This window comes from Ranitomeya variabilis, chromosome 5, assembly GCF_051348905.1.
Source record: "Ranitomeya variabilis isolate aRanVar5 chromosome 5, aRanVar5.hap1, whole genome shotgun sequence".
Lineage (NCBI taxonomy): Eukaryota > Metazoa > Chordata > Amphibia > Anura > Dendrobatidae > Ranitomeya > Ranitomeya variabilis.
In genome coordinates this window covers 346,518,118-346,581,828 of record NC_135236.1, presented here as the reverse complement: position 1 = coordinate 346,581,828, position 63,711 = coordinate 346,518,118, and the positions used below count along the sequence as shown (strand labels likewise).

Sequence of the window (63,711 nt, the reverse complement as noted above, 5' to 3'; positions counted from 1 at the left end):
CTCCAAACAATGTGCGGCCCGCGGAGTTGTCTGGGAAACACCGTTACTACTTCCCATATTCAAATGTATTTGCATCTGAAAGACACAAATACATTTTGTCAAAGATAACAGCCGGGGGGTCACACAGATGCCACCGCTGTTACCCGTTTGTCAGGGATGACATTGGGAATATCATACAGATCCCACCGCTGCAAGCAGTTTGTCAGGGCAATCAAGCAATTGACTAACGAGAGATGGCCGCCACTGTGTCCACTACTAGGCTAGTTATTGGGGAAATAACAGTGAGCGTATGGTATATATACAAATACTAAACTTGTTGTCATGGAAATGGCTCATAGCTTAGTGGAGGGAGGTTCTCCTTCGGAAAACAGACAGAGCTACAGCAAGCTGTAGCTACCAAAACTGAAAAATGACCAAACCCAATTTCTGCTTGTTATTAGATCAAAGTTACGCCCACATACCTCCCCTTGGGGAGCTCATGTGGGGTTTGGTTGTGAGATGTGCTGGGTCTTTCAGAATATTATGAGATCCCCAAATTACACAATATTTTTTGCCCATTGAGGGCTCAGGCAGTAGATATTGTTTTCATGTTCATTATCGTGATTTTGCCTTTATAGAGATGAAACATTTCCTGGATAGCATCATCCATTGATCCGATACGTTAGAGAGGTTCTGCCAGCCTTATGTTAATGAAAAACTAAAAAGGTTGCACCATGATTTACCATGAATGATTACTATAGAACATTGAAAATGCATTACTGCCATAGAAAATAGGAAAAAAACACTATTTAATGTACACATGAAATATTTACAGTACAGACCAAAAGTTTGGACACACCTCATTTAAAGATTTTTCTGTATTTTCATGACTATGAAAATTGTAAATTCACACTGACGGCATCAAAACTATGAATTAACACATGTGGAATTATATACTTAAAAAAGTGTGAAGCAACTGAAAATATGTCTTATATTCTAGGTTCTTCAAATGTAGCCACCTTTTGCTTTGATGACTGCTTTGCACACTCTTGGCATTCTCTTGATGAGCTTCAAGAGGTAGTAACCGGAAATGGTCTTCCAACAATCTTGAAGGAGTTCCCAGAGATGCTTAGCACTTGTGGGCCCTTTTGCCTTCACTCTGCGGTCCAGCTCACCCCAAACCATCTCGATTGGGTTCAGGTCTGGTGACTGTGGCGGCCAGGTCATCTGGTGTAGCACCCCATCACTCTCCTTCTTGATCAAATAGCCCTTACACAGCCTGGAGGTGTGTTTGGGGTCATTGTCCTGTTGAAAAATAAATGATGGTCCAACTAAACGCAAACCGGATGGAATAGCATGCCGCTGTAAGATGCTGTGGTAGCCATGCTGGTTCAGAATGCCTTCAATTTTTAATAAATCCCTAATAGTGTCACCAGCAAAGCACCCGCACACCATCACACCTCCTCCTCCATGCTTCACGGTGGGAACCAGGCATGTAGAGTCCATCCGTTCACTTTTTCTGCGTCGCACAAAGATCTCAAATTTGGACTCATCAGACCAAAGCACAGATTTCCACTGGTCTAATGTCCATTCCTTGTGTTCTTTAGCCCAGACAAGTCTCTTCTGCTTGTTGCCTGTCCTTAGCAGTGGTTTCCTAGCAGCTATTTTACCATGAAGGCCTGCTGCACAAAGTCTCCTCTTAACAGTTGTTGTAGAGATGTGTCTGCTGCTAGAACCCTGTGTGACATTGACCTGGTCTCTAATCTGAGCTGCTGTTATCCTGCGATTTCTGAGGCTGGTGACTCAGATAAACTTATCGTCAGACGCAGAGGTGACTCTTGGTCTTCCTTTCCTGGGGCGGTCCTCATGTGAGCCAGTTTCTTTGTAGCACTTGATGGTTTTTGCCACTGCACTTGGGGACACTTTCAAAGTTTTGCCAATTTTTTGGACTGACCGACCTTCATTTCTTAAAGTAATGATGGCCACTCGTTTTTCTTTACTTAGAATTTGTATTCTGGCAAGAAAAAAGTAGCTAACAGTGTATTCAGTAGGACTACCAGCTGTGTATCCACCAGACATCTGCACAACACAACTGATGGTCCCAACCCCATTTATAAGGCAAGAAATCCCACTTATTAAACCTGACAGGGCACACCTGTGAAGTGAAAACCATTCACGGTGACTACCTCTTGAAGCTCATCAAGAGAATGCCAAGAGTGTGCAAAGCAGTCACCAAAGCAAAAGGTGGCTACTTTGAAGAACCTAGAATATAAGACATAACAGTATATAATTCCACATGTGTTAATTCATAGTTTTGATGCCTTCAGTGTGAATGTACAATTTTCAGTCATGAAAATACAGAAAAATCTTTAAATGAGAAGGTGAGTCCAAACTTTTGGTCTGTACTGTATACAGTGGGGCAAAAAAGTATTTAGTCAGTCAGCAATAGTGCAAGTTCCACCACTTAAAAAGACGAGAGGCGTCTGTAATTTACATCATAGGTAGACCTCAACTATGGGAGACAAACTGAGAAAAAAAAATCCAGAAAATCACATTGTCTGTTTTTTTATCATTTTATTTGCATATTATGGTGGAAAATAAGTATTTGGTCAGAAACAAACAATCAAGATTTCTGGCTCTCACAGACCTGTAACTTCTTCTTTAAGAGTCTCCTCTTTCCTCCACTCATTACCTGTAGTAATGGCACCTGTTTAAACTTGTTATCAGTATAAAAAGACACCTGTGCACACCCTCAAACAGTCTGACTCCAAACTCCACTATGGTGAAGACCAAAGAGCTGTCAAAGGACACCAGAAACAAAATTGTAGCCCTGCACCAGGCTGGGAAGACTGAATCTGCAATAGCCAACCAGCTTGGAGTGAAGAAATCAACAGTGGGAGCAATAATTAGAAAATGGAAGACATTCAAGACCACTGATAATCTCCCTCGATCTGGGGCTCCACGCAAAATCCCACCCCGTGGGGTCAGAATGATCACAAGAACGGTGAGCAAAAATCCCAGAACCACGCGGGGGGACCTAGTGAATGAACTGCAGAGAGCTGGGACCAATGTAACAAGGCCTACCATAAGTAACACACTACGCCACCATGGACTCAGATCCTGCAGTGCCAGACGTGTCCCACTGCTTAAGCCAGTACATGTCCGGGCCCGTCTGAAGTTTGCTAGAGAGCATTTGGATGATCCAGAGGAGTTTTGGGAGAATGTCCTATGGTCTGATGAAACCAAACTGGAACGGTTTGGTAGAAACACAACTTGTCGTGTTTGGAGGAAAAATAATACTGAGTTGCATCCATCAAACACCATACCTACTGTAAAGCATGGTGGTGGAAACATCATGCTTTGGGGCTGTTTCTCTGCAAAGGGGCCAGGACGACTGATCCGGGTACATGAAAGAATGAATGGGGCCATGTATCGTGAGATTTTGAGTGCAAACCTCCTTCCATCAGCAAGGGCATTGAAGATGAAACGTGGCTGGGTCTTTCAACAGGACAATGATCCAAAGCACACCGCCAGGGCAACGAAGGAGTGGCTTCGTAAGAAGCATTTCAAGGTTCTGGAGTGGCCTAGCCAGTCTCCAGATCTCAACCCTATAGAAAACCTTTGGAGGGAGTTGAAAGTCCGTGTTGCCAAGCGAAAAGCCAAAAACATCACTGCTCTAGAGGAGATCTGCATGGAGGAATGGGCCAACATACCAACAACAGTGTGTGGCAACCTTGTGAAGACTTACAGAAAACGTTTGACCTCTGTCATTGCCAACAAAGGATATATTACAAAGTATTGAGATGAAATTTTGTTTCTGACCAAATACTTATTTTCCACCATAATATGCAAATAAAATGATAAAAAAAACAGACAATGTGATTTTCTGGATTTTTTTTTCTCAGTTTGTCTCCCTTAGTTGAGGTCTACCTATGATGTAAATTACAGACGCTTCTCCTCTTTTTAAGTGGTGGAACTTGCACTATTGCTGACTGACTAAATACTTTTTTGCCCCACTGTATATACATATACACATTATATATATATATATATATATATACATACATATATATATATATATATACACATATATATATACATATATATATACATATATACACACATATACACACAGCACTCCAAAATATTCAGGTGAAAAAAGGTGAAGTTTAATCGACCCACATCGCTGCGCGACGTTTCGGCTCCATGAGCCTGTTTCAAGCCAAGGCTTGAAAAAGGCTCATGGAGCCGAAACGTCGCGCAGTGATGTGGGTCGATTAAACTTCACCTTTTTTCACCTGAATATTTTGGAGTGCTGCCTTCATTTTTATTATTTGGTATACATGGTGGATAAATGTTTGGACCATTTTATCCAGGAGGCCAGGCACCCGGCTTTGGTGAGCAGTGTGCTGTTCCTTTTTCCCTTAAAAAAAAAAAAAAAAAATCGCACAGAAATCGCATTACACTCGCATGACACTCGTCCGTCTTTTCAGTCTGGAAATCGGACCGTTTTTTTTCTCGCAAGTGGGTATGAGTACTTATGGTGATGTTCGTCCCATCGCTACGACTCTGAAAATGTAAATAAATATCAGATCAATGCAGACCCCAATATTCATTACTGAACACTGGCTCCAAAAGATCTCAGAAAGAATATTTCATCAGGGGAAGCTCTTTGCTTTGGAATCACACTTCTCCCACCTCTGCGTACAGAATCTCAGACTTAGTGTATTTTTCTCAGCAAATAATCTTGCTGTAATTACCTGGTCACTGCAGGAGGCCCCTACTTCAATGACGTTGGAAGGATCAGCTCTCACTTCCCATTTTAATTAGTTTCTCTCTTCCCCAGTTATAATTAGTTCCATTGGTTCAGTGTGAGGGTGGTATATCCCCTCTCTGGAAATGTTTTATGGATTTTTAATTTTTCTTTATGACACATTTGAACACTGTGGCGCTGGGAGTGGGGCAGAGAAAGCGCTCGTCATCCCCCGCCCTGACGTGCAGCAGTATGATGAGGTCATCACACTGCTGCCATCAGCAGGGCTGCACAGGCAGAGAAGACGTCGGGCGCTCCATGGAGGAGCCGAAAATTAAATGTAATCTTAATTTAGATGAGGAGAAAGGGGAAGAAATGTTAATGTTACTACGAGAGCACATAATGTGGCAATATGGGGGATTGTGAAAGATGACATAGTATAGTGAGGGGCAGTGGGGTGGGGGGACTTGGAATGGAGCAGTCTGGGGGAGATATTAGTAGCAGGAAGAATAAACTGTATGAAGGGCAAAATGTGGCAATACTGAGTTTGTTCCATAGATGAAAGAACCCCAGTAGGGTTAGAATGACAGCTTTATCTTTCAGAGACTGGTTGTACAACGTCCATTTAGCTCCATAAATCCCTACATGAGAGACGAATGTGTCAATAGATGTGGTGCACCATAGAAGGCTCCCGCCAAGGTCGGAACCGCTATGTGCACAAACAACTAATCCCCTAAAGAATCCATAAAGTATTGTCTGGTAAGGGCGATTTGGCAAGAACAGTGCAGAAAAGCCCATAGCGTATAAGTGCGGAACATCCTCCAATAATATGATCATGGTCGTATCACCAATATCAATTATATATAAGTAATATAAATGAAAACAAAAATTTTGCTTAGCAAGACAGTCACAAAAACAGTCACAAAAACAGTCAACCTAAGATGAATGATCAAAACTGTTTAAGACAGTAATCAAGTCCTGGAATGACTTTTTTTAAGAACATTTGTGGGGTCCACACTCTGGAGTATACAGAGGTGGGCATGTGGATGAGAATTTGTCGGAATAGTAGTTTGGTATGTGATTGATCAAGTCCTGGAATTAATTGCGAAATGGGGTAAAGTGTGACTTACTGATGAAAATATTCTCTTCATTACTTGTTCCATAAAAATTACTCTACTGTGGCCCACTAAGCAGAAAATATAAATTAAAAAACAAAACAATAATTGTAAGATTTGTGGTAAGTCTCAAAACAGGGGGAGATACAAAGGCCTGGTTGGGATGGGCACATGGGGCCATAGTACCAGGAATCACTCTTTCTACCGTGCTTCCTACAAACCCAGCATTTGAGAGGGAAGGGGCAGACTATGTTTTAATAGCGTTAGTCAGTTAATGGTGGATATTCAAATATTCAATGATAGGACAGTAAAGGTTGCGGCCGCACCAAGAGTATCCTCAAACCACTAAAATAGGAGTGCTTCTAGTGACACGGAATTGAGTGTGTCCGAGAACATATACTGACTCAGAGCAGTGAATATTCACTTCTCTTTAGCAGCAGGCACAGAAGTTACCCACATCAGTTGGCTCCCGCCTCTTGTGACCTGCTACTCCGCCACTTCCCCATCCACAGCCAGAGCAGGTACATCCGGACTATAAGACGCAGACCCCATTTTCCTCCACATTTTTGGGAGGGAAAAAAGTGCGTCTTACAGTCCGAAAAATACAGTATTTTATGGTCTTTGGTTAGGGATTAGGCAATTTGTTAATACCTGTCTCCAATGGTCACAGTGGTGTCCGCATGCAGTGTTGGTCAGCATGTACACATCCTTCCATTTCACTGCAAGAAGTTGGTCACTTGCAAGCGAGAATGCCGCCCCCTTCTCCAAACGTCTGGACACCAACTGGGATTGGTCTAGGGGGATACTGGTAAAATAATTGTCCATGTACACGTGGTACCCTTGAGGCAGAAAGGGCACCATTAGCCCCAGACAATTTTACCTGGGATGCAAATTGTCTGGGGGCAGTTTTTCGGGCTAAATTGGGGGTCACTACCTTTATATATTAGGAAAGTGGATGTGTTCTTGCACATATTTTTTTACAGTTTGATGCCATGAATGAATTGGCGGAATGACAGACGGCCCTTGTAACTCATTAAGGACTCATCGACTGCCACATTTTGCTCTGGGATATGGGGATTAAGAAATGAATGTTGTAGGAGGGAAATTAGGGGTTTCAATTTGTTTACGCGATCGTAGTTGGGGGTCAGTTTTTGAGGGGGCCTTAGAAATCTCTAAAATGGAGGAATCTTATTAGGGCTTCATAACAGGCTCGGGACATGACAGCTGCTAATAGACGGGTACTGTGGACAGATTTTGTTGCCCAGTAGGAGCGGAGTGTGTGTGTTTTTTCTTTTAAATGTCAGGGACATTTGTGGGGATTCAAGAACTGTAAAGCAAGGCAGTGGGTTTTTGGGAAATGTATTGTTGGGATATAAATTGGTTTGGTGGACAACCAATTGTATGACTTCTGGGATAACGAAAATTTTGCAGTACTTGGTCCTACCTCTGAAGCCTCACCAGTGACAACCGACTGTTACCATCGGGGTGTGGGATCCCGGTTTAGGAAGAGTTGTCACTCACTGAAAACTGCTGTTTCAGAGGCAGATTCAGTTTCGCTGCCAGTGCAAAGCAGGCTGTACGCTTGCTCTGGGATGAATGTTCTGAGGGCCATTGCTTTTTTTTTTTTTTATACACCTTCCTAACTAAAAACAAACTAATCTAACACTACTAGCCCTAAACCTAAGGCTGGGATCACACATACGCGAGATACGGCCGAATCTCGCAGGTGAAAACCCAGCTCTGACGCCGGCACTCCGGAGCGGAGCGTGCAGCTCCATGTGTTGCTGTGCGGCTGCACGCTCCGCTCTGGAGTGCCGGCGCCAGAGCTGGGTTTTCACCTGCGAGACTCGGCCGTATCTCGTGTATGTGTGATCCCGGCCTAATTTAACGGAGGCACCGGAGATATTCCGATGCTGGGGGGTGCTATACCCTTATTTCTCAGCGCCATTAAAAAGCGGCGCAGAGGAATTAGTATCCTTAACTGCCACCTGTCATGGTTCCCGGGGAGGATACCTTTATCATCCCCACCACTCACACCAATTCGTCATGAACCGGGGTTGTTTGGTTGACTCTGGTTATTTCTGAAGGAGATTTATCTATATCCCACTTCCCAGTTCCTGTTTGGAACCTGCAGCTCTCTGGCACCCCCCTTACTCTCAGGTCAGACCGGGTACTGCACCTAGGATAATTAGTCCCCAGAAAGGCTGCCTGACTTTGTACTGGCTAATGGGCACACTGCAGCGAGGGCGATATAACTACTCCCACTCAGGTGGGAACAATAATTATCAATGCCACCGTTGCTACAAAGCCTCCCAAACGCACGGGACAAATCCGCTGCCACCAGCTACAATTTCTTAATTATTAACGGGTCGGGAGCCCACCCAAATTATGTACAGTACAATTACAAATAAAAGGGGATTAAAGTTGAAGAGAACACTCACATTGCGTTCAGATCATTTCATCTCATGACTGACCCTGTGCTGTGGGGGATGGGCGACACATCTAGATGCATCACACCTGTCTTGCAGCTAGACCCCGGACAAAAGACACACAACTCAGCAGGGTTAAGATATGCCCTCTCGTTGTGACATCATCGAGTGGGCTGAGTTATGAAATGCACTCTTTTCTCAGAGTTATGACAAACCATTTTTTTTACATAGCTCGCTGTATGAACCTCGTATTCGGACGACACCATGATCAGGAGATGCACCACGTCGGGGGGGATTCTTTTAAGTGTAAACACGGCGTAGTTACACGACACGCTTACAGAGAAACCCGCTCCTTGTAATTGTTGGGTTTAGCTCCTAGCTATTTCAGGGAGTGATAGATCTCTCGATGGACATCAGAATATATAATCCTTATATCTAGCCCTGATCGGTGCCAATATATATATATAACTTTAAAAGAACAATAGAATCCCATGCTTTCTGTACCAGTTTTAGCCAGTATCAGGTGGGAGGGGGGAATGAGGAGTGTAGGGACACCTGCTTTCGCAGCTCAAAGCCATAAAAATTATTGAGGGAGGGGGGAAATGAATGGTTTAGGATTCTAGCCTTCTGCTGGCAGCCAAAGGAAACTGTAGCTGAGAGCCCTGTATGTGTAATTGCAGTAATCAGAACTTCTTCCTATTTCCTGACACCACCGTTAAAAGGTGTATCAAAAGTCAACACAGAGGCGTATCGGTGGTTGTTAAGAGGTTAAAAAAAACCACAAACTTGAAAAGACTTTTATTTGTTCCCTATAGGACTTATCAGTCAAGTTTGATTGCAGGTTCAACGCTCAAGTAGAATGTTAAATTAACACATTTCTATGTAGCACAGCCACATAAAGCACTGGAATACAAACCTCAGACAAGGGAGGCCTTCAGTACGCCACTGGAAGCCATGACAGCATTATCAGCTGGAGTGGCTGGAGGGTCAAAACGGTTGCTGATAGTGACTCACCGTCTGAATCAAACTGTTTAAATGCAGTTGTCACAAATAATAATCAGCATCTTATGTGTTAAACTGCTGAGCCAGCAGTTGTCTGTGTTCACAATCAGCTTTATTTTTTGGTGTGAATTATATGTGTTGTGTCCACAGTACATGTTTAATAAAGTTACCGTATGTACTCGAGTATAAGCCGAGAATTTCAGCCCATTTTTTTAGGCTGAAATTGCCCCTCTCGGCTTACACTCGAGTCATACCAAGGGGTCGGCAGGGGAGGTGGAGCAGCAGCTGTCTAAGCATACTCACCTGCTCCTGGCGCAGTCCCTGGTTCCCCAGCAGCTTCTTCCTGTAGTGAGCGGTCACATGGTACCGCTCATTACAGTAATGAATATGGAACCCACTCCACTCCCATAGGGGTGGAGCCGCATATTCATTACTGTAATGAGCAGCACCATGTGACCGCTCACTACAGGAAGAAGCTGCCGGCGCCGGGGAAGCAGTGCGCGATATTCACCTGCTCCCCGTTCCACTGTCGCCGGCCGCCGCTGCGTCTTCTGCACTGACGCTCAGGTCAGAGGGCGCGGTGATGCTATTAGTGTGCGCGCCGCCCTCTGCCTGAGCAGTCAGTGAAGTGGACGGGGAACGTAGCGGCAGTGGAACGGGGAGCAGGTAAGTATAGCAAGTGCCGGGGGCCTGAGCGATGAGAGGTGAGTATGTGATTTTTTTTTTTTTTGCAGCAACAGCATATGGGGTAAATGACTGTATGGAGCATCTTATGGGGCTATAATCAGCATTTGTGCAGCATTATATGCGGCAAATGTCTGTATGGAGCATCTTATGGGGTCATAATCCGCATTTGTGGAGCATTATATGGGGGCAAATGTCTCTGGAGCATCTTATGGGGCCATAATCAGCATTTGTGCAGCATTATATGGGGTGTATTTTGTATGGAGCATCTTATGGGGCCCATCATGAACTCTATGGAGCATTATATGGGGTGTATTTTGTATGGAGCATTATATCGGGGCTCCTGATTCAATATGGATATTCAAAAACACTTAACCTACTGATGTCTCAGTTAATTTTACTTTTATTGGTATCTATTTTTATTTTTGATATTTACCGGTAGCTGCTGCATTTTCCACCCTAGGCTTATACTCGAGTCATTAAGTATTCCCAGTTTTTTGTGGCAAAATTAGGGGTCTCGGCTTATACTCGGATCGGCTTATTCTCGAGTATACACGGTAGTTCTAATTTCACCAAAAAAGTAGCAAAACCTGTTTGATGTGTTTTTGGCCTCATTGCTTTCTATGGGTGAAAAAAAAACACTGAAAGAATTGAAATGCTGTAGATTAAAAACAAACAAACAGGAAAAAAACAACAAATATGCATGTGTAGGAGATTTCTGAAGTCTCATTGCTTTCCCTGGTATTGTAAAATGCAGCTTTTTATCTGCTTAAAAAAACATTGCATGTGAATATTCCCTTATACTTAAGTGCTTGCTGTATAACACAGCCGACAGCTGCAGTGTATGGCGTGCACTCAGCTCCTGAGTATTCCCTTACAGTTGGGTGCTGGCTGTGTAACACAGCCGACAGCTGCAGTGTATGGCGTGCACTCAGCTCCTGATTATTCCCTTACAGTTGGGTGCTGGCTGTGTAACACAGCCGACAGCTGCAGTGTATGGCGTGCACTCAGCTCCTGATTATTCCCTTACAGTTGGGTGCTGGCTGTGTAACACAGCCGACAGCTGCAGTGTATGGCGTGCACTCAGCTCCTGAGTATTCCCTTACAGTTGGGTGCTGGCTGTATAACACAGCCGACAGCTGCAGTGTATGGCGTGCACTCAGCTCCTGAGTATTCCCTTACAGTTGGGTGCTGGCTGTGTAACACAGCCGACAGCTGCAGTATATGGCGTGCACTCAGCTCCTGAGTATTCCCTTACAGTTGGGTGCTGGCTATGTAACACAGCCGACAGCTGCAGTGTATGGCGTGCACTCAGCTCCTGAGTATTCCCTTACAGTTGGGTGCTGGCTGTGTAACACAGCAGACAGCTGCAGTATATGGCGTGCACTCAGCTCCTGAGTATTCCCTTACAGTTGGGTGCTGGCTGTGTAACACAGCCGACAGCTGCAGTGTATGGCGTGCACTCCGCTCCTGAGAATGCTCCATATATCTTGCATGCACATCAAGGACTTAGGTTTCCTTTGTTTCATCATGAGGACATGAACTAATGTTAAAAGAAATAAATAAGTGAAAATAGGAAATTATGCAAAAAATGTATTTATATTGCACTACAATTGGCCAGTCTAACAGTATTTAATTAAAAAAATAAAATAGTAATGTAGTCATCTATACAAGTTCTTCTCTCAGAGATGTACAGGTCCATAGACTGTAGAGAACAATCCATTATTGTGTATGGAAGACCTCAGAGGTAGGATGCCAGTCAAAGTCTGCCAGAACTTGCCCCTTAATTACCACAGAGACAGAGTGTGCTTTCGTTCCTCCATAATTTGCTGGCTCGGGTTTCACTAAATTCTTCCAATTAGCCAGTCAGATTGCAGCGGTCAGGTTAATGGATCCATATCTTTAGCAGTCTCTGTCGTCACATTTGCTGCTGACTTCATTCTATCTTGGCCCATTTGTAATGTGTACAGTGAAGGTCCCAGCCTCACAATTTTACCACTTCCAAGGCATTCCTCTCCTTTGTAGAAAACCGCAAACTGGCAAAAAAGCAAAACAAACAGAAGTTATAGCACTGAAAGCGTGTAACAAACAAGGACTCCAGGAGAATCCCTAATAGGTCCCTGTGCAGACAGAAGGGCTCCTCATTTTATTTTGATGTGTAGTACCTTGACATAAGTTGATGAAGCAGACAGCGGACTCCGATGTGGACCTCATGCCAAAACTAGCTCAGAGTGTCCATGCGTGTCATTTCATCAGCTCCATAAAAGGGTTTTCACCTAGCGCTCCAAGTCTTAATTTCTGTATCCCTGCACGCATCTGTCAAAGTGTCCTGTATAACATGATGGCTTTGCCATTCAGGAGCTCAGGAAAGCTGGTGGGCATACCGCATGTGGTCATCCAACTTTCCAGGAGCAGGTATAACTAAAGCACCTCGATAGAACAACGCGACAGATGGGGACATCTCCTGGATTAGAGTTACTTGTGCTTTCTTAAGAGGAAATGCATTTTCTCATATGGTGCTTAAGTGCGTGGGAATATGCCAAGAAAGGAACATAGAAGACGCGGATCCATGACGGCAGCATCAAAACTGTGTTCTTTAGCCTGACTTATTTTGGGCAATTAAGGGTTCTCTCATTACAAGAATATAACGTGTTTGTTAGGAGATTAGTAAGTGGACATGTAATCATCCACAATTCATCACACACAGGCGGCCAATTTCTCACATTACCCTGAATAGTTACCTAAGGTCCCCAGTTACACATTGTAGTATAGACCCGTCTCCACTGGGCAGTGTACTCACTGCTGTGCGGCCTCGGCCTGCACGAGCAATACATGTGCGATGAATCATTACACCAGAAACGCTGGTCTGAGATTTACAGCGAATATCAAAGGGACATGTGCCAGCACCAGCTTGTTTTGTGTCCTACAAGTTGTATTTATGAACATTTAACTCACCATTATAATAATATATATCTACATAGATAGATATATTGCAAATATATTACATACAGTTGTGGCCAAAAGTATTGACACCCCTGCAATTCTGTCAGATAATACTCAGTTTCTTCCTGAAAATGATTGCAATCACAAATTCTTTGGTATTATTATCTTCATTTAATTTGTCTTAAATGAAAAAACACAAAAGAGAATGAAGCAAGAAGCAAAACATTGATCATTTCACACAAAACTCCAAAAAATGGGCCAGAAAAAAATATATGGCACCCTCAGCCTAATACTTGGTTGCACAACCTTTAGCCAAAATAACTGAGACCAACCGCTTCTGGTAACCATCAATGAGTTTCTTACAATGCTCTGTTGGAATTTTAGAGCATTCTTCTTTGGCAAACTGCTCCAGATCCCTGATATTTGAAGGGTGCCTTCTCCAAACTGCCATTTTTAGATCTCTCCACAGGTGTTCTATGGGATTCGGGTCTGGACTCATTGCTGGCCACCTTAGAAGTCTCCAGTGCTTTCTCTCAAACCATTTTCTAGTGCTTTTTGAAGTGTGTTTTGGGTCATTGTCCTGCTGGAAGACCCATGACCTCTGAGGGAGACCCAGCTTTCTCACACTGGGCCCTACATTATGCTGCAAAATTTGTTGGTAGTCTTCAGACTTCATAATGCCATGCACACGGTCAAGCAGTCCAGTGCCAGAGGCAGCAAAGCAATCCCAAAACATCAGCGAACCTCCGCCATGTTTGACTGTAGGGACCATGTTCTTTTCTTTGAATGCCTCTTTTTTTTCTCCTGTAAACTCTATGTTGATGCCTTTGCCCAAAAAGCTCTACTTTTGTCTCATCTGACCAGAGAACATTCTTCCAAAATGTTTTAGGCTTTTTCAGGTAAGTTTTGGCAAACTCCAGCCTGGCTTTTTTATGTCTCGGGGTAAGAAGTGGGGTCTTCCTGGGTCTCCTACCATACAGTCCCTTTTCATTCAGACGCCGACGGATAGTACGGGTTGACACCGTTACCCTCAGACTGCAGGGCAGCTTGAACTTGTTTGGATGTTAGTCGAGGTTCTTTATCCAACATCCGCACAATCTTGCGTTGAAATTTTTCTTTTCCGTCCACATCTAGGGAGGTTAGCCACAGTGCCATGGGCTTTAAACTTCTTGATGACACAGCGCACGGTAGACACAGGAACATTCAGGTCTTTGGAGATGGACTTGTAGCCTTGAGATTGCTCATGCTTCCTCACAATTTGGTTTCTCAAGTCCTCAGACAGTTCTTTGGTCTTCTTTCTTTTCTCCATGCTCAATGTGGTACACACAAGGACACAGGACAGAGGTTGAGTCCACTTTAATCCATGTTAACTGGCTGCAAGTGTGATTTAGTTATTGCCAACACCTGTTAGGTGCCACAGGTAAGTTACAGGTGCTGTTAATTACACAAATTAGAGAAGCATCACATGATTTTTCGAACAGTGCCAATACTTTTGTCCACCCCCTTTTTTATGTTTGGTGTGGAATTATATCCAATTTGGCTTTAGGACAATTCTTTTTGTGTTTTTTCATTTAAGGCAAATTAAATGAAGATAATAATAACAAAGAATTTGTGTTTGCAATCATTTTCAGGAAGAAACTGAGTATTATCTGACAAAATTGCAGGGGTGTCAATACTTTTGGCCACAACTATGTTAAGAGTAGACAATTTTTCTTTTATTGTGCCAATTTTGGTAAATAAAGCTTTGACCCTTTCTTGTGTGGGAGATTTAAGACATTTTTACAGAATTTTTTTTATTAACATTTTAGCATGTTGGGAACTGGATCCTGCAGTCACCTAAATTGCTGGTACAATACCTGTATAACGCAGTGCATTATAGAAGTGACTGATCTCTCACAGGCAAGACTTAATAGGAGCCAACAAACATGGAGCCCTTCTTCTGCTTGCCATGACAACTCATCAGCCCCCCACACTTACAAGGCCACTCCGTGGACCCCACTTTCATTTCTCTGCAAATGGAACTGACAAGGCAAACTGCATACATTTCTCTTTAAAAGGCAAAATCCTTCAGATTGAGGACCGAGTGAAATACATTTTCTCCTGGCACCGGATATTGCTGGAAGACTCCGTTGCCAACATTTGGTAGACATATTGTCAGTAAGTGACATTTCTTGAGATGATCCATAACCATGGTTACATTAGTCAGTAATGAGCATCAGATATGCACAGCCTGTCGGCCATATGGCTACGTTCTCTCTTTATGGGCAGAAGAACTACTCAAAGTGTCATTCCATTATGTAGATATCCAACACATTTAGCTCATTTGGCCAAAAAGAAAGCCTCACAGTTGTCTATGGAATTTGTGGTTGTGAAAGTTTGGGCACCCTTGGTCAAGATTACGGAAAAAAACAAACAAAAAAACCCAACAACATTATATAGATTTATTTTTTTGCCTAAAATACAAAGGAAATGCGTCATCTTTTCACTATAGCCCCTTTACAGATCATTTAATCTTCAACTTGCTTCAAAGTTCACAGTAACACTAATTTTGAACAGGGGTGCACAAATTTTTCCATGCCACCAACCCAAAACCCAATATATGTATTTTTATATATTTTGCTAGAATGGGATCCGAACTTGACTGACAAGCTTCACCTGCAGACAGTAACTTTCCACCCCTATTAGTGTACCGTGCCCAGAGGTTGAGCTGCAGATAGCGGTGAATACAATGATGGAGGAGGGAGCAGTCAGCAGCCTCTTCTACCACTGATCCGATGCATCTAAGAGTGCAGCAGGCCCAATGTAGCCCCTATATCGTGCCTCAGTACACTGCACGGACCGGAGTAGTGGGGAATGGGGCTAGGAGAGTGGTTTTAGTTTTTTTTATTTGTCAGTACTTGTCGTGGGCATCATAGTGAGGCAACATCATACTGTGTTAGGAGCAGCTGATCAAGGAGCAAAGGCTGAACAACAAAAGTTGAAGGACACTGCTGCAAGAGGATAGTATACAGGTTTTTTTAGGGTCCTTAATTGATTAAGCTGGGGTTGTCCATAATCTCCAGTACAGATTATCCTAGGGGTCCATAACAAACTTGTACAATTATATATTTTTTACCAGTGCTGTATGACAGTGGAGAACCTCATATCCACCTAGTAACTGCCAATGAAAATGTAGCATATAATATTTTTTTTAGAAGAGAATGGAGTTAAAAAAAAATACAATAAAAAAGCTGTGCAACAGTATCACCATTATAGCCTTCAGACAATACTTCGCCCTTTCAGGAATGTTCCTCTAGATATTTTGTCACATTAAGTTTGCCAATGGAGAACAAAGGCTCTTTTACGTGGGCAGATGATCTGTTCATAAAGAGCACCATCCAGAGAAATGGTAAGTGCTAGTTATGATTGCGGTGTGGTGCTATAGACTGCACAAATGATCATTCCCCCCATAACATTGTATTACGGCGGGCAGCAGATCTCTTGTTCATATGAAGGGATCTGCTGCCAACAGCAGGCCACACAGCGAAAACCATTAATGGCAAAGTGTTGTACATGTGACGGCCGATCACGGGGCAGGTTCACACAGGACAATGGTCAGAATGAACACGTTTCTGTACAGCCAATCATCAGGACATAACTAGAGCTGTCCCCTGTATGGTTTGCTGCTCCTTTTTATTAGAAAAGTAGCAGACTATGCCTCAAAGACTGAAACGAAGGACCAATTATCTCTGAAACTGCGACCAAGTTTGTTTTAACATTGCTAAATACAATTTCTACAGTGAGACCACTTTTTATACGTCCATAACCTGCATCAGTATTTGCAAGAAAAAACAGGCCTGGAACCTACAGAGAAATACTATAATGAACAGATTTGTATGTGTGTTTCAGACCATTCCTAGCTTTGATTTCCATATATCGACACAAAATACTGACCAATATAGAATCCATCTTTTCACCTACCTGTCCAGGTGTAAGGGCTCGTATTGGCTTCACTAATGTTGCCCAAACTGTGCCATCCTGGTTCAGCGTTAGCACACATGGCACTAGAAATGGGAATACAAGTGTGTTAGGACAACGCTGGAAAGTGATGGGACCTTCTTAAAACAGTGCTGCATCTCTATCCCTTTGCAAGTATTGCATGGGTGCACAATACATAGGATATACAAGTGGTTCAGCACACAAGGTAATCACTGACAGCTCTGAAGCTTGGCAGCTCCTAGCCCTGTGCATAGCCAGAATTATGGTTTACATCGCATATCATGCCCATGGCAATTAGAAGTTTGCTTCACCCTGTGAACAATGTAACTATTGAAATGTAAAAGTCTCAGACATAATTTCTAAGCTAGGCAACAAGACGTGACAGGCAGCGCATTTCTCGGGGATTACAGAACACTGTGGGTGCATTACATCAAGAAACAAGTCCAACAGCATAATGCTCCCATAATCACAGACATGGCAGCCAGAGATACCCACCAACGCTACAGATGGAATTACTGAGGGCAGTGGGGACCTGTAGCCTGTCCCTCAGAGTCGGTATAGCCAGGCAGAAAGCTGCGGCTGAATACAGACACACACATGGGTGACCCAGTAATCAGATGCATGATGCTGGGGGAATGCAGATCTTCAGCAGTCTGAAGGGGACAATATTAAAGAGGTTTGCTGATGGGCAGCAGGAAGGATGCAGAGAATTTAAAGGAGATTTTTCCTTTTTGTGGAGATTCTGTCACCTGTTCCCTAGCAACGCAGTGTAAACGGCATATTGTTAGGGACACGTCATGATGAGACACTTGGCCGGGATCCATCACTAAGGAACATCCGACAGAATGTTAAATGTCAGGCAGCAAATTATAACTCAAGCAAATGTTTCCTGTCGATTTTCTGAGCAGCCATGCAAATTATTAGGGCATTCTCACATCCAGATTCAGCGGTTCTGGCTATTATCTAATATAGTCGGAGGTATAGCCGCACCTACAGAACCAGGGCTGACTCATGCGGCTTAGCCAAGGCTGCAGTAAATACCAACAGGCTCCCCCCGACCAAGAGCTACAGATACTGTCCAAATATTTCTGGACCCAACACAAGTTGTCATTTTAGCAATTTAAGAAACCCAAACATTCATGATACAGTTATATAATCAATATGGGCTTAAAGTGCAGCCTCTCAGCTTTAATTAGAGGGTATTTACATTCTAGTTGGAGTACGGGCTTAGCAATTACATTTCTTGAATATGTAGCTGCCCAATCTTAAAAGGGACCAAAAGTAATTGGACAATTATCTCAAAAGCTTTTTAATGGGCTGCATGGCTTATTCTCACAATCCACCCTCAATTAAGCAGGTAAAAGGTCTGGAGCTGATTCTGTGTGTGGCATTTGCATATGAAATCTGTTGCTGTGAACCTACAACATGCGGTCAAATGAGCCCTCACTGGAACATAAGACAGACCATTAGGCTGAAAAAAAGAAGAAATCCATCAGCAAGATGGCAGAAATGTTAGAAGGGGCCAAATCAACAGTTTAGCTTCAGCAAGCCCTAGGATGCAATGACAACCTATCAATTCTCAGTGATCACGTAGTGGGGAGCTGGTGTGTCATTTAGTGGATATTGATAGCGATGGACAGTGGCATTTAAATGGTTTAACAGTGATTAACAAGCTCCATCTGTTGTTTTTTCAGGCAGATGCTGGCTATGCAACATAGCTATATGATGTAAATTTACATTAATCATTTCAAAAGGGTTAAAGAGCAAATACCGTACTTTCCAAAATGTCAAACATGCAAGATGAAAAATGCTTACAAAGTTTGGTTACTTCACTACGGTGTTGTGGCACTTACTAATATGTAAGCATTACAGGTGCACCTCCTAGAATGTTTAGTGTAACTTTGCTTACAGACCATGGATCCTGGGGATGGCGGGTCCTAAGGCCTTTGTGCAGATGGAGCAGTGCTGCGCACATGCTCAACCACTTTTCCATTTAATTTGATGGTACTGACAGACATGGCTGTTCCCTCAGTCTCATTAGACCATAATTGAAGTGCAAACTCTCTTCAGCATCAACTACAGGCTTTCGGCTTGAAAACCTACGCTGGAAGCGAATATTAAAGTTCACCTATAGAAAGTACTGTAGACTATGTTGAATTGACTGTCGACTTTTTAGATTTACAGATCAATGCGTCGGTTAATGGCAATATATCCACTGAAGTGTTTAGAAAGGCGTCTGCGACAAACACCCTGTTGCATGCCACATCTTCCCATCCGTCGTCAGTAATTAGAGGGATACCAATGGGACAATTCCTGAGGGTTAAACGCATATGCTCGGATGAGCATTCTTTTGAGAGACAAGCAAGAGAATTAAATATGCGATTTAAAAAGATATGTTGGTCCATAGCCATTACGAACCTACGAAAAGAGAAACTTGGTTGGACACCATAGGTTTTTACCCATGCGGGCACTGTAAAGCGTGTGATAACATGGTCAAAAGTAAAACCTTTTCGAATGCTAGAGGCGACAGGACATATACAATTAGGCATCTTATTTCCTGTGCTACAAAAGGCGTGGTTTATTGCGCCCAGTGCCCTTGTGGCAAAATCTATATTGGATTGACCACCCGAGAACTGCGCATTCGTACTAGGGAACATGTCAGGGACATTGAGAAGAGCAAAAATGTGGAGGATCCGTCCCTATTAAAAACCATACCCAGACATTTTCACACATATCACCAGAGTGACTCCAGTTTATTGAAAGTTAAAGGCATTGACGTAGTTAAAATGGGGTCTAGAGGGGGCAATTTGGCCAAAAGTTTAGCAAAGCTTGAAAGCAAGTGGATCTACAGACTTGGGAGTACAGCTCCCATAGGGCTTAATGAGAATTTCGGTTTTTCAGCATTCTTAGAATAGTCCTAGATAGGGGCGTCGTAGAGTGTCTTTTTAGGGGTTTTGGGATGTTTTCTTTTGATTTTAATTGATTTTAACCATTGTTATTTTCATATTATAGATTTCCACTGTTATTATATACTTGTGGACTGTGCATGACTATCCTTTTCCATCTGGGATTCACACAGGAAAAATATGGCATCGTTATGAGAAGAATAATTGAAGATACAAAAATAATAAATATTGCACATTTTATGGCACATTTATGTAGTATATGGTAGATTATGCATAATTTATGTTTATTATTGATCACCTTGAGTTTCATGTCTTAACTGTAGGTTGGGAACCACAATTTAACAAAAGACAAAAAACATTTTATTTATTTGTCACTTTAAAAATGCATTGCACTATTTGATTGGTAATATTTATTGTAGTGTTCATTAGAATTGTTGATATATAAAGGATTAATATTTTAATAATATGACATATATAGATTGTGTGTATTTTTTGTCAGTTTAATATCAGATTGTAATCTGGAATTGTACTTTTCATCACATTGGCACTTTATTATTTTTTATTTATTTATTGTATTGTAAACTATTGTGTTTTTAATGGGTTTTTTTATTGGGTAGTGATGAGTTTATATAGATTATATCAGAGATGTCGTATTATAATGTGTTTATTTATATTAATATTAAAATTACTAAGTGTTATAGGGTAATATATGCGATTTATTAATATTTGCCACCTGTCTTGTATTGCCGTAGTCATGTCTTCCTGATCCCGGAATGCGCGCTGCTGCGTCTGTTTTGCCTCGCACGGGCTCCGCTGATTCCGGCATACAGGACTCGGCTGACACGCATAGCGCTCATCATTGAGCGCTTGCCTGTTTGCGGTCCACGGTCCGGAACCAGTGAAGTCATTTCCGGTGCGCGGTGAACGGCATCAGCGCCATTGTGATTCCAGAACCACGCAGCTGATCGGCTCGTTTATTGTAGATATTTCTGATTGGTGGGGGTATCATTTAAATGTCCGGCGTCCCTCTACCCCGACACGCCCCCTGAGGAAGTGTTACGAAACGCGCGTCGGGGTTTAGGAACGGTGACACGGACATCATACCTTTATGTGAGTAATATACCTTTTTTGGCCCGATTACTTTATTCACAGTGTGCATTGGTATTATACTAATGAGGTAGCGAGCATTTTTGATACACATGCTGGATGGCAGTAAAATAAGTTGAAGCTCCGGTTCATGGTTTCAGATGCACCTTGTATTTAAACATATATAAGTACCTATGGGCGTATTAGTGATAGGCTGCCATCTATTATGAGACTGCTGTTTCTCTCTTAGAGGCAGTGGTGGTTTATAATTGTATATATCAAAAAATTTTGCTCACATATAGGTGTATAAATTGATGTTATGTGTATGTATCCGCTCCATTTGACATTGGAGGTCATTACTGTTAATTTATGATCTAATACATGTTATAATTATTAATAAACATCACAGTATTTAAATTATTGGAACTTGTGTTTTGAGTCTTGTTGCATTGTAGTTATGGCAATTTCAGACTTATTTTGGATTTAAGTGTAGTTTAAACACATTAAAACAACAGGGCCTTTTTTTGGGTGATTTAATTACGCAGTACTTTAGAACAAAGGTGGGTCCTGCAACGCTGGGGCAGATGTTGAGTATCTGCTCAATTTTTCATTTCCAGAAAAAAACTTATTTGAGGAAAACCAAATAAATAAGAAAAAAAAAAAAGAATTGCTGCCCACCACTGGACAACCCACTTTCAAATACCCCCAGACTGCTGCATGCATCTTTTCCAGTTATAGGAATAATGATGATGATCCTGTGGCACAACGTCACTTGACAGCTGCAGCAATTACAGGACATTTTTGGTTATATCACAGCACTGGCGTGGGACCCTGGGCTTAGAATGGGCAAACTGTGCCAGTCCAGGGGGAAAGGAAGTTTATTTTATTCAATGCAGCAATCTGGGGGTATTTACAAGGGGTTTTCCCTTTAAAGGGTAAGTTTAAACAGCTCATAATGGATGTGCATTTTTTGACTTCTAATTGGAGAAATCCGGAATGTTTCACATGTGGAATGGATAGGGCTTCTATTCATTACACATGCATGTATCTTTTTACCCCTGTATAAAGTGTGATTCTGAAACCGAATGAGCACACTTTGGACTGGAGAGATATTTGGGCATGTTGAGGGAGGAATCAGCAGGTTTACTTGGTTGCTTATCATGGACTGGACTAATTGCAGGGACTAGTCAGGTGACACTGCAGGGAGCCGCTAGCGAGAGCACACACTGAGCGCTGCCATAGAGGTGCCCACGTTTGGGTGCTTCAATGGCTGTAACATTGCTGCAGTATTCGATTTCCATCCATTTTGTTGTTCCTGTCCGTAGGATGGACAGAGCCCAGGTCTGCATGCGGAGTTTGCAGGACCGATACACGAGCTTTTACAAGTGCATCTATTTCAAGTTACCATACTACTTTGGTAGGTCCTTCAATGGGAATAGTTCATTAATGCAATATCATAAAAAATGACAGTTTCTCTCAAAAATGATTTCTACTAGAGATGAGTGATTTGCGCTGCCCTGATCTGGTGTCCCGTTCTCCCCGGCAGCCGGCCTTCACCTCGTACACAGCATTCTGGGAGCCTCTAGCCACTTACTTGGGCACACCGCATCATGTTAGGCTTAATTACATAACATGGGAATCGTAAATGGCCACAACTGCCCAGGATGCCGTGGTGTGCCATAGAGGAGAGGACACAACCAAGGCAGTGCCAATTATCTTAGGGGTTTTTTTTGTAAATTTATTTACACAAACAGACCTAGCTATGTTTCTAAATAATGAGCTAATACCACAATGCCAATTTGTTACGTGGCTACCTCCTAAACATTACCCAGATAACCTGTGCCCTGCCCCCTCTTCTTAATTAGCATATTGTGATAAATGTCTACACAGATGTACAGCAGGTTTTCCCAGGTTCCATGTTAAAAGTCTATTTATATTGTATGATGCTACTGCAAGTAAACAGATCGCAAACATCTTAGAACATACAGCATAGATCGAATTAGATGGAAGGAAATCATTTCTGCGTTCTATGACAAATGTACCTAGTGCCATCTGGTGTTGAAATCTAAAATGACACTCCATCATTTTATTCTTCACCAGCTCTGCAGGAGGCTCCTCTGAAATCCAATGCACTCTGTCAGTCCGCAGCAAGTCCCTGAATAAGGCAGGGTGATCTGTGCATGGGGCCTTTAACATACAGAATAGAACAGTCATTAGTTGTGAATGCGCTTGGTCAATGAATACATAGCATCTAATATGTTGATATGTTGAAATACAATTCATAACTTTAGGTGACAACCAGAACATCCTGTAACACATCAACTTACTCCCAAACTACCAAGATCCTGCAGTTCCATAGACGCGTGGTCCTTCACATTGGAGGCTCATTCAACATGGCTGCTCAATCAACATTTACAGGCACTAAATACCTGCACATTCACAGACTAAAGGGAATCTGTCAGCAGGTGTTTACTATCCCATCTGAGAGCAGCATGATGTAGGAGCAGAGACCTCGATTCCAGCAATGTATTACCTACTTTACTGGGTGCTGCTGTTTTAATTAAAGGACTGATTTATCTTCTAGAGATCTAGCAGTTCTCTGAATGCTGAGCTCAGTAAAATCCCACCCATACCACTGAAGAGAAGCTTTCTGCCTATGCAGAGTGCCCACTGAAATCTCAAAATCTGTGTTAGTGGCATGGTGTGTCTGCATGGCAGCATGTTTGCTATTCCTCAAGTAATAAAAACCTGTTTTATCAGCACATTATCAAAGCCACCGCAAGCAGCTCAGTAAGTGACACATTGCTGCAATCAGGGTCTATGTCTTTACATTATGATATTCTCAGATTAGGAGGTAAAAAACTGGTGACAGATTCTCTTTAACGCTTCCCATGTGAAGACTCCAATAGATCTATAGGCACTCTGCCCCTCTTCCCCCCCAGTGCAACTCTTCTGCATGTTTTCCCCTTCTTACCTGCTCTCTCAGACACCATCACTCCGCTATCATCTACATGCAGACTACTTAACCTATTAATAGCCGGATAATTTCCACACTGTAGCGATCACTTTCCGTCACCTCCTTACTAAAGGCAGGATTACAAGGAAAGGTAACCTTTCTATGAAGTCGGTGGATGGCAGCACCCGCTGTACAGTGAAGGCAGCTCGCCTGCCCAGACTACCTGCAAAGGCCTCGGCACAAGTCACAAAACGCTCCCATACAAGTCACTGTTCTACGTCCATGTGCTCGTCTATAACAGGCAGGACAGCTACACTCCATGATTACATCCAGGAAATACAAGAAACAGACAAGCACCAAAAAACCAAGCAGAGAACAATCTACATCTTTACCAGGTGTAAAATGACTAAATAACAGCCACACAGGGTAGTAAGAGACTAATTTATCTTAAAACTCACCACGAAAATTTCACTTGTTGCAACATCTTTATCCACCACAAACCATGCGTCTCGTTGGCCGCCTATTCTTGCTCTCTGGCCCAAAGTGAAAAGAAACCAACCTGGGAAAAAGAATAAATGTGGATTTGATTAGCTGCCGCACAAATACGGAAATTATATATATATATTCTATACACATACTACCACTGTCTTTTGTCCTTCAGATCATAAACTTGTTACAATGAACAAAAAAAAATAAAAAATCTAAAGTTCATGGATACAATTAACAGCTGAAAGGTAAAATTATAACAAGAAGTTTAGAAAGAAATCATTTTATAGAAATAGATTGGATTATTTTTTTCGGAATCCCTTTCAGTAGAGAAATGCACACTGACCGCGGACCATGCAGCAGGGTGTTCTACTACAGACCACAGCACATAAGTGGTTTCACAGCACTACGGAGATTTTTTTCCTCCACAAAAATCCTACAAAAAAAAAAAAAATCCTACAAAAGGCAAAATGTTTCACACTGCAACACTTTGTTAAAATTAGTTGAAGGGCATCTGTCAGCAGGACTTCATACCCCAAACTGTACACACTAACACATTGGGCAATTCCTCCTGCTTGAGAGACAGCCTCTATGCTGTGCAACTTCAGGCCATGGAGCCGTCAGGCAGCAGCGCTGGCCAGGGAATGGAGCTGGAGTGACACAGGCGACTAACGGACTGGCCATGTAAAGGTATTGATGGACTCTGAAAGAGCTACATGCACATAGAAAGTGTGTAAAGTGTGTGTTGGGAAGCCTGCAGACAAATGGGAGAGAAAAAAAAAACACGCACAACTTACACACTTTACTGCTAGTATTGCTGCAACCATTACAATCATTAAAGTAAGCCAGACCTGACATACAGAAGGGGCCCACATGTGAAATAGTTGAGGGGCTTATTAACCTCTTCACCCCTGAGCCAGTTTGCACCTTCCTGACCAGGTTACATTTTACAATTCTGACCACTGTCACTTTATGTACTTACTAGCTGTTTCCAGCCAGCTAACGCTCGGCACGCTCATTGCTAACTAATTAACGCTGCTGGTGAATAAACTAAATGCGGCCTTTGAGATGGACCTGGCGACACTTCTTGGCTCATTTTTGTTTGGGAGAATGCGGATGCAATTAAATGTACGGTTACCTTGGCTGAAGTGGTTGAATTACATAGAAAGGAAGTGCTGCGTGTGGTAATGTGGGGGGGGGGGGGGGGGCGGAAGCCTCGTGTGGTAATGTGTGGGGACGGAGCCTCGTGTAGTAATGTGTGGGGACGGAGCCTCGTGTGGTAATGTGGGGGGACGGAGCCTCGTGTGGTAATGTGGGGGGACGGAGCCTCGTGTGGTAATGTGGGGGGACGGAGCCTCGTGTGGTAATGTGGGGGGACGGAGCCTCGTGTGGTAATGTGGGGGGATGCCTCATGTGGTAATGTGTGAGGACGGAGCCTAGTATGGTAATGTGTGGGGACGCAGCCTTGTGTGGTAATGTGTGGGGACGGAGCTTCGTGTGGTAATGTGTGGAGACGGAGCCTCGTGTGGTAATGTGGAGGGATGGAGCCTCGTATGGTAATGTGTGGGGACGGAGCCTTGTGTGGTAATGTGTGGGGACGGAGCTTCGTGTGGTAATGTGTGGAGACGGAGCCTCGTGTGGTAATGTGAGGACGCAGCCTCGTGTGGTAATGTGTGAGGACGGAGCCTCGTGTGGTAATGTGTGGGGACGGAGCCTCGTGTGGTAATGTGTGGGGACGGAGCCTCGTGTGGTAAAGTGGGGGAGCAGGATTATGTGTGGTAATGTGGTGGGGGGCGGGATTATCAGTGGTAATGTGGTGGGGGGCGGGATTATGTGTGGTGATGTGGTGAGGGGGCGGTATTATGTGTGGTAATATGGTGGGGGCGGTATGTGTGGTAATGTGGTGGGGGCGGGATGTGTGGTAATGTGGTGGGGGGGCGGGATTGTGTGTGGTGATGTGGTGGGGGGCAGGATGGTGTGTGGTGATGTGGTGGGCGGGCGGGATTATGTGTGGTGATGTGGTGGGGGGGGGGCAGGATTGTGTGTGTGTGTGGTAATTATTGTGTGTGGTAATGTGGAACTCTGGAACGCTTCACCGGATCCTGGAGATTCTGAGAATATTTTTTCATGACATATTGTACTTTATGATAGTAGTAAAATTCATTCGACAGGACTTTTGTTTATTTGTGAAAATATTGGAAATTTGGCAAAAATTTAGCAATTTTCAAACTTTACATTTTTTATTGCTCTTAAAATCAGTCATGTCACACAACACAGTTAATAAAGAACATTTCCCAACGTCTAAAATACATCAGCACAATTTTTGAAACATAAAAAATTGCAAGTTACAAGGGTTAAAAGTTGACAAGTGATTTCTCATTTTCACAACTACCGTAAATTTACAAAAGCATTTTTTTTTTTTTAAAGAGACCAAATCACATGTGAAGTGACTTTGAGGGTCCCTGATGTGCCTAAACAGTGGAAACCCCACACAATTGACCCCTTAAGGCATTTATCTAGACATGTGGTGAGCACGTTGAACCCACAGGTTTTTCACAGAGTTTTACAATGTTGATCTTTGAAAATAGAATAGAGATTAAAAAAAATAAAATCACATTTTTCCCACAAAAATGATGCTTTAGCCCAAAATCTTTTTTCACTCTCATGAGGATAACAGGAGAAAATGGACCTCAAAATTTGTTGTGCAATTTCTACTGAGCACACAGACACCCCAAATGTGGTCGGAACTACTTTTGAAGGACTATGCAAAGCTCAGAAGGGGAGAAGCGCCATATTGGAGATCAGATTTTGCTTGACTGGTTTTAGAGTGCCAGTCTAAAAATCACGGATGGGATACACCCCCGAGTGCTGCAGGAATTAAGTACAGTCATTGATAGACCATTATTTTTAATCTTTAAAGACTCCATAATAACAGGGTCTGTACCACAGGACTGGCGTATAGCAAATGTGGTGCCAATATTCAAAAAGGGGACAAAAACTGAACTCGGAAATTATAGGCCAGTAAGCTTAACCTCTACTGTGGGTAAAATCCTGGAGGGCATTCTAAGGGATGCTATACTGGAGTATCTGAAGAGGAATAACCTCATGACCCAGTATCAGCAAGGGTTTACTAGGGACCGTTCCTGTCAGACTAATCTGATCAGCTTCTATGAAGAGGTAAGTTCCGGACTAGACCAAGGGAACGCAGTGGACTTAGTGTATATGGACTTTTCAAAAGCTTTTGATACGGTGCCACACAAAAGGTTGATACATAAAATGAGAATATTGGGGATGGGGGAAATATGTGTAAGTGGGTTAAGAGCTGGCTCAGTGATAGGAAACAAAGGGTGGTTATTAATGGAGCACACTCGGACTCGGTTAGCAGTGGGGTACCACAGGGGTCAGTATTGGGCCCTCTTCTTTTTAACATATTTATTAATGTAGGGGGCATGCAGAGTGGAATTTCAATATTTTCAGATGACACTAAACTCTGCAGGGTAATCAATACAGAGGAGGACAATTTTATATTACAGGATGATTTATGTAAACTAGAAGCTTGGCCTGATAAATGGCAAATGAGCTTTAATGGGGATAAATGTAAGGTCATGCACTTGGGTAGAAGTAATAAGATGTATAACTATGAGCTTAATTCTAAAACTCTGGGAAAAACTGTCAATGAAAAAGACCTGGGAGTATGGGTGGATGACAAACTCACATTTAGTGGCCAGTGTCAGCCAGCAGCTACAAAGGCAAATAAAATAATGGGATGCATTAAAAGAGGCATAGATGCTCATGAGGAGAACATACCGTATTTTTCCGACCATAAGACGCACTTTTTTTCCTCCAAATTTGGGAGAAAAGTGTGGGTGCGTCTTATGGTACGGATGTAGCATGTGGGGAGGGGGGCAGCAGTGAGTGGGATTGCACTGTTATCCCACTTCAGGATGTCCCCGCTGCCCGGAATCAGAGCTGGGGAAGCCATGTGGTCCCGATGATTAAGTGCAGTGAATATTCATTAGCGGCTCCCCGCCCACCGATCAGCTGAGCGGTGAGCCCGGAGCAGCAAATGAATGCTGCACTTAAGCAGGGACACACATGGCTTCCCCAGCTGATCCCTGCAACTGCTGGGGAGATGTGTGTCTGGGGGAGGAGGAGGCAGCAGCAGCAGGGGCCAGGAGATCGCTGCATACCTGCCTGGGCTGGACGAGTGCTGTGCAGGAGGACCTGTGTGATGTCATTAGTGGGCGGGCTGGAGCATCACATGGCAGCTCAGAGCCCTCCCTCTTCTTGACATCATCACAGGTCCTTCAGGCTCTCCACTAGAATCTGCTGGCTTCCATTACCTGTGCTGTGGAGAGGCAACAAGAGGGAGGGCTCTGTGTGTGCAGTCATGGGATGCTTTTACCTCACCCCAGTGTGGCTGGCTGCCACAATTAAGAGGTTAGTCTTTACAAAACACAATAAAGCACTCTGCCACTCCTTTGGTGAACTAGAACTCCCAGCATGTCATAGGATCTGCAGGACATGCTGGGAGTTATAGTTCTCCCATGGGATTTTAAAGCAGCACTCCAGTGTTATTTTGCAGTGCTGGAGTGGTGCTTTCAATATAAGCCCTCTGCCCCCATTCTTATACTCACCCTCCAGCATCTTCATATAGTACTTCACAGACACCACACTGGTCCCGCAGCTTCCAACATAATAACATACTATTATATATAATAACACCACATATAATAGTATGTTATTTATGTTATTAAATATATTACCACATTTTTTTGCTTCAAATATTTTTTTCCCCCTATTTTCCACCTCTAAAACCTGGGTGCGCCTTATAGTCCGGTGCGTCCTATAGTCCGAAAAATACGGTAATTTTACCTCTATACAAGTCACTAGTTTGACCACACTTAGAATACTGTGCACAGTTCTGGTCTCCGGTGTATAAGAAAGACATAGCTGAACTGGAGCGGGTGCAGAGACGAGTGACCAAGGTTATTAGAGGACTGGGGGGTCTGCAATACCAAGATAGGTTATTACACTCGGGGCTATTTAGTTTGGAAAAACGAAGACTAAGGGGTGATCTTATTTTAAAGTATAAATATATGAGGGGACAGTACAAAGACCTTTCTGATGATCTTTTTAATCATAGACCTGAGACAGGGACAAGGGGGCATCCTCTACGTCTGGAGGAAAGAAGGTTTAAGCATAATAACAGACGCGGGTTCTTTACTGTAAGAGCAGTGAGACTATGGAACTCTCTGCCGTATGATGTTGTAATGAGTGATTCATTACTTAAATTTAAGAGGGGACTGGATGCCTTTCTTGAGAAGTATAATGTTACAGGGTATATACACTAGATTCCTTGATAGTGTGTTGATCCAGGGAACTAATCTGATTGCTGTATGTGGAGTCGGGAAGGAATTCTTTTCCCCAATGTGGAGCTTACTCTTTGCCACATGGGTTTTTTTTTGCCTTCCTCTGGATCAACATGTTAGGGCATGTTAGGTTAGGCTATGGGTTGAACTAGATGGACTTAAAGTCTTCCTTCAACCTTAATAACTATGTGACATTGGCAAACCCCTTCAGGGACCGCAACAGCAGAACCCCCCTCCCCCCAACATAAGTGATCCCATTTTACAAACTACACCTCTTGTTGAACTCCTCTAGGGGGCAGTGATCATATTGACATCACAGGTGTGTCACAGAATTTTACACCATTGGGCAGTGAAGAAAAAATAATTACATTTTTACCACCAAAATTTTGCTTTAGCCCCAGATTTTATATTTTCACATTGGCAAATGGATAAAAATGACACCAAAATTTGTCCCACAATTTCTGCTGAATGTAGAAACACCCCATATGAGGCTGTACAGTACTGCTTAGCAATACGGATAATTTGCCTCCTGGAGCGGAGTTGTTCCTAGAACAGTTTGCGGACAGAGCCCACCCCAAGTACTAGAAGAGCAGAATACCCGTTAAGTGACCCCATTTTGGAAATTGTACCCCTTTATTCTTCAGCTCAGTGCGATTACAGCGATACTACATTTCTTTTAATGTTTTGGAGCTTTTACACAAAAAAACTTTTATAGAAAAATCGTTTTTGCATCTCTTTATTCTGAGAGCTATACCTTTTATTTTTCCGCTGATGGAGCTGTATGGCGGCTTGTTTTCTGCGGACCACGAGGACATTTTCAGTGAAGACTTTTTTTTACATTCATCTTCTTTTTTTTTTTTTTTAATTAGTTTATTAATTTCCAGAATAAATCATACAATACACACATTTGCATTTGCGTCCATCATTATCAGTTATAACATGAAGTACAGATAATTGCAGTGTATCACGTCTAAAATATTGCAAGAATAACAAATGGTGCATGTCAATCACTAGTGCCTTATAAAACTCCTATAATATAACATTAACTACATTAACTGCCAATAATAGAAGTAGTACGCCGCCAAAAAGAAAATTCCACATAAATTCCACCTTTTAAGCAATGTCCCCGGAACCGCAAACCCAACTTCTTGCATAAACATTAAATTATTATAGACTATAGAGTATGATAAGAGGAGTTCCATCTGCCCCATATTTTCTCAAACTTGCCTGGACATCCTCTATTCTGGTACAGTGTTCGTTCATATGGGATTATCGCGTTCACTAATTCAACCCAAGCTCTAAGAGATGGGCAAGAACCACCCATCCACCGTAACGCCAACACCTTTCGTGCCATAAAGAGTGTCTCTCGTAGAAAAATCTCAGTATAGTGGTCCCATGTTTCCGTGTCCCATACCCCAAATAAGCAGGTCAATGGTTCAAGTGGGACAGGAATCAATAATAAAGATGTTAATAGTGTCGTTACCTCTTTCCAATAATGAAGAATAACAGGACACCTCCAAATCATATGAATGAAATCGGCATCACTTGAGTGACACCGCAAACAATCCGATGAGTTGAGGCGGCCCATTTTAAAAAGACGAATCGGAGTCAGATAGGATTGATATATGATATACAACTGGGTCATCCTATTATTAATTGATGGGGAGACTTTAGTCGGAGATTCCAGAATATCTTCCCACTCTTCTCCCAGTACATCAGGAAGTAGTCCCTCCCACTTTCCTTTAATAGAGTTTATAATAGATCCTCCTCCTGTGGACAGCAGATAGGTTTATAAAGAGGAAATAAGTCCTTGAGGACCTTGCGAATTGAGAATTCCTATTAAAGGCAACGATGAAATAGCCCGATCTGTACCCATATTCTGCATGTGCGATGCAAAAGCTGATCTTAACTGTAGATAGCAAAAGAATTGAGATCTCGGGATATTATAATTATTTTGTAATTGCTCAAAGGATAGAAAAATCCCTTGGTTATGTACATTGCCCACCGAGGGAACACCATATGAGATCCAAAAATCAGTGGACGGATGGTTCAACAATCCCGGGAAGTAACTATTATTCCACAATGGCATTTCTGCCACTATATCTACAAATTTAGTGACTTTTTTAATTTGTTTCCATACTAAGCGCGCCAGCCGGAGTAAAGGCAACAACCGAGGGACACTAACTTTCTCCAGCTCCAGAAATCCCAGTGGACAGTCAGTCCGAGCAGAGTGGATCAGATGGCTCTCAGAATTGGGTTGAGAATTATTGGGCATCCATTTATCTCCTTAGCCTGCCCTGCAAGGTAATATAAGTAAAAATCCGGCAAAGCCGCCCCACCCCCCCTGCTTCGGTCTCTGCAGAGTAGATAGTTTAAGTTTAGGCCTAGTCTTCCCTCATATAAAGGACGTAATTAAGGAGTTTAAGGTCGCAAAGAGGGATTTAGGTACAGGCACGGCACTATGTTGAAAGCAATAGCTTAGTTTGGGGAGTAATATTTTGATTAGATTGATACGACCAGCGACCGAGAGTGGGAGTTTGTCCCAGGTTGCAAATTTAGATTTGACCAGATCCAATAATGGGTAAATATTAAATTGTAAATCCAACCGACTATGTTGAGACATGTGGATACCTAGATATTTAAAGGTAGAGACAATGGGCAACGGTGAGAGAGTTTCGAGACACGGTATTGGGGTATGAGAAAGAGGCATCAGAGCAGATTTATCCCAGTTTCTATAAACACCGGAGAATTTACTAAATTTATCTATAGTCGTAATTACTTGCGGTAGCGTTTCCTCTGTTTTATCCATAAATATCACCATATCATCATCATAAAGACCAATAATGTCCACTCGATCCGCAATGTGTATTCCCTTAATATCAATGGAGGATCTAATACATATCGCCAAAGCCTCTATTGCCAGGGCAAATAGAGCTGGGGAAAGGACATCCCTGGCGAGTTCCCCTATGTAGGGAAAAAAGGTTCAGAGATAGTTATTCACAACCATTCGCGCCTTGGGTTTCGTATATAGCATACCTATCCCTCTCAGAATTTTATCCCCAAAACCATATTTCCGCAAACATGCAAAGAGGAATGGCCACTCAAGAGAATCAAAAGCTTTAGCCGCGTCCAGCGATGCTAGTGCCAAATTGTTATCTGGTTCTAGAGAGCTATATTGAATGATTGACTGAACCCGCCTAATACTGATGGAAGTACTTTTACCAGGCATGAAACCAGTTTGGTCTGGGTGTATAAGGTCCAGTATGATCGTATTCAGTCTAGTAGCCAGAATTTTAGTAAAGATTTTGTAATCTACGTTTACTAGAGATATGGGTCGATACGATCCACAGTCCAGGGGATCCTTCCCCTCCTTCCTAAGTACAATGATATTAGCATCGTAAAATGTTTCGGGTATAGACCCTCTTTCCCATATATCCCTAAGTACCTTCAATAAAAAAGTGGTGCCAACTTATCGCGATATTTCCTATATAACTCAATGGGAAACCCATCAGGTCCAGGGGCCTTCCCAGTAGCCATATCCGCTATAGCATGTTCTACTTCCTCCAGAGTAAACTCGGCATCCATAAAGGCCCGCTGAGTTGGGTTCAATGAGGGAAACGTTATATCTGACAAGTAAGCTAAACATTGAGAAACATCAAGGCCGCTACTAGATTCGTATAGATTTATAATAATCATAAAAACACCGAAGTATTTCATCAGTAGAAGATACTAATGAGCCATCAAGTGCATGAATCTGCAGTATTGTATTAGAGGTGTTATGCTGGCGCACCAAGAAAGCTAGGAGCGTGCTGGCCTGGTTCCCTAGTTCAAAGTAGGATTGACGAGTAAAAAATAATTTGCGTTTGGACTTAACGTCTGCATGCTGAGCATACAACCTCTGGGAGGTAAGCCATTCAGCCCTGTTACCGCTAGTTTGGTTAGCTATATATGCGGCCTCCGAGTCTTTCAACCGTTGCTCTACCTCATCATCTTCCCTTGCCGTTATCCTTTTGATATAAGAAATTGTAGAGGACAAGCATCCCCTTAAGTATGCCTTTAGGGTGTCCCAAAATAGACCATTTTAACACATCCGGAACCCCAAAATCTTGAACAATTTAACTGGTCGACCGTCCTGTCACTAGAATCTATCAATTTCAACCAAAAAGGATTCAATTTCCAGGACATATTATTAAAGTGACCATGTTTAAGGCTAGTTTCACATTTGCGTTTAAAAACGCAGCGTTTTTAACGCAAATGCAGGTGATGAAAAAACGCATGTAAACGCGTGCAAACGCTGCGTTTTTTAGACGCATGCGTTTTTGCATGCGGTAAAAAAAAACGCGGCATTTTGCCGCGTTTACATGCATTTTTTCCTGTGTTTGCGTTTTTGAAACGTATGCTGAGAAGTGTGAGACAGCTGCCAATCATCAAAATTAGGGTTGAGCGAAACAGATCGGCCAATTTCAAAAGTCGCCGACTGTTGGCAAAGTCGGGATATAGAGATAGAGATATATATATAGTTCCCAGGCTCGAGGTCATATGAGGACATCCAGCAGAGGGCGCATCACCGCGACTGAAGGTAACTATAGGTCATTGACCTACATTACCTTCATTCCCCAGGGTTTACAGGCAGGAGCACAGCTGCATTATAGCAGAGCTCCTGCCTGTAAAATATTTTAACCCCTTCAGATGGATTTACATCGTGGGACGTTACAGATCTACGGAAGGTATGTATATTGTTGGTTTATTACTTTTAATTTGTTACAGAACGAGGGTCTTCAGGTGGATTGAGAGAGCAATAAAATATTACAACAACCTGTGTGTTTATTTCATTAAAATACTTTGCAATATTGTGTGTGTTGTTTTTAACCATTTCATACAATTGGATTAATAATGGATAGGTGTCATAATTGATGCCTCTCCATTATTAATCTGGCTTAATGTCACCTTACAATAGCAAGGTGACATTAACCCTTCATTACCCCATATCCCACCGCTACACGGGAGTGGGAAGAGAGTGGCAAAGTGCATCTTACAGATGTGCCTTTTCTGGGGTGGCTGGGGGCTGAGGTTTTTAGCCAGGGGGGGGGCCAATAACCGTGGACCCTCTCCAGGCTATTAATATCTGCCCTCAGTCACTGGCTTTACCACTCTGGCAGAGAAAATTGCGCGGGAGCCCACGCCAATTTTTTCCGCGATTTAACCCTTAAAAATAATAGCTACAGTGCCAAAATTTTGCACATACAAACTACTAACATTAGTAGGGTGGAATATGCAAAAAAAAGGGGGATATGACATGGTTTACTGTATGTAAACCATGTCTCATATCATGTTGGGTTTAGGCAGGAGAAATGAAAAGCTGACAATTGAATTACCGGCTTTAGGGTTAGGGGTAGGGTTAGGGTTTGGATCCCTCTATCACCTTGATGGTAGGGGGTGGCTTATCAGTGTGTATTCTTGTTTTTTTCTATAAAAACGCATGCGTTTAACGCAAACGCATGTGCTTAAAAACGCATTTGTTTACATAGACAGCAATACTTTTTTTTGCCGCAAAAAAACGCCTCTAGAAATTACTACATGTTGCATTTCCGCAACAAAACACAAGCATGGAAAAAACGCATGCGTTGTCAAACGCGGCAAAACGCATGCAAAAAAACCGCATGCGTTTTTAATGTTAAGTATAGGAAAAAAGACGCATGCTTTTTTTGTGGTAAAACGCAGCGGCAAAAAACGCAAATGTGAAACCAGCCTAAGTTTGAGAATAACCGGACTATGATCTGAGATCCCCCTATTACCATGTTCAATGCCATCCACCCTCAATGCCAGGCTACCAGATCCAAATATATAGTCTATACGGGACAAAGATCGCTTAGTAGATGAGTGGCAAGTGTACCCTCTTAACCCCCGGGTGACTCATTCTCCATAGGTCCAGCCATCCACTACCATACATGAACAAAGCCAATTGGGAAGGGGGCCGAGGCAGAGGCTCCCCAGATATTGTATCATCTAGTCTTAATCTATCCAGGGTATTATTCATGACTAAATTAAAAATCACCCATACAGATAACATTAGCATCAGGATATTTTAAGGAGAAACCCATTGCCATACGAAGAGCTGATATGTTAGCCGGGGGGGGGGTTACAGAGACATAATATCACATATTCACACGAATTAATAAATGCATGCACAAAGACAAAGCGGCCCTCAGGATCTCGCCGTGCCTCCCTGGCCTCCCATCTAACGTCCCTGTGTATTAACAGAGAGACCCCTCTTGAGTAGCTGGTGTGAAATGCATGGAGAGACCACTGTACCCACGGCTTCTGTGCACAGCGAGCTGTATCTCTAGTCAGATGTGTCTCCACCAGTGCTACAACATGAGGGCGGTAACGTTTAATCTGCGAAAATACCTTGAGTTTCTTCCGGGGAGTTTTGATGCCCCGTATATTCCAGGTCATGCATATCAGTTCAGACCCCATGTTTATATGGAAAAAAAAAAGAATAATGTATAATATTATTCGGGCAAGGCCCAGAGACATCACACAAAGCATAAAGGTAGTATTGGCGGCGACTGTACACATTGAACAATAAAAACTGGTATAGAATACCAAACCAAACAAAACTTGAACAATAAAGGAGTATGGTCCCATACTACTGCTGTCAAATATAAAAGGGGACACCCTCACTGATTCCAGCATCCGGTATTGTTGATAACCGCAGCACCCATCTGAAGAGCTCCATTTATATTGCCATTAGACAGAGAGAACAGATTAGGAGTCCTTCACATTTGACACCCCATGAGACCGCAAACAGTCGGCTACTTCCGCTGGGTCTGTAAAGAATAAAGTAGAACCATCATGGACTACACGGAGTCGGGCTGGATAAAGCATGGAGTAGACAATATTTTTATCTCTAAGTTGTTTCTTGATGTCCATAAACTGTGTCCGCTGCTTTTGGAGCTCCATGGAGAAATCCGGGAAAATCGATATGGTAGCGTTGTTGAATTTAATAGGGCCCTTCTGCCGCGCCAGACGAAGAATGGCATCTCTGTCCCTACAATTGAGACGTGCCAGGAAAGGACGAGGTGGAGTCCCAGGTGGAAGAGGTCTCGTTGGGACCCTATGGGCCCTCTCCACCGCAAATGTTGAGGAGAATCCATCTCCCAGTGAGGCCTTAAGCCAGTTTTCCAGAAATTGTTCAGGGTGCTGACCCTCCGAGCGCTCCGGCAGACCGATAACACAGGTCAACAAAAAAAAATTTTTTTTCTGGTGTCCAAAATATTTTAATGAATTTGGGGTATTTTTGGGGTGCTGATTCTGAATATGCTATCAGTTTTGCCAGATTGGCTCAAGTTTTTGACATTTTTGGTATCTTATTTATAGCACTTGTTGGTAAATGCGACGCATCATCTCATTAATTTCTTTGGATTAGTACTTGAACTGAGCAGTTCTCAATATAGTTTTGTGTTAATTAGTGTTCTAAAAGTTTGTTCATAGCTTGATTTTTGCACTAACTTTATGTTGTTGTCTGTTTTCCAGTGAAAAGCATGAACTCATCAAGAAGAAGTTGTCTTAACGATCCAGACTCATTCTGTTACATTTGTGGTGAATACACACTGCCAAAACATAGAAGAAACATAACAGACTTCGTAAAAAAAGTGTATTTTGCCTATTTTGGGGTTATGCTTGGGGACCAAGACAAGTTTTGGGCACCACACATAGTGTGCAAAGCATGTATCGAATTATTACGAAAATGGAGCAAAGGACAAAGAAAAAGCTTCAAATTTGGTGTTCCAATGGTGTGGAGAGAGCCAAAAAATCATCATGATGACTGTTATTTCTGTGCAGTGCAAGTGCAAGGATTCAATAAGCATAAGAAACGAAAATGGGAGTAACATGGAATCTGCAAGAAGGCCTGTCCCTCATTGTGAAGATGTGCCTGTACCTGTGTTTACCATAAATAACAGTCATCATGATGATTTTTTGGCTCTGTCCACACCATTGGAACACCAAATTTGAAGCTTTTTCTTTGTCCTTTGCTCCATTTTCGTAATAATTCGATGGAGACCATCGGCACAATGCGATCGCAATCATGTTGTGTGACGATGGGAGCAGAGAGGAAGCTCCATCCCTCTGTGACGCCCATCGATGTCGCTGTCACTATTGACAGTGGCACCAGAAAGGTTAAACAGCGATTGGTACTAGCATATAGAGCAGACACCCAAATTTGATAGTGGCGGCGCTCAGCGTGAGCCAGTGCGATTGTGAAGCAGCATATGTATGGAGGTTTGTGGGAAAGCAGCTCCCTCAGCGCTGTACATATACGAAACATCAGGAAGGGGTTAATGTATATTTTTCTATGTAGCGAGATAAGCTGATCTGAGGACTAAATCTTGGAAGACAAATTTCCATCCATTGATACAATGAAAAGCATATAGGAAATAAAATCACTGTGTCCTTCAGGGCCAAACTAAGCTGCATCTTTATGGCATTATACACTACTAGATGGCAGCCCGATTCTAAAGAATCGGGAGTCTAGAATCCATATATACTTTATTTATTCAAATGTAAGAATAATACAATTAATAAAGAATAGTAAGAAAGAACAAAAAATGGCTGCACTCACCAGCTCTTGACAATTCTTGTTATTTAAGGTACAGTTACACAGGATCCATGAACATGCTTATGAGGGGAGGAATGAAAGACATCAGACAACAACTTTGCGTGTTGTGGCAAATGCCACAACAACGGTTCTTTGCTTAAGAACAATAATGTAAATAATAAATAATATGTATCAATAACTATGTATATTGGTATGTTCTATGACATTTTAAAATATTTCATTATTATGTGGAAAAGCTCTTAGTACCCATACTGGCGCATACTTGTGTGCCCATCAGGTATTTTCACAGTAATTTTACATCTGATGGGTTGGTATGAAACGTTTTTAATCATGTCTTGGGCTTAGCTAAGCCTTCATTTTAAATAATTCTAATAAGTACAACAGAAATAAAAGCCTTTTTGTGTATCCAAATTTTTTGTGTTTATTTTTACAGAAGTGTAAAATTTAAGAAATCAACGTTCATAGTACGCCGATGGGCTAATATAAGCATGCCCATCAACCACGTCACGGTAGCCTTTGAACTGATGGGTCCTAACTAACTGATTCCTATTTCTTAATACTCAAACCTCTTTCACATCTGCATGTTTCTGATATTTGCAGAAGTAATGTTAAAAACAATACAACTTCCACACTTGGCACCAAAGAACTGACCTACAACACACTTTCAGCAAGTGCCATGCAATGTAGATGAAGCTTGGAGTTAACTTGCAGTAAATGCGGCAAACGCGGCTTCGACAATTGCATTAAATGCAGCCACAACAAAAACACTGGTAAGTGGAGATTTTGTGGCGAAAACTGCAGAAACCACATGTGCCGCACCTGCCGCAAGTGAAGTACAAATTCCGTATACATTGCATGCAACTTACAGCAAGAGTGGCGTGGGTCAGCCCTTAGGCAGGAAGTGCAGAAATAGCCTTTTTTCCACCATAAATTCTCCAAATAGCAGAAAAATGTTGATGTGAAAGCAAAATCTCTATTCTTTCCCTATCTATCTAAATATGTACCTATCTATATATCTATTTCTATGTACAGAACACACCTGGAGATAGAGATGTGTGTGAACAGCCATCCCACCCGTCTCTTACCTGTTCACAAAAACTTCACCCTTTTTAAAAACAAAATGAAATCTCTCAGCAGCTAAACTGCTGGAGCTTCAAATACAGGTTCCTATCACCAAATACAGGCATTTGGATGATACACATCTTACATCTTGTACTTAATGTGTGTTCTACTTACCTATAAAAATATGTATTGATATATCATATTTCTAAATTTATGTAGATATGATATAGAGTTGTTAACCCTATATGCTAATGAGTACGTATGTTATATACGTATTTCCTACATAAGTACTTAAAATCTATATGTCTATGGCTACACTAATTTTTTTTTGTTTTTGTTTTTTTTCCTTATCTCTATACATAGAATTTGCCTATTGCTGTCTATGTTATTAGAAAAACTGAATAATGAAAAAAAAGAAAAGTAACTTTAAACTAAAATATTTTTGTAGATAATATTACGTGTGAACACTTTAGTACCATCAGCCAATAATTGTCCTTGAAGTGGTGTATTAACCACTTTAACCCTCACATTGCAACATTGCTTCACCCTGGAAAAAGCAACATACAATTGACTATGGGCAAAAGCAGGTTCTGGTAGATAAATACCAACTCGATGGAGGGTCTGGCCTTGAGATTTATTTATGGTCATTGCAAATGCGGGCTTGATGGGAAATTGTCTCCGTCTTAATTTAAAAAGGTAATCCAGTCTCTGATGGACACAAATCAATTCGTGGAATGAATACCACATTTCCTGCTGCTGACCCACTAATTACTTTAGCCAGTATGATATTGGCATGTAAGGCAGTGACAATGAGCCGCGTACCATTGCAGAGACCTTTGTTCGTGTTCAGATTACGTAATAACATGACAATGGTGCCAATTTTAAGTTTCAGCCGATGTGAAGGCATTCCAGTTGGTGTTAGTGAATTCAAAAACTCAAGTGGGTATTGATCGAGGTCATCAGCTTCATCAGGATCGATGGAATCATCACTGATATATTCAGTATATTCACCTATCAATAAATCCATGACTTGGGAATTGACTTTCTCAACGTCCTCATTTTTTGGACATAAAATTGCATGAGATGCAGCTGTATTTATGCTTTTGGTGTCATTCACATCAATACAAAGATTATCTCCAAAAATTTCAATTATTAAAGAGCCAGTGCATACCATGTCTGGAGGAATTTCAATTACATCATCTCCAAGGTTATGTTCATTAGATAGTTCACCATTTCCCAGTTGAAGCAACCAACTGCTGTAGTGAGGATCAATGGAGCGCATGTTGTTAATAAGTGGCAGGCGAGTAAAATGTTGCCAGTGTTGTGAATATTTTATACAGCTCTCTACAACATCAGTTCTTGTCCCATGAGGGATGACAGGAAGACATTGTCTAAAGTCGCCTCCAAAAACAATCACTTTACCTCCAAACGGTGTTTTTTCTTTGTGAGCTACATTTGTTGTCATGACATCACGTAAAACTCTATCAATGACATGCAATGCATATTTGGATAGCATTGTGCACTCATCAATAATAAAAAGTTTAGTGCTGTGCAAATCTTTTACTGCATCGGTATCATTCTTAATCCTGGAAACAGATGTTTCATTCACAGGAATTGGAATCCCATAAAGAGAATGAATGGTTCGTCCACCTTGTAGCAAGTTGGCGGCAATTCCAGTAGTGGCCGCAGGTGACAATGTCTCCTTGTCCTCTTAGCTGATGTAGGAGTAGATGATATAGGTACGTTTTTCCGCTGCCACCAGGACCATCAAGGAAAAAACACTTTGCTGTAGAATTAGTGTCTTCTAAAGCTTGAGTGATAGCATCAAAAGCAAAAAGTTGGTCCTCATTTAGAGTAGCTTTCATTTCAGCAGCTGCTGATAACTCATAATCTTTATCATACTGTGGGAGGAGGTGTTGTTTCTTGACTGGACGTGGCAAATTAAAATCAGTATAAGTTTTGCCATGAGCTTTAAGAACATGTTGGACATCTGTCATAGCATAGCCTTCACAATTGACACACTCCAGAGTGTCGGAGTGGTATGCATAGCAGTAGTCTTCTACAAAGTGTTCCTTAAATTCATCCCATAAGTCCCGAGGTTTAGCTGGAGGACCAAAAATACAAATGTAGGCAAACATGTCACGTAGCTGTGCTGGCATGTTGAGAATACTGGCATCAAGTAATGTATTTCTCCACAGACTATCATCAAATAGTAAGCCAAGAGCTAATGCCGCATCTTTGAAGGTTTCATGTGTGACTCCGTGTACAGTTTTTATGCTGTCAAAACTGGTTGCACCTTTGACATGTAACAATAACAATCTTAAATAGTAGCGTTCTTGGTCTTTCACACTGACAGTATACATTCGTCCAATCACAGAACCACCTGCTCGCTTTCTAACTTCCCAAGAACCTTCTTTCCAAACATAGTTTTCGGTAATTTCACGTTATAAATAAATATGAGCATGATGGTCGTTCTGATTAAGCTTGAAGTAGGCCATAAGTGTAGAATTTTGATGGAGCTTTTGTTTGATGTTTCCAATAGAGTCATCCTCATGAAAATAGAGTGGCTGAGAATGCGGTAGATGTACAGCAAGGCGAATGATGCTATGAGATTGTTTATGCATTGGATATGAGAATATTCGCCAAGCTGCCTCTGGTGCACTGACATATCTTGAATCCATGAATTGGTGTGTTTCATCATGTTGGATGTTAGTCTGGCAGATTTCAAGATTGGCTTTATCATGTCCTTTGTAGACGTATTTAAATAAATATTTCACAGCCTGAATGGAACCACAAACTTCGACATTTATATGGCACTTGTATTTTAATAGCAGGAACGGATTATATGGAACCACCCACGAATTGTCAATCATGTTAGAATGGTGTTGAAAAGATGGGCCAAAGTGTCTGCGATAAGTAGGATAGGCGTCCTTAGCTATGATGGTTCTTGGTTGCAAATCTTTAGGGAAACCTTTTGTACACTTCCCCAGATCCATACAGGGAGAATTTGGGTTGTGTTCTCCACACGGACCATGAATCATATGTTGGAGAACAATTTTATGGAGCTGAGGGTAGTGGGTAGGATTGGGAATTTCAGCCCACACTGTATTGTCTATGTCCTCCTCAGTCCTTAATTTGGAGTTGCTGTCCAGAATAATCAAAATGTGAGCGTGTGGAAGGCCACGTTTTTGAAATTCAATTACATGAACCATAGCGCAAACTTTCCCAAATAATCCGTTGTTAATGTCTTTTAAGAGTGCTTCCAGTTTTATTTTGAAAACACGTGCCACCAAATCAGGTCTATGTTCCACACGCTGCCAAGGTTCCAAATTCTCAGTAATCTCATTCCATTTCGGATTACAGGTCATGGTGATGAATAGATCAGGACGACCATATTTAGTCACAATAGCCATGGCATCCTGGTACCGCTGCTGCATATTCCTGGGACTGCCTTCAAACGAAGATGGTAAAATGACCGTTTTTCCAATGGGGATGCCCTTCTCAATGGATTTTTTCTGGAGATGTTCCTGGAGTACACAATAATCCTTTACTTTCAAATCCTTTTGGTGTTGACGGATATAATTTAGGCGATTTGCCTCGATTTTCACATAAGCATCCACTAAGTACTGCTGAGTGAGTTTGCCACCATTCAGGAGTGGATTAAACTGATTACGGACAGACAGCACATAGCAGTAATATTGCAGTTGTGTAACTCTGCGTGGACTTTGCCCTTGTTGCTTGAGGCCATCATGCCAGCCCTGGTCTCCATAAGGGAAAAATAAAGGATAGAGTAAAGCATCTAAATTACTGTGTAGAATGCTGACCTGTTGTGTTCTTGGCGCCAAAGGATTTTTGGGGTCCGGTTGTAAATGTATTAAAATATCACGATTAAATGGTGGCTCTCCATTGTCATTTTCAAATACGACAGCAACTTCATTGACAGTTGGATTATTATATCGGCGAGGGTCTTGATTCCGATCTTGTTTAAGGGCCATGATGATATTTGGCATGAGAGTGCCATTAGCTTCAGCTTTAAGATGTTCTTCATGTTCCACATCTCGTAACATTTTGTAGGCAGCAACAAAGGGATTCACATTGTCTAACTGAAGAGCAATTATACTCATCAAAGTGGGATGACATTTTTGATTTTGTTCACAGTTTAAACGTTGTTCATTCGCGGTAGCGGTATCCAAAATATACAGTTGGGCATAAGCTGGAACTTGATCATCACTGGGATGTAGGGTTCCAGTACGATGATATATTTGTCCATGTATACGGAAACAGTAAGGGCCATGTCCAGGTGGAGGGGATATATTGGCACCCATGGAGGCGAAAGCAAATGAGCTGTTAATACTACGAATATTTTCCATGAGATTCTTACTGAACTCACTCTCCCCTGTCAGCAATCGTTTAAAGACCTCGGGATATTGGGGTATAGGTATATGCACTTTACTCTTGTGACAACACAGAGTAAAATTTTTATCTGCTGGTATCTCAGCATTAAAATATAATGCTTGACAATGTTCACATAAATAGTTCATAGGACCACAGGAGTGTTCTACTATGGTACTGTCATCATTAGTAAAACCTGTAGGATGTTGAGGTACAGGTTGTGGTAACGGAGCATTGGAATGTTTCTTTAAGCCAACATATATAAAGCGTGGACCTGGTAGAGGATCTTCACTGTCCACAGATTCAATCACTGAGGAGTTGGAAGGTGTATCGTGGTCAGGGTTTATTAATATGGAGGTGCAAGCGGTTTTTTTGCGCCGTTCACGGCGTGCACCAGCTGCATTTGGTAATGGTTTGTTTGTTGCCTTAGAAGAGTCAGGTGTGAAGCATGTCTTATAAGCAGACTTAACGGTGTACAGGCGACGGCGTTTATCATTTGGAGTGTAAGTAGGACAGTGTTTGCGCTTACGTGCAGATTTACCAACGGTTAAAGGAGCTTGAGGCTGCACACATTCTATGAATGGAGACAAAGAAGCTGTATTGTGGGCAGAATCTATGACTGAGGACGTGGAAATATTATGTTTGCAACGTTGAGAGCGTGCAGCAGCAGCTTTATTACTTAATCGATTAGTTTTGTCCTCAAAAGACTCATTAGTAATGCGTTTATTGCAAGCAGCATTAACAGTGTCCAGGCACTTCTGTCTGTCCTCTGTAGTCTCGTTAGCACGCTGTTTGCGCTTACGTGCGGCATCGGCGGCTTTTCGCTCTGCGTCATTGGTATACTTATCAGACCTGATGTTACGTGCGCCATCAGCAGCTTTGGGCTCTGTGTCATTAGTATACTTAACAGTGTCCAGGCGCTTGCATCTATCCTCTGTACTCTTGTTAGCACGCTGTTTGCGCTTACGTGCAGCATCGGCGGCTTTTCGCTCTGCATCATTACCATACTTTATATCAGACCTGATCTTACGTGCGCCATCAGCAGCTTTGGACTCTGTGTCATTACTATACTTAACAGTGTCCAGGCGCTTGCATCTATCCTCTGTACTCTTTTGTTAGCACGCTGTTTACGCTTACGTGCGGCATCGGCGTCTTTTTGCTCTGCATTATTAGTATTTTTTATATCAGACCTAATCTTACGTGCGCCATCAGCAGCTTTGGGCTCTGTGTCATTAGTATCCTTACTATTAGAGCTCATGTTGGCTAAGCTAAACAGCATTAAGCGTGGTGGTGGCAAACAGGTTAATAAGAGGCAGTGTCAGGTAGTAGGAAAATAGCCAGTTAATAATAGGCAATAGTTCTTTGCAGGAATACAGATATTAATAAATAGGCAGTTTATATTGCAGAGAAATTGCTGGGCAATAATGGACAATGTCCTTATGTGGCAAATAATAGAGCAATATACCCAGTGTGGCAAAGAAGAGGTTAATAAACGGCTGTCTCTCAGTATAACAGTCAGTGAATAATAGGCAGTATATGGCGAAAACACCAAACAAAAGTTCAAAATTGGTGTGAAAATGTCACTGAACCACTTCACAACTAAATATATATAGTTTTGGTAAATGGTATTATCATTTTTTTGATGAAATTCGGCAGGAGCTTGAAGAGCGACGTCACTGGGACCGCCTCCACGCAGTAGAAACTTGCTGTGAGGTAAAAATTCAAAAATCACACCAAAATGGCGGGCGGAGTGTGTCACAGTACGGCACATTTCTGATTGGTCGCTCGCGGCAGCCGGCAACCAATCAGAAAAGTGCCGCGCACCACGAAGGCATATATCTTTGTCCACCCTGAGCGGGTGTAGGACGCTGGTGACGTCACTTATCTCCGGACATTATCTCCGGACAAAGCCACGGAAGTTGGCACAAATTGCCTGAAGTAGTATTCTAGGCAATTATATATTAGATTTTAATGTTATCAGTGTTTACCTTTGAACGTTTATATTGTATTGTCCTGTCACCAGCCATGTGTACGATTATCGGCCGAAAGCCTCTCTGGAACCAATAATCACCCCATGTAAAGGTATCTTTATAAGTTAAAGATTCAGAATACTATGACTTTTATCATATCCTGAACAGTCAAGTTTTTTATGAACAGTTAAGGTTTTCTGGTTGAAGTAAAAAAAACTCTGAGTGTTTACAGTTTGAAACCATAAAATGTTGAAAAATTATGTCATTCTTGAGTATATCACTCAATGGTGCTCATAAACGTGTCAAATTTGATCTATAATATACTTTAATATACGTTACTTTAATCGTTAATATACTTAAGAACAGGGCCCCAGACATCACTCTGAAACACCACACAGTGGTCCAAAATATCGCTGTGCTCTGCCTGGGGCCCCATATGCTGCCTGGGGCCCCTGTGCTCTGCCTGGGGCCCCTGTGCTCTGCCTGGGGCCCCATATGCTCTGCCTGGGGCCCCTGTGCTCTGCCTGGGGCCCCATAGGCTGCCTGGGGCCCCTGTGCTCTACCTGGGACCACTGTGCTCTGCCTGGGGCCCCATATGCTGCCTGGGGCCCCTGTGCTCTGCCTGGGGCCCCTGTGCTCTGCCTGGGGCCCCTGTGCTCTGCCTGGGGCCCCTGTGCTCTGCCTGGGGCCCCTGTGCTCTGCCTGGGGCCCCATAGGCTGCCTGGGGCCCCTGTGCTCTGCCTGGGACCACTGTGCTCTGCCTGGGGCCCCATATGCTGCCTGGGGCCCCTGTGCTCTGCCTGGGGCCCCATATGCTGCCTGGGGCCCCTGTGCTCTGCCTGGGGCCCCATATGCTGCCTGGGGCCCCTGTGCTCTGCCTGGGGCCCCATATGCTGCCTGGGGCCCCTGTGCTCTGCCTGGGGCCCCATATGCTGCCTGGGGCCCCTGTGCTCTGCCTGGGGCCACTGTGCTCTGCCTGGGGCCCCATATGCTGCCTGGGGCCCCTGTGCTCTGCCTGGGGCCCCATATGCTGCCTGGGGCCGCTGTGCTGGCCCCTGTGCTCTGCCTGGGGCCCCATGTTCTGCCTGGCGCCCCTGTGCTATGCCTGGGGCCCCTGTGCTCTGCCTGGGGCCCCATATGCTGCCTGGGGCCCCTGTGCTCTGCCTGGGGCCCCTGTGCTCTGCCTGGGGCCCCTGTGCTCTGCCTGGGGCCCCTGTGCTCTGCCTGGGGCCCCTGTGCTCTGCCTGGGGCCCCTGTGCTCTGCCTGGGGCCCCTGTGCTCTGCCTGGGGCCCCTGTGCTCTGCCTGGGGCCCCTGTGCTCTGCCTGGGGCCCCTGTGCTCTGCCTGGGGCCCCTGTGCTCTGCCTGGGGCCCCTGTGCTCTGCCTGGGGCCCCTGTGCTCTGCCTGGGGCCCCTGTGCTCTGCCTGGGGCCCCTGTGCTCTGCCTGGGGCCCCATATGCTGCCTGGGGCCACTGTGCTCTGCCTGGGGCCACTGTGCTCTGCCTGGGGCCCCATATGCTGCCTGGGGCCCCTGTGCTCTGCCTGGGGCCCCATATGCTGCCTGGGGCCCCTGTGCTGGCCCCTGTGCTCTGCCTGGGGCCCCATGTTCTGCCTGGCGCCCCTGTGCTCTGCCTGGGGCCACTGTGCTATGCCTGGGGCCCCATATGCTGCCTGGGGCCCCATATGCTGCCTGGGGCCCCTGTGCTCTGCCTGGGGCCCCATATGCTGCCTGGGGCCCCTGTGCTCTGCCTGGGGCCACTGTGCTCTGCCTGGGGCCCCATATGCTGCCTGGGGCCCCTGTGCTCTGCCTGGGGCCCCATATGCTGCCTGGGGCCGCTGTGCTGGCCCCTGTGCTCTGCCTGGGGCCCCATGTTCTGCCTGGCACCCCTGTGCTCTGTCTGGCGCCCCTGTGCTCTGCCTGGCGCCCCTGTGCTCTGCCTGGGGCCACTGTGCTATGCCTGGGGCCCCATATGCTGCCTGGGGCCCCATATGCTGCCTGGGGCCCCTGTGCTCTGCCTGGGGCCCCATATGCTGCCTGGGGCCCCTGTGCTCTGCCTGGGGCCACTGTGCTCTGCCTGGGGCCCCATATGCTGCCTGGGGCCGCTGTGCTGGCCCCTGTGCTCTGCCTGGGGCCCCATGTTCTGCCTGGCGCCCCTGTGCTCTGCCTGGGGCCCCATATGCTGCCTGGGGCCCCTGTGCTCTGCCTGGGGCCCCTGTGCTCTGCCTGGGGCCCCTGTGCTCTGCCTGGGGCCCCTGTGCTCTGCCTGGGGCCCCTGTGCTCTGCCTGGGGCCCCTGTGCTCTGCCTGGGGCCACTGTGCTCTGCCTGGGGCCCCATATGCTGCCTGGGGCCCCTGTGCTCTGCCTGGGGCCCCATATGCTGCCTGGGGCCCCTGTGCTCTGCCTGGGGCCCCATATGCTGCCTGGGGCCCCTGTGCTCTGCCTGGGGCCCCATATGCTGCCTGGGGCCCCTGTGCTCTGCCTGGGGCCCCATATGCTGCCTGGGGCCCCTGTGCTCTGCCTGGGGCCACTGTGCTCTGCCTGGGGCCCCATATGCTGCCTGGGGCCCCTGTGCTCTGCCTGGGGCCCCATGTTCTGCCTGGGGCCCCTGTGCTCTGCCTGGGGCCCCATGTTCTGCCTGGGGCCCCTGTGCTCTGCCTGGGGCCACTGTGCTCTGCCTGGGGCCCCATATGCTGCCTGGGGCCACTGTGCTCTGCCTGGGGCCCCATATGCTGCCTGGGGCCCCTGTGCTCTGCCTGGGGCCCCATATGCTGCCTGGGGCCCCTGTGCTCTGCCTGGGGCCCCATGTTCTGCCTGGGGCCCCTGTGCTCTGCCTGGGGCCACTGTGCTCTGCCTGGGGCCCCATATGCTGCCTGGGGCCCCTGTGCTCTGCCTGGGGCCCCATATGCTGCCTGGGGCCCCTGTGCTCTGCCTGGGGCCCCATGTTCTGCCTGGGGCCACTGTGCTCTGCCTGGGGCCCCATAGGCTGCCTGGGGCCCCTGTGCTCTGCCTGGGACCACTGTGCTCTGCCTGGGGCCCCATATGCTGCCTGGGGCCCCTGTGCTCTGCCTGGGGCCCCATATGCTGCCTGGGGCCCCTGTGCTCTGCCTGGGGCCCCATATGCTGCCTGGGGCCCCTGTGCTCTGCCTGGGGCCACTGTGCTCTGCCTGGGGCCACTGTGCTCTGCCTGGGGCCCCATATGCTGCCTGGGGCCCCTGTGCTCTGCCTGGGGCCCCATATGCTGCCTGGGGCCCCTGTGCTCTGCCTGGGGCCCCTGTGCTCTGCCTGGGGCCCCATATGCTGCCTGGGGCCCCTGTGCTCTGCCTGGGGCCCCATGTTCTTTCTGGGGCCCCTGTGCTCTGCCTGGGGCCACTGTGCTCTGCCTAGGGCCCCATATGCTGCCTGGGGCCACTGTGCTCTGCCTGGGGCCACTGTGCTCTGCCTGGGGCCACTGTGCTCTGCCTGGGGCCACTGTGCTCTGCCTGGGGCCACTGTGCTCTGCCTGGGGCCCCATATGCTGCCTGGGGCCCCTGTGCTCTGCCTGGGGCCCCATATGCTGCCTGGGGCCCCTGTGCTCTGCCTGGAGCCCCTGTGCTCTGCCTGGGGCCCCATGTTCTGCCTGGGGCCACTATGCTCTGCCTGGGGCCCCATAGGCTGCCTGGGGCCCCTGTGCTCTGCCTGGGGCCACTGTGCTCTGCCTGGGGCCCCATATGCTGCCTGGGGCCCCTGTGCTCTGCCTGGGGCCCCATAGGCTGCCTGGGGCCCCTGTGCTCTACCTGGGACCACTGTGCTCTGCCTGGGGCCCCTGTGCTCTGCCTGGGGCCACTGTGCTCTGCCTGGGGCCCCATATGCTGCCTGGGGCCCCTGTGCTCTGCCTGGGTGTAGGACACTGGTGACGTCACTTATCTCCGGACATTAGCTCCGGACATTAGCTCCGGACATTAGCTCCGGACATTAGCTCCGGACAAAGCCACGGAAGTTGGCACAAATTGCAGGAAGTAGTATTCTAGGCAATTAATCTCCGGACATTAGCTCCGGACATTAGCTCCGGACATTAGCTCCGGACATTAGCTCCGGACATTAGCTCCGGACAAAGCCACGGAAGTTGGCACAAATTGCAGGAAGTAGTATTCTAGGCAATTATATATTAGATAGAACAAAAAAGTTTCATGATAGCCTTGTTATGGAACCCCATTTAAAGAAGCACTCCCATTTTTAACCTCTTATTATATTGCAGTCAGCGTACTATATAGCACTGTGTACTTACAATTGCTCATTTTGCCTTTCTACCCTGCTAGTTTTTTTTGCTTTATGTAGAACCAGGAAGTCTCTTTTCCCTGCAAAAATCATTTCCCTCTTCAACTCCTGACTAGGGATGAGCGGACGTTTGGGGTTCATCCAAACTTTAGTTTAGTTACCAGAACTGTACCCAAACTTGAACCCCATAGAAATCAATGGGGACCCAAACTTAGGAGCTGGAAAACTTCACACTCCCGAACTGTAGAAATCACTTCAAGGAGAAGTCTGTGTTTGAATATCAGCTCTGGACACTAGAAGTCTGGAACGAAAGCTTACAGTTCGGGTTTATTCATCTCTACTCCTGAGCAAACTGTCCCTCCTCCCCTGCCAGGGACTCTTATTACAGTGACTCATACATGGAAAAATGGACCTCCTGTTTCTACATAGAGCTTAGAAGAATTCAGCTATTAATCACGTGAGGTCATAGACCTAAAAGAAAAGAGAAGAATTAACAGATTAGAAGGGCAAAATGAGTAAATATAGCACTGTGCACTTACATAACATGATGAATGAATATATTAAGACGATAAACATTTTGATCAGAGTGCTTCTTTAACTAGGACGTTTCACCAGCATGAGCTGATTAAACTGTCCACATCGTGGAATAGTGGCTGCAGAGCTGAATAAAACGCATTTTATAATTCTCCGTTGTGTAGTTAAGTCACTTGTAAAGTTTATGTTATAATTTCTGAAGTCCAACGGGGGCACTACCAGAGACTGGTCAAAGTCATGCAAGGGGCAAAGTACATGCCTGCAGAAACAATCATATTCAAGAGGTGAGGAAAAAAAACAAACAGTAAAAACTTCCGAAATGCGCGTCGGGGTATTCGCCACACTTGGAGACCTGAACCCAACGGTAATGTAACCATCCTTCATCCTCCTTTACACTTGCCTATGCGTCCTGTGACCTGCATATTCCCCAAACACTTCTTGTGATTCTTGCTGCTCTGGCCACCGAGCCACTAGACTTTATTCACATATGCACCATCTCATTTACAGGAGTGTCTGTGACGTGTATTACAATGACCTTTGGGCTGTTATGTCATATATACATCCATATTCCTCCCAGCAGGGGCTTGCTTGTACCGATTCCCCACTTTTTGCCTTAATTATACCATTTTTAGCATTTACGAGTTTTCAGCACACAATTCCATTTTTGTTATCTCTATACGCAAATGTATGCATTTTTACAATAAATCTGTCTACAATTCCGTTTTGCTATACATTGCAAGTGTATATGGTCACTACTAATCCGTTGGTCCCGTTTTTTTAACCATTTTTAGAGATAATCGTGCATTTTAACTAGTGTGGGCACCCGCTTTTGTTGTGCTATGTTGTTGGCAATTTTGTAATAGATTTTTTTCTAATTCTTTCCAACCATGTGACCTCATGTGTGGGGTTTCCTCTTTTGGACATTCCATTACTGTAGCGAGCAGAATGATTACATTTATTTATTTTATATTAAGGAATTACAATATACGAGTAGCTAAAAAGGGGTTGTCTGGGACATTTTGATGACCTATCATATTGTTGGACACCCACCAATCAGCTGAAAGTCACTCCCAGTTAAGCAGTGGTCATCAGACCACAAGTATAATAACCGCTCTAACACAAAAGTAGAACTGAACCCCAGTGTGTTAATTACATACAGTTAAGATTTGGCTTGTGTCAGGGCTTGCCCAAAATTTACCCAGGGACAGACAACCCCTTTAATGCTGCTCCTCAATATATGTGCAAGACACAATCATATTACGGATTGCATGTGGCATCCATCAACACATCCAGAAAACAATGCAGCTCAAAAGACATTAAAGTGGAACAAACTTGTATAAATCTATTTTTTTTTATGAAATCACCAATTTAAAAAAAATAAAAATTTGAAAAAAATACCTTTGTGTGTACCCAAAATTTTTCCATCTTCAATTGAAACAAAGTTTCCAGGCTGGGGCTCTAAATACTTAAGAATACAGAACAATATATTAAGGGATAAATGGTACCTAACATTTACTGCAAAACTCACAATACTGACCTCAAGGATGAACTTTTCAAAATTTCTCTCACCGATAAAACAGATCCCCATGCTCTATAAAATGAAAACAAAAATTCTTCCATTACTGTATGTGGGGTCTCAAAAACAGTTTAAGAAAAAAAATAATAATAAAACTGAACATGCAACAGTTTGTACAGTTAAACTGGATCTTCCATCCAATCTGAGAAAACAAATCTCATTTCCACAGTGCAATAGGAAACAGAAGGGAACTGACAAACGTGCAGTTTTACTGGACACCCCACCCCACCCTCAATTCAGATATTTTTGTAGGAAGGAAATATACAGTGGTGTGAAAAAGTGTTTGCCCCCTTCCCGATTTCCTATTCTTTTGCATGTTTGTCAAAAAAATGTTTCAGATCACCAAACAAAATGTAAATATTAGACAAAGATAACACAAGGAAATACAAAATGCAGTTTTTGAATGAAGGTCTTTATTAAGGGAAAAAGAAATCCAAACCTACAGGGCGCTGTGTAAAAATAGGGATTTTTGTGTACTCATCGTAAAATCCTTTTCTCTGAGCCAATCATTAGGGGACAGAGGACCATGGGTGTTATGCTGCTGCCACTAGGAGGACACTAAGTGAACATAGATTAGCTCCTCCCCTGCAGTATACACCCTCTGCTGGCTCTAACCTGAACCAGTTCGGTAGCAAAGCAGTAGGAGCTTGTAACTATTAACAAGAATAAACTATGTCAAAACTAAGAATGAACACAAGCAATTAGGCTAACAGGGTGGGTGCTGTGTCCCCCAATGATTGGCTCGGAGAAAAGGATTTTACGGTGAGTACACAAAAATCCCTATTTCTCCTACGCCTCATTGGCGGACACAGGACCATGGGATGTCCTAAAGCAGTCCCTGGGTGGGGAACAATCAACTGTTATTACCTCATGTACCAACGAGTTACAGATGTGTTACTGCCGACTGCAGAATCCGCCTGCCGAGGGCCACATCTGCAGAGGCCTGAGAATGAATACAGTAGTGTTTTGTGAAAGTAAGCAAGCTGGACCAAGTCGCATCCTTGCAGACCTGTTGTGCTGATGCCTGGTGCCGAATGGCCCAAGAGGCACCCACTGACCGAGTGGAGTGAGCCTTAATACTTGCTGGGACAGGTATGCCCCTGACATGGTAGGACTCCTGAATACCCGAGCGAATTCACTTGGCTTATTTGGCCTTTGATGCAGCTAGGCCCTTCCTATGCCTCTCCGGAAGCACGAATAGGGCATCTGACTTGCGGAAAGAAGCCGTCCGCGAGACATATCTCCTAAGAGCTCTCACTAGATCCAGAGTGTGAAGAGCCTATGAGGTGTAGGAGAAAAGTGATTGCTCCTTAAACCCAATAACTGATTGGACTACCCTTAGCAGCAACACCTGCGTTAGTGATAACTGGCAACGAGTCTTTTACAACACTCTGAAGGAATTTTGGCCCACTCATCTTTGCAGAATTGTTGTAATTCAGCCACATTGGAGGTTTCAGAGCATGAACCGCCTTTCTAAGGTCATGCCACAGCATCTCAGTTGGATAAAGGTCAGGAGTGTGACTATGCCACTCCAAAGTCTTAATTTTGTTTTTCTAAAACCAGAGGTGGACTTGCTGGTGTGTTTTGGATCATTGTCCTGCTGCATAACCCAGGAGCGCCTCTCACCTTGAGGTCACAAATAGATGGCCAGACATTCTCCTTCAGAATTTTTTGATAGCCAGCAGAATTCATGGCTCCATTTACCACAGCAAGTCTTCCAGGCCCCGAAGCAGCAAAACAGTTCCAGACCATCACACAACCACCACCATATTTTTACTGTTGGTGTGATGTTCAATTTCCGAAGTTGTGTTACTCCGAAACAGTTTCCTCCCCCTTCTTCACCCATGATCCACTCTATTCTTTACAGAAATTAACATTATATTCACATACATACAGCAGATGAACAGTATTCTATCTGCAATAGATCATGGCCTTTCAATAACACCACCCATGCAACCTTACATCCATTACTGACTGACTCTCCGTGGTATTCATCTAACCCCCAACAATGCTTCCCGGATACGTATATGTTTTGGTTTGTACAACTAATTGAGCACTACTTCTGAACTCATTGTATGCACATAACCACCACTTAAGGCCCCGTCTCACATAGCGAGATCGCTAGCGAGATCGCTGCTGAGTCACAAGTTTTGTGACGCAACAGCGACCTCAGTAGCGATCTCGCCATGTGTGACACGTACCAGCGATCAGGCCCCTGCTGTGAGATCGCTGGTCGTGTCGGAATGGCCTGGACCGTTTTTTGGTCGTTGAGGTCCCACTGACATCGCTGAATCGGTGTGTGTGACACCGATCCAGCGATGTCTTCACTGGTAACCAGGGTAAATATCGGGTTACTAAGCGCAGGGCCGCGCTTAGTAACCCGATGTTTACCTTGGTTACCAGCGTAAATGTAAAAAAAAAAAAAAAAAAAAAAAAACAGTACATACTCACCATCTGATGTCCGTCAGGTCCCTTGCCGTCTGCTTCCTGCTCTGACTGACTGCCGCCGTACAGTGAGAGCACAGCACAGCAGTGACGTCACCGCTGCGCTCTGCTCTCACTGTACGGCGGCACTCAGTCAGAGCAGGAAGTAGATGGCAAGGGACCTGACGGACACCGAAAGGAGAGTATGTACTGTTTGGTTTTTTTGGTAACCAGGGTAAACATCGGGTTACTAAGCGCGGCCCTGCGCTTAGTAACCCGATGTTTACCCTGGTTACCCGGGTGCTGCAGGGGGACTTCGGCATCGTTGAAGACAGTTTCAACGATGCCGAAGTCGTTCCCCTGATCGTTGGTCGCTGGAGAGAGCTGTCTGTGTGACAGCTCCCCAGCGACCACACAGCGACTTACCAACGATCACGGCCAGGTCGTATCGCTGGTCGTGATCGTTGGTAAATCGCTATGTGAGACGGGGCCTTTACTTATGTGCTTCAGATCAGCATCCCTCGTTACTGTAGCCTTTAACTGTGCTATGTCATTTCCGGGGAAGCGCAGACGTTGCTTTCCACAAGCCAGCAGTTCCAATAGAATCTATTAGAAACTCTGCGCATGCACCCTTTAAGAGCGTCCCTAGTTACAACAACTACAGGTCACTTCTAGGGGAGTGCAGACAGCCCGTCGTCCCCGGTAAGTTATTCCAGCTGCTCTCTATTGCTTTCTGGCAAAACTGAGATGAGCCTTTATGTTATTATTGCTCAGGGGTGGTTTTCGCCTTGGAACACTGCCATGCAGGCCATTTTTGTCCAGTCTCTTTCTTATGGTGGAGTGATGAACACTGACCTTAACTGAGGCAAGGGAGGCCTCCAGTTCTTTGGATGTTGTTAAGGGGTCTTTTGTGGCCTCTTCGATGAGTCGTCGAAGCACTCTTGGTGTAATTTTGGACGATCGGCCACTCCTGGGAAGGTTCACCGCTGTTCCATGATTTTGCCATTTGTAGATAATGGCTCTCACAGTGGGTCGCTGGGAGTCCCAAAGCTTTAGAAATGGCTTTATAACCTTTTCCAGACTGATAGATCTCAAGTACTTTCTCATTTGTTCCAGAATGCATTTGAATCGCGGCATGAGGTCTAGCTTTTGAGGGTCTTTTAGTCTACTTCACCTTGTCAGGCTGGTGAGTGATTTCTTGCTTTAGAACAGATGTGGCAGTAATCGGGCCAGTTAGGGAATTTAAACTCCGCTTCCCAAAGAGGTGATAAACATCAGTAAATTTATGTTTTAAAGGGATGTGGATGGTGGGATTGCAAACACTTTCACACAGGGCCTTGTAGGTTTGGATTTCTTTTTCTGTTAAAAAGGTTGTCCACTACATTCTATAATGCAACCACTGATTTAAACCCTGTAAAGAAGTATTTTTGTAAATACCTCTTGTTGCCATCTGTGCCTGTGAGCGGACACTGGGCTGTGACATGTGGTGAAACTTCGTCCACAGCCAAGTCAATCAGGAGGGGTGTACGTGTCTGGGTCACACCCAGGAGAACGCAGGAGACCCAGAACTGGCGTGACATCAGAGGATGTCAACGGTGGCTGCAGCTGGGGTCAGGTGATGCCGAGTGAACAGCCAGCGATAGTGGCCCAGATGACAAAGAGAGGTATTTACAAAAATACTTCTTTACAAGGTTTAAATGGGGGCATTATCCAATGTAGTGGACAACCTCTTTAATAAAGACCTTCATTTAAAAACTACATTTTGTATTTACTTGTGCTATCTTTGTCTAATATTTAAATGTGTTTGGTGATCTGAAACATTTAAGTGACAAACATGCAAAAGAATAGGAAATCAGGAAAGGGCAAACACTTTTTCACACAACTGTATACTCTGGGCAAATGGAAATTATCGGGAATATTGAACATGGGATCCCTCCATCTTCACCCTTCTTTGCTACAACATTTTCATGGCTTTGATTGAAAGAAAGCCTGAATCCTCTGTGCTATGTATGCTAGAGGTCTATTGTTGCAGTGCAGAGACAATTACCATGGGGGTTAAGGTACCTTCACACTCAGCAACTTTACAACGAGACTGACAACGATCCGTGATGTTGCAGCATCCTGGATAGCGATCTCGTTGTGTTTGACACGCAGCACTGATCTGGATCCCGCTGTGATATCGCTGGTCGGAGCTAGAAGTCCAGAACTTTATTTGGTCGTCAGAACGGTGTGTATAGTCGTGTTTGACAGCAAAAGCAACGATGTCAGCAATGTTTTACATGGAGCGTGAACGACCTGTGAGAACGATAAGTGAGTCACCGTTACGTCACAGGATCGCTCCTGCATCGTTGTGGAGCTGCTGTGTTTGACGTCTCTACAGCGACCTAAACAGCGACGCTGCAGCGATCGGCTCGTTGTCTATATCGCTGCAGCGTCGCTGAGTGTGACGGTACCTTTAGAAGGCAGCACAGGTATCAGAGACAAAACTTTTTCCATGGTTTCAAGGAGGATAATTAATTGATGGCAGATTGTCTTTATGCATTTTTTAAGCTTTGCATGTACATGGCTTGCCTCTTTTCTTTTTAAAACATGATGAAATCCTGCTTCTGCTGCAATCTTCTTCACAAAGTCCTTCGACAACCCTCCAAGTGGAAACAAGGTTTTTCGTAATGCATATTGAGATATCTGACTGAGGAAAAAGGTCTGGTCCTTGAAGTGGTCGGCAGCCTGAAGAAGCGTCACATCTGGACATTGGATAAAGAACACGTGGTAGAGGGTACCTGACAATGACAATACTATAATGAATAGTTTATTCCCAAATACTTACTGTTCCTTATTTCAAATCTGTTCCTAAATAGAGTCTGCGGAGTCCTTATATATGGGTGCTGAAATATTTCTTCATCCTCATGTGATATTCTTGCATAGTGACCAGTAGCTATAGCATCAGCCCCTATTGTGGTAAAAGTAGGATTATGCAAACAAATCAATTCGGGATATAACAACATCACAGGTATTTGGTTGGTTCAGAACATATTAAAGGGAATCTGTCACCTCCTGGGACACTTTTCAGCTATTACTATGGGCATACCGAAAGATATTTAGAATTGAGAGTCCTCAGTGGTTGATCCCTTTTAATGGCTAACTGAAAAGATGGTAACAAATTGCAAGCTTTCGAGACTACACAGGTCTCTTCATCAGGCATAGACTAATACAAATTCTGAAGAATCACATATTTATGCACAATATAGCACCCAAAAAAAAAAAAACCATGGATAAGACAGGTGGCATAAAGCAGAATTACCATGAGTGATAAACAGTTATGTCCATAAATATTGGACCAGTTCTTAGATAAGGAATGTTTTATTGTTCTCTGATTGGGGTCTCTGTTGTGATGACCCCACATGGTCTGAGGGGCAAGTTCCTTAGCTGATGTAAAAAGGCATAAATCCATGCGACACATTCATTCATTCAATGTGTCGCATGGATTTATGTCTTTTTACATCAGCTAAGGAACTTGCCCCTCAGACTATGAGGGGTCATCACAACAGAGACCCCAATCAGAGGACAATAAAACATTCCTTATCTAAGAACTGGCCCAACATTTATGGACATAACTGTTTATCACTCATGGTAATTCTGCTTCATGTCACCTGTCTTATCCATGGTTTTTGTTGTTTTTTTTCGGTGCTATATTGTGCATAAATATGTGATTCTTCAGAATTTGTATTAGTCTATGCCTGATGAAGAGACCTGTGTAGTCTCGAAAGCTTGCAATTTGTTACCATCTTTTCAGTTAGCCATTAAAAGGTATCAACCACTGAGGACTCTCAATTCAAAACATTTTTCTATCTACTGGCTAACACGGTACCAAGATATATATCTTTCCTGTATCAATATGGGCATACAGGTAATAAAGGTTAATCTAGCCCTACATGTATGCCTCATAGTTGAAGTCTAGATGTGGAGAAATAGACTTATTATGTTAATGATTTCTTCCAGGCTCCGGGGCAGGTGCGGTGACTGGAAGAAATCCGTCTCCTCTCTTCATTTTACTATTTCCCCCCTCCCATGCTCCGGAATCCCACGCATCTGCCCTGCACTCGCTCAACAATCTGCACCTCTTCCTATGATCTGTGTAGTCCGTGTTCTTGTGCACCGGTGCCTGCACATGAAAATGCTGACAACTGCACATCACAGGTCAGTGGGATGTGCATGGGAGGGGGTGATAGTATAATGAAGAGCTGAGGCAGGGATTTCTTCCAGACACCCACACCCCGAAGCCTGGAAGAAATCATTAACATAGTGAAATAAAAATCTATTTCTCCACATCTAGACAGCAACTACGAGGCATACAAGTGAGGCTAGATTAATATTTTTATTACCTGTTTGCCCATAGTAATAGCTGAAAAGTGTCCCAGGGAGTGACAGACTGCCTTTAAAAGTTATTAGAGGGGTGTTCACGCACTTCTAATCTTCATTTGGGTAGGTGATGATTCTGGGAACCTGCTGGACCTTACAAGATCTTGTGATTGGGGGTCCCATGGCACTAGTTTCAGTAGAGCAGTGGTCATCCATTCATGGTGTCACTCCTTTTAATGTCTATGGGACATGACCGTAATAGCCAAGCAAATACACAACTGCCAGTCCATTCAAACAGGGAACTTGGCAATAGTTGGGGTCCCAGATCTCCCCTATTCTGTGACTAGGTGATAATCTCTGCTTAGAGGGTGTATCAGTAATAACTGTATTAAGACGTTTGAATGACCATTAGCTGCCTCTAGTTGTAGGAAGAGACAGAAACTGCGCATAAAAACGGAGTTTGGGCTCGATTTTGGCTGGAGGCGTACTTTTATGAGCATCTATTATTTGGACATATTTTATCCAAATAGGATCTAATACACGTCTGCATCTTCATGCTCTGTGACTAAAGTGAAATTGTCAGTGCTGATTGCCACTACGGGGGTCTTGCTCCATACGGATGAGATAAGTCAGTCTTCAGTAAGCTCTTTCTTGTTGGGGCTGCAGGATGCCAGAATTGTAATGTTGCAAGAACTAAACAACAAGTATACTGAAAATAATTCTGCTTGTCAACTCTTAAATTGTCTTCCACCAAGTACATAATGGATAGAGGGACATTTTACATTATACTATCAAGACATAAGATGCCAGTATACATTTACCCGCAGTGAATGTGGTCTACAGAACAAACCCTTTGCAAAGTATCTTTTCAGATGTGGAAAGTTCTTCCTTAGATCAGAGCTGCTTGCACACATGGTCCTACCTAGGTTAACAATCGCGTAGTTTAGGAAGTGGTTAAACTTAATATGCTTGTTGCACAACACGTCTGGATTCGGGGTCCTTCCCTTCTCATATTCACTGAGGAAATAACTAAGAAAAACACAGAACAATTAATACAGTCAATGTGCTCTATACATGCATAAGGAGGGAGAACCTTTGCCTCCCAATTTGCCCAGCGGGTCACCCCACTTACCTAAACACATCGTGCCAGTATTCCTTCACATAGGACACTTGGTGGAAGGGGATATCCAGCTTCTGGCAGACCCGGTAGGCATCCTCGCAATCCTTCTCCGCACTGCACACACCGTGCTCGTCCACCACATCCCAGTTATTCATGAAGACACCAGTCACCTGATAACCTAAAGGACAGCAGCACGTTATGTGGAAGCGTTCTACACACAGACAGTGGCACACTTGCTACCAGTAATCAGCAGCCGGACCACGGGGACACTGGCCCACGTGCAGCGGAAAGGTGGTCGCCCATAGGAACAAAACTAGTGGGAACTGGATAAACAAAGCCAGGGATCTGCACGGCCGCCATAAATCATTCATCATCTTGAACCCAAATGTGGGTAGAACATGGCTGTGACCGTGTCCTCAGCACTGGCACCTGTGGCACAACTTATAGATTGTGCATTGGAGTTTTAACAGGGGTCACGATCATCACAGGTATTTAGTATTGGTCTTCTCATATGGACCAATGGGACAGTTTGGACCCCCCCATGGCTCCCACCTGAGGTGTAACTAACTATTATAGCTCTGCTCCTGTCACCAACTGCTATGGGAGCCAGCGTGGCACCCAGTAATACAGGGCTGTGATCAAGGGGCAAATATATTCACAAGTACCAAGGAAAAGGATGGCAGTGTGGTGTGTGCCCACTGTACGGCCCTACAGGAACATGTCTGCTCAGAAGTCCAGGCCCAAGTGACAGTACTGGGCAGGGAAAACTGCCACCATGCCCTCAGAAGTGTGGGTGATAGGAACAACACTTCATACTCACATAGAGACCCCTCACCACTAGCACACCGTCCAGCAGCACACTCACACCGTGACCCTCCCGTCACCGACACACCGTCCGGCAGCACACTCACGCCGTGACCCTCCCGTCACCGACACACCATCCTGCAACACACTAACACCGTGACCCTCCCGTCACCGACACACCGTCCTGCAGCACACTCACACCGTGACCCTCACGTCACCGACACACCGTCCTGCAGCACACTCACGCCGTGACCCTCACGTCACCGACACACCGTCCAGCAGCACACTCACACAGTGACCCTCGCGTCACCGACATACCGTCCGGCAGCACACTCACACCGTGACCCTCACGTCACCGACACACCGTCCAGCAGCACTCACACCGTGACCCTCGCGTCACCGACACACCGTCCTGCAGCACACTCACACCGTGACCCTCGTGTCACCGACACACCGTCCTGCAGCACACTCACACCGTGACCCCATCACTGACACACTGTCCTGCAGCACACTCACACCGTGACCCTCCCATCACCGACACACCGTCCTGCAGCACACTCACACCGTGACCCTCGTGTCACCGACACACCGTCCTGCAGCACACTCACACCGTGACCCCATCACCCACACACCGTCCTGCAGCACACTCACACCGTGACCCCATCACCCACACACCGTCCTGCAGCACACTCACACCGTGACCCTCCCATCACCGACACACCGTCCGGCAGCACACTCACACCGTGACCCTCGTGTCACCGACACACCGTCCTGCAGCACACTCACACCGTGACCCCATCACTGACACACCGTCCTGCAGCACACTCACACCGTGACCCTCCCATCACCGACACACCGTCCTGCAGCACACTCACACCGTGACCCTCGTGTCACCGACACACCGTCCTGCAGCACACTCACACCGTGACCCCATCACCCACACACCGTCCTGCAGCACACTCACACCGTGACCCCATCACCCACACACCGTCCTGCAGCACACTCACACCGTGACCCTCCCATCACCGACACACCGTCCGGCAGCACACTCACACCGTGACCCTCGTGTCACCGACACACCGTCCTGCAGCACACTCACACCGTGACCCACGTGTCACCGACACACCGTCCGGCAGCACACTCACACCGTGACCTTCCCATAGCCAAGCACACCGTCCTGCAGCACACTCACACTGTGGCCCCATCACCATGCCTCCCTGTATGGATTGCCAGCACAACCAGGAGCACGTGTGCGTGCTCTGCCAATCACTACCCATCACTTCTCAGAGTAGGTCACTGTCCATAGATGATACTGGAGTGAGTGGTGCCATGAAGCGCACTGTCCCTCACCTCTCCGGCGCAGCAGCAGGGCGCTCACTGCACTGTCCACCCCGCCAGACATCGCACACACCACATGCCGCACCGTCTGCATGTCGCCACTGTCACATATGTTTCTCAGGGAAAGTCACGCCGGTGCCTACAGCTGTAGGACGGTGCAGCAGTTATAACGGTCCGGCCAGAAACTCGGGTACAACGAAGAGTTCCCAGCTATATACAAGAGCTGGTGTAAGAGCAGACGCTGCCACCAGGTGGCGCAGCTCCCATCTACACTGACTCAGATGAAGTGATAGGTCGGATAACGCGCGGCCTCAGTCACCTCAGTCCTCATCAGTCCCGGCTGCACAGGGGGAGTCAGGGCCCTGTGGGGTCACTCCTCGTATAAAGCCCTGTGGGGTCACTCCTCGTATAAAGCCCTGCCGCATTCACACAATATGGAAACCACATTCATCTGATCTAGATAAAAAAAAAAAACAGGAATCCGTTTTTATGGGGATTCAGATGAAGCCTCCGGGCGCAGTGTGAACATGGCCTAGAATCACATTTGGTCAAAGCGCTGACACAAAATCCTGTGGCCGTGGACCACCGTGGGGCGCGCAGACTCATCCCTTATCAGCCAGTACTAAGGGTCTCTGGCTCTGATAAGGGGCACATCTCCCAGGAGCAGGGGTTATGGGGCTCTCAGTGGGCAGTAGACTAGCCACTAACAGAGGTGCACGGTAAAAGAAGCGGCCATCTGGCGACACTCCTGGGCGCACTGAGGCACCGTCCTACGGAAGAACCACTGTACACAGACTGTGGGCTGTGTAAGAACACGGTGGCTCAGTGGTTATTACTCTGCAGCGCACCCAGGACAGAATGTGCACGGAGGGTGTATGCTCTCCCCTGGGTTTCCTCCCTCGCTCCATAGCCATAGTCCCCATTGTGGACGGTTAGGCTGCCGTCACACTATCAGTATTTGGTCAGTATTTTACATCAGTATGTGTAAGCCAAAACCAGGAGTGGGACAATCAGAGGAAAAGTATAATAGAAACATGTCACCACTTCTGTATTTGTCACCCACTCCTGGTTTTGGCTTACAAATAATGAGGTAAAATCCTGACCAAATACTGAGCGTGTGACGGCAGCCTTATGGTGATGTCTGTGCAGTGGAGACAGGAGCGTATACTACATAGTGTGCACTGCAGCCTTGTATAAGGGGCTGCACACCGGGCAGAGCGCCCCCTACTGAGCCCTGGCCACCGCAAGCATTGCAATAAGAGAAGGAGCACCTGCTAACTCCTGTATACGGCCATGTGTGCAATGTTTAGCTGGGGAAGAGCCCAGACAGTGGTGCCCAGAGGTCTAGAATAACACATAGCACTAAGCCTCAGTCAGTCACCTCAATTTTTGCTGTGTTTTCTTTAATGCAAATTTTGAGCCACATTTTACAGCACCTGCAAAAGCTATAAGATCTCCGAAATCTCATGTACACACTTGGGTTTTCTTCCTGACTGAATTTGAAAACTGCAGCATGTCACTTATTACTTTTTTTCACCTATAGAAAACAAAGGGTATGTGCGAAAACA

At 44.7% G+C, this 63,711-nt stretch overlaps 1 protein-coding gene across 2 annotated transcripts; it reads right to left on the bottom strand.

Annotated features, from left to right (window-relative positions):
• Nucleotides 1-11,542: 11,542 nt before the first annotated feature.
• TRMU (tRNA mitochondrial 2-thiouridylase) lies at nt 11,543-62,343 on the bottom strand. Of its 2 annotated transcripts, XM_077264843.1 has the most exons (11): nt 62,156-62,342; nt 60,014-60,179; nt 59,804-59,910; nt 57,350-57,472; nt 57,094-57,266; nt 52,060-52,113; nt 51,921-51,987; nt 24,290-24,390; nt 22,918-23,062; nt 16,866-16,948; nt 11,543-11,998 (listed from the first exon to the last, which is right to left on the bottom strand). In XM_077264843.1, exons 1-11 carry the CDS (start codon nt 62,235-62,237, stop codon nt 11,843-11,845), a joined length of 1,257 nt encoding a protein of 418 aa, XP_077120958.1. In that variant the 5' UTR covers nt 62,238-62,342; the 3' UTR covers nt 11,543-11,842. The 2 variants fall into 2 exon arrangements, with proteins under 2 accessions (XP_077120958.1, XP_077120959.1); XM_077264844.1 differs by lacking the exon at nt 57,350-57,472 and having other exon boundaries at nt 57,094-57,302; nt 62,156-62,343.
• Nucleotides 62,344-63,711: the final 1,368 nt, after the last annotated feature.

Excerpts from the sequence above, each read along its gene's own strand:
- TRMU (XM_077264843.1), bottom strand. The coding sequence starts at position 62,237 with ATGCAGACGGTGCGGCATGTGGTGTGTGCGATGTCTGGCGGGGTGGAC. Across the intron at positions 57,473-59,803 it reads CTACGCGATTGTTAACCTAG|GGGCTGATGCTATAGCTACT; the intron begins GTAGGACCATGT and ends TTACCACAATAG. Across the intron at positions 11,999-16,865 it reads GAGCCCTTACACCTGGACAG|TTTGCGGTTTTCTACAAAGG; the intron begins GTAGGTGAAAAG and ends CTTTTTTGCCAG.